Below are 71,185 nucleotides of genomic sequence, written 5' to 3'. Positions count from 1 at the left end.
GCCCACTCTTAGTTTAATTATTGATGGCCAGTTCCATTTTTAAACAGCTGAAGGCAGAATGAGATTCCAGAAGCTAAATTGCCACCTGCAGTGCTTGCCTATGTCAGTAAAGAGTGAGTTGTAGGGTCTCAGTTTAACAAAAGGGGGCGCCCTTGTCGGGACTATGGGTGTAGGGGGAGAGGCTCCTCAGAGGCCAAAATGCAAAGTTTCACCCATCTCTGCCCAGGAGGGGTGGGTGTGGAGTAGAAGACCTCAGTTGAGAAGGGGGAATGGTCAGGGGGGGACCTCAGATGGACAAGAGACTCAGTGAGGCCCTGTGTGGTGTCTCACAAGAAGTATCACTGTGCATGTCTTGTGACCTCTGCTCACAGCCAGCAAAGTGACTCACAGAGAGTCACCAGCCTATAGCCTCTGAGGCATTCACAATCCTGGACAGCAGGCTGGAGCCTCTCCCAAGAGGACATCCAGGAGCTGCCCTGAGGCCACCAGGGAGTCCTCTGAGTTCAGCCAGGATCTGTTGAACGGTTGTAGGGTGGGGACCTCAGGCAGGCTTTCTGAAGCACAGCCTTTGGGCTCAGACCTAGGAACACCAGCAGGTGTCCTACTAGGTTAGCAGAGTGTAAGCTCTTTACAGCCCCAGTTCATGACCTCAGCAGTCAGGCCAGGACTCAGGAAGGCTGCTGTCCTTCAGGGGTCTATAGAGCAACTGACGTCATGGTGGAGGTGGTCCAGGTGGCCAGGCCTGCAGAACTGAGGGAGATACCCACCATCCCACCCAGCCTCTTTACAGCTTCAGCCTGCCCCTGCCAAGCCTGCCTTTGTATCAATTCCCGGTGGGCTTAGGTAGTTGATGTTCTGTCACTTGTAACCAGATATATATCACCCTGAACTTACTGGCTTAGTTCTGGGTTCTTAACAAGATCCCCAGGTGATTCATGCCAAGCCTCACTTACGAACAACTGATGTTCACGGATGCCAATTAAAGGGTTGTGTGACTGGACCCAGCTATTCGTGAGGAATCCCATTCTGTATTCCCACAGGCCTTCCCCACACCCGTGTGAGCATCTCACGTGTTCCCCCATCCTTGCAGTCCACAGCAGGACAGGAAGAAGCCTGAGGCTCCACCCATTCCAGATCAGCCCCAGGTCCTTCCCAGGAAGGAGAATGACATGGAATGGAGGACAGGTCTGTGTCACAGGGACAACATGGAGAACAAAGGGTGGGATCCTATTCCAGGAGCTGCCAGCTGCTCTGCAGAGCACCAGGCCTTGGCTTTAGGTGCCACGTCTGTGTGCAGTCACGTCTGGAAGGTGCAGCATATGGATATGGGAGGGACAAAACCACAAAGGTCACATCAGCTTCCTCTCAGATGTCTTGTGTTTGAAAACACGAGCTTTTCCTTGATCTTCCTTCCTCCTTGTTAGAAATGGAGATGTGATGACAGGAGCCGGTGCAGCCTCTCTGGGTCTGTGATGGTTATGCCATATATCGAGAAACACAGAGCTGGAGGACTGTGGGGAATCAAAGAACTGGAACTATGTGGAATATGTAAGCAAATAATAACTCCACATATAATAGAAAAGTGGGTGGTGGCCAGCCATTAAATACTAAAATGGAATGAGGGGAAAGTGCATTTCCAGGGAGGGTCTGGGAAGAACTTTGTGCAGAACTAACATCTAAATGCAGCCCTAAATGAATGAAGACAGTGAAGGGGACTTAAGAGGAGGACTGCCTCATTAGGGTGTGGAGAGACATGTCGGCCATAAACATGATTGGTGAGTTGGAGCCCAGTACAGACTTGCTGATGTTAGAAGACCCCACCAGGAAACAAACAGACAGAACATAGAATGGGGAGGATATTTACAATATGCACACCTGAGAAAGGGCTTCCATGTGAGGAGAAAGATAAAGCAGCAAGGAAAGATGTTGCTGGGTGTGAGTGGATAGGACCACGTGTGCACACAGCTTGCCAAGTTCGCTTGGTGATGTGCGTATGCACATGTGCTGAGGGGTGACCATGTGGGGTTGGATAACCTCTCAGGATCATGCCTGGAGAAGACTGACTCTCCTCCTCTCCACAGCCACCCACTGCCATCACCCACTACTGTAGCTCTTCATCTGCAGGTGGAACTCTGTGAGATCACCCCATCCTTACTCAGTTGGGGAAAGTCCATTGATTAGCCATTTTGGAAAAGAGACTTGCATGCCTAAAGCCAAGCAAACATACCCCAAGTGAGCCTACTTTTAGGTCTGCACACCACCAAGAGCCTGGGCACAACTGCAAGAAAGAGGCACACACTCAAGCTCACCAAGGCACTGTGGACACCCCAAATGCAGACACACCCCACTACTAGTGACAGAATGTTTTAGTTAGGGTTTTACTGCTGCGAACAAACACTATAACAACTCTCATAAGGACAACATTTAACTGGGGCTGGCTTACAGGTTCAGAGGTTCAGTCCATTATCATCAAGGTGGGAACATGACATTATCCAAGCAGGCCTAGTGCAGGAGGAGCTGAGAGTTCTATGTCTTCATCTGAAGGCTGCTAGCAGAATACTGACTTCTAGGGAGCTAGGACGAGGGTCTTAGAGCCCAGGCCCACAGTGACACACCTACTCCAACAAGGTCACACCTACTCCAACAGGGCCATACCTTCTAATAGTGCCACACCCTGGGCCTAGCATATACAAACTATAACACACAGTGACACTAAGAAAGGTAGAATTGTACCCTGGAAGACAGAGCCTTCTGAGTACCACAAGCACGCAGGCCTCTGCCCCTTTCATGCCACCTCCCAGCCTCTGGCTTTATGGACAGAGTAACCTGACCAGAAGTGGATGGTGAGACCAATCAGTAGTGGGATAAAGGCAGTGTTGTGGGACTCTTTGCAGGGAGGTCAAAGGGAGAAGACTGTGGCATACCAGTCCTTAGTCATAAATCTATAACCAATTGTATGCCATCCACCTGCCTAGTATCAGACAGTGTGTCCCACATGAGGAGCACCCAAGGCAGAAGAGAGGCCAGGTGGCTGAGAGACATACACACAGCTCCCCTGCTGGAATCACTCCCTTTGCCACAAAAGCTCTCCGTGGGGTGGGGAAGCACTCACATTGCCTCTGTGCACCCAGCTGTAGGGAAGACTGGCCTCCCACGGTTGAAGCTGATGTCCATAACACCCTACCAAGTAGGCTGTGCGCTGCCTATTTGTCTGTCAATGCGACATAAGGCAGGGTCATCTGAGAAAGAAGGAATCTCAGGTGAGACCATGCCTCCATCATATCAGACTGTGGGGACATGTTCTTGATTAATGATTGATATAGGAGAGTCCAGTTCACTGTGAGCAGTGCCATCGCTGAGGGAGTGGTCCTAAGTTGTCTAAGAAAGCAGTGAGCCACAAAGAGCGAGCCAGTAAGCAGTGCCCCTCCCTGCTCCCTGCAGCAGCTCCTGCCTCCAGGTTCCTCCTCAGATGATGCACTGACTAGAGCTGGAAGGGGCAATAAACCCAGACCTCATGAGTTGTTCTTGGTTGTAGTGTTTATCACAGCAGTGGAAGGCAGGCCAATGCCAGCTGCTCCACAATAGAAGGGGAAGATGGATATTTCAAGCCTCGTTACATCCAACCTGATGAAAACTGACCCAAGCAACATGCAGCTAAGCAAAATAAAATACGAACAGAACAGGCCCATCAGACTCGTCAGAAAATAAGATCCCAGCACAGCTTAGGATCACAGGACTGCAAGACTGGCTGGAGCGAGGGACCCCAACATGTCCAGAGACCTAAAGAGAAATCTCAAGACACCCCTACTTTTACAAATAAGTTCAATAAAACTCAAGATCTAGTCTTGATTTTTTTCATGAAAAGAAAAATATTAAAATAAATTTCTTTCTTTTTGATATAGTAGAGTGTTATTGAGTTCTCCATTGCTGTGATTAAATACATGAGATAATCACTTTATGATGAGGGAAGGTCTATTTGGGTTCACAGTTTCAGAGGCTTCAGCCAATGGTTGCTTGACTGTGCTGCTTTAAGCCTGTGGCAGCACAATGTGCCATGATAGAGGAAGCCTACTCACCTCATAGAGACTAGAGGCTAAGAAACAAAAAAGGGTCTCTGTATCCCTGTAGTGGCTTGAATATGCTTGGCCCAGCAACTGGCACTATTAGGAGATGTGGCTTTGTTGGAGGAAGTGTGTCATTGTAGGGGTGGGCAATGAGACCCTCCTACATAGGAACCAGTCTTCTCCTAGCAGCCTTCAGATGAAGATGTAGAACTCTCAGCTCCTCCTGCACCATGCCTGCCTGGAGACTGCCATGCTTCCTGCCTTGATGATAATGGACTGAACCTGTAAGCCAGCCCCAATTAAACTTCATCCTTACAAGAGCTGCCTTGGTCATGGCGTCTATTCACAGCAATAAAACCCTAAGTCAATCAAACCCCTTCAAAGGCACACCTAAATGACCTCACTTCCTCCAACTAGACCCCACCCCTTAGAGGTTCCATCACCTCTTACTAGTGACATGGGCTGAAACCATATCTTTAATACCTGGGCCTCTGCAGTGTTAGCTTCCTTCACACACTAGCAACCCTGCCTTCCAAACTGGATTCCATTAGTTTCCATTCTGAGATCTACAATGAGCGCCTTGTTTCCTCTCCTTCCCCTGACAACGTTAATTCTCTCCCTTCTATGCTCTGGGTATTGCCATCCTTCCTTGGCGGTCATCTCTCATTGAGTGCTGACCCTGTCACAGCCAGGGCTCTATACTGGTTTGATGATCCACACACTGATGCTTATGTTGATGTCTGAACTTTGCCCATTTGTGGATTCTGCCTGTTTACTTGTGGCTGTGAGGGACAGACCAGAGTGTGTTCCAAGAAATCTCTCCAAAAGCTTGCTTTCTGGACCCTGGGCCCTTCATGACCCTAAATCTATCCATCACCAAGTCCACTCAACTGCTTCTGCCTCCCCCTGACCCCCTGCAGCAAAGTGCCACACCTCTCCCTTAACCTGTGAAAAGTGTCTGCCAATGGCCCCACCCATTCCCCTACAGTGATCTCAGCCCTGCCCTGTGTTCAGGAGTCTGGGGACCCTCCTACCAGACCAGTCCCCTCTGCAGACTGGGGCTCAGAAGCTGGGCTTTGCTTAGAATGCACACTTTGACAGTTTTGCAGAGCTGTTAAAGATTCATGAAAGAGAGAAGACAGAACAAGAGAGACAAAGAGAAAGAGGCCTGCCCATGCCATTCCTAGGGATTCAGAGGAGGGGAGGAGGGAGTACACTTGATCTGCCATCTGTGTCTTTTTTTTTAATTTGAATATAAAAATAGATTGTGACAGTTGATAATAAATGATAAGCGAAGAATAAGCTTAAGACAAAACCCAGAAAAGTAAGACCAGCGAAAAGAAGGGCAGAGACTTGGTCGCAATCAGCTGTAAGCTTCCTGGCGGCCAGGGGGAAGAGTGGAGCTGTGAGTCAGTGAACACTGAGATCTCTCAGCCTTGGTGCTCCCTCAACAGCTCAGCCTGCTAAAGGAAAGCAGGAGGCATCCGATTTCACATGTGCAGCTGGTGGTACTGCAATAAATACTCTGTGGCTATCAACTTAAAAAGAGGAAAGGTTTATTTGGCTCCCAGTGTTGGAGGTCTCTGACCATTGTTGAGTGGCTCTGTGACTTTTTGGGTGGGCAGAGAGGCAGTGTGATGTCAGTGGTGGAGGAAGCTGCTCACTTAATGATGGTTAGGAAACAAAAAGAAAGGAAGGGGTGGGTCTCAATATCCCCTCCAAAAGCACCCCAAATCATCTCCCTCCCTTCCACCTAGCCCTACTTTTCTCTTGGCTCTGCTACCTTCCACAGCGTCACAGACTGGGGAGCCAACTCAGGGACCTGTGGAGACAGTTCAGATTCAAACAACAGTGAGAGGCGACATTATTTCTGCTCTAGTCAAACCAAAGCCAGCTGTTGGGGTCATACCCCATAGACACTGACGGTAGCGGTGCTCACAGCAAGCAAAGAAACAGCCTGAGGCCCAACATCCAGGCAAGTGCAGGGAGGCCACTCCCACCACGCTGTCCAGGACCTCCTCATCTTTCCCAGGCCAGTGCTTGCAGGGTCACCTGGAGGGTCATCTGAAAAACCATCTACAGGGTCATCTGGCCTTGGTGTCTGGCCTCTGGCAAGGGAGGGCTGGCCTGCACAATTAACAGACATGGTGTCCCTTGTCTGCCTGTGATCACTAAGCCTGGGACACCCAGGACCAGAAGAAAGGGGGAGGTCAGACATTCACCTGTGGACTCTGCTAAGGGATAAGATCAACTCCCTAGGAGCAGCCTTTGATGGGAGTGTTCAAAATTCCCCAGTCAGTCTTCCCATGTGTGGTGGTTTAATATAAGTTGCCCGTGGGAAGTGGCACTATTAGAAGATGTGGCTTTGTTAGAATAAGTGTGGCCTTGTTGGAGGAAGTGTGTCACTGTGGGGGTGGACTTTAAGGTCCTATGCCTAAGCTCTGCCCAGGGCAGAAGAGACCCTCTTCCTGGCTGCCTTTGGGATCATGATAGAAATCTCAGCTCCTCCAGCACCATGTCTGCCTGCATGCTGCCATGCTCCTGCCTTGATGATAATGGACTAAACCTCTGAAACTGTAAGCCAGCCCCAATTAAATGTTGTCCTTTATAAAAAGTTGCCTTGGTCACGGTGTCGCTTCACAGCAATAAAACCCAGACTAAGACACCATAGATACTGCTTTCCAATACAGCAGGGCTTGCGCAGTTGGTTTCATCTGCAGGCACTGAGGCTGTGGGTAGGACAAGTTACAAGTCCCATTGTGGCCCCCAGGCAGGTGCTGCATAACAGGCTAGGTGGCCACCTTTCCTACATACATGTCTGTTTATCTCCCCGCGGTGGATCTGCCAGCTCTGAGAACAGGGTCATCATCTTCATGGTACAAGCATAGAAATGGAGAGAGATGGTGATGTGTTTCTGGCTAGAGAGCCGAGGGGTCAAGCTCTGTGACCTATGCCAGCCACTCGGGCTCTGCACCCATAGCTCCCTGGACCTTCTCAGAGCAGGACTGACTGTACAGGAGGGAGGCTTGGTGGGCACAGTGGAGCTGCTTCCTGGAAAGTGGTGCTTCAAGGATACTGTGGCCCTGAGGTATCTATGGAAGCCAAATCTGTGGCTTCTAGGATGGAGGATGAATGCCCCGAGTTGGGCTAGCCTCCAGCCAGCTCATCAGGCACCTGGACTTCATCTTCCTCCTCCCATTAAAACTGCTTGCCATCCACAGCTGTTATGTTCACCTATGACACCTGACACCTGCTCCTCTTACAAATGATGGTAATAAGGAGCAGTGAAGGACTGTCACCCGACAGCTCCCTCAGGAGAGAAGAAAAAGGAACAGATGTGGGCGAGGGATTCTACCGGAAGCCGGGATGAGGAGTGGGTAGCAGAGGGGCCAAGACAGAGGGGAGCGAGTATGAAGGAGACACCTTTTCTGACAGGGCCCCAAGTGAGTGTGGAAAGCCAGGCTCAGAACCAGCTTGTGTCCTGGATCAACCCAGGGGCCTGGAACACTCAGGCCCACCTTTGAGGAAAGACATCTGCTGCTGAGGACATAGTGAGGTGTCAGAAGAGATCTTCCGTCTCTGAGGGAAAAAGGACTGGTGTGGAACTTGACAGGACCCAGGACCTTTCTAGAAAGAACTGCTGGGCCAGGAGTGAGCAGGACTCGTCTATAGCATGGAGGGTCTATGGCTTGAGCCACATCCAGTCCCCAGGTCAATGTGGTAACTGTCAGTTCACCTTGCTCTCCCCAGCTGGTCTGGGAGACCTGACTCCAATGACTACAACACTAAGGATAGGCAGCCCTGGGGCGGAGGCCTGAAGGCAAAGGATGCCGCAAGGATCCCTGGCCCACAAATACCCTGCTGTTCTGGGTGGGGCTAGGCATCCAGGGTAGGTCCTGCAAGTTGAGCAAGAGCTAAATTGTTGCCATAGAAATACTAGAGCAGACTATTCCATCCTTCTCAGGGTATCTAGGGTAGGTGAAGCCATCTTCCAGGTGGGTATATGGCTAGACCCGGTCAGTCAGTGATTGGAGCAGAATTATTGATCCATAATGAGCCAACCAAGATCATCTCAGGGGGCTTTTATCAGCACTGCTGGGAAGGTCGTGACTCTTTGGGAGGAGACGGCCAACCTTGGGAAGAAGATGCAGGGCCCTGGGTGACCTTTTGGCCACTGCTTTAGGAAGCAGTATCCTGAGTCGCACGAAGTCCAGCAGAGAGGAGAGAGTGCTGATAGCATCACCAGAGTCCCTGGATCCAGCCATGCCAGGAGTCTATGTTGGATCTTTTAGTTTTATGGGCCAATAAATCCTTATGTCTTGAGAAGCCAAAGAGAGAGCAGAGAAATTACACTGGAAAAGCTATGAGAAATCTCTTGGCCCTTGGTGTTCCTCCTGGGGAATGCCCTGTCTCTATTTAAAAGAAATATTGAAAAGTATTGGTGCTTGAAGGTGAGACTCTAAAGGACCTGGGTATGTGGAAATGCTAGAGAAATAAATAAAACAAAAACAGGATCCTCCTGATTTCATCCAGAGAGGATAGAGTAATGCTCACCTAGGGGTAGACACGTGGGGCCTGGTGCCTCTCATTTCTGAGTGCAAGCTGCTGGTATGTGACTCAGCCAGTGTGCTCAGTGTGTGAGGCTGGGATAGCAAGGCAGCAGTCCTTGATGGAGACACAGATGGAGAAGGAATTTCCAGGCCTCTCTTTCTGCCATAGCTGGGAAGTTCACAGCCCTCTCAGGCTCCCTGCATCCCCCTTACCCTCCAATGTCCCCCTTAAGTCTGTGAAGCATCCCCACCCCCAACCCCATCCTTCCTCCCAGGCACACATCCCTGTCATGTTTCCAATATTCCCCTCAGGCCGTGCAGCTCATCTAGGTCCCCCCCACAGTCCCCACTGCCTCTCAAAACTCTCGACAGCCCAGTACTGACCTGCAGTGTCAGCCAGGACTCAGGATCCTGTGAACTGTGAGCTCTTTGGGTGCAGAGATGCCCAGGTCAGAGACACCATGATGAGGGCCTGCTAGCCATCTGAACATTTGGTGCTACAGAGGTAAAGATGCATGGACCCATGGAGATGCTGTGAGGCTGCCAAGAAAACACCCAGCAAGAGTGAATAATGAAGCCCAGGCAGCAAGGAGAAAGTCGGACCCCAAAGCCAGGCTGGGAGCCATGTGCCACCCTGAAACAAATAGTTCCACCTTCAGAGTGACCAGAACATACTGTTCAAAACAGGAATAAGTGCAGAGATCTCAGCATTCATTTGTGTAAACAACGGAGGCAAAAGGCCCAACCACATAGCCACCTGCTTAAATCAAACTAAGAAGATCCCAGCTCTAGCCAGCCACAGGTTAGTGGCAAAAGCCCAACACCGGGACAACATCGTAAGAAGCATAGAGAAGGAGGAGGTGGCGATTCCAGCCAGGTGGCTTCTAGGCCTCAGGTTGGTGTGAAGGCTTTAGAGAGACCACATCAGCTTGCCACTTCTTAGCATCCCACCAGGGCCTCAAAGTGGGCTCAAAGTGGGCCTGTGAGGTTCTTTTCTTAGCCTACCCCATGTGGTATCAGGAGAGTGGACCCTGTAAAAGGAGGCTCAGAGGAGAGCTGGCCAGGAGCCAGGAAACTTCTCCCCCGCCTCGTCAGCTGTGTAATTGGGCTAATTCCGCAGTATTTGGGCTCCAAGGCCTTTGTTTCCCTTTGCGGGTAACTCCTGCTTGGAACACGTGCTACTCCTTTTGTGAGCACTAAACCCAGTCCTCTCTGATAATGTACATGAGTGTGTTTCTGATGGATGTGTTCCAGGGCCTTTGTTGCCTCAATTAAGGGATAATGAACAAGAATTGTTTGTATTTGTAAAACAACCCAGCCATTTCCCGCTTTCCCATTGGCGGGCCCATGCGTCTTAATTAAGCACAAAGACTTCTCACTCCATCCAAAGGCTGCAGTGGAGGATGGAGGCGCTAGGGAGGAAAGGGAGTCTGGTGTGGTTTGGGGTCCCCCTGGAGTCTCTTTGCCACCAGGAGGAGCCAAAGGTCGGTGCGGCCATAGGCAGAATGACAGCCAGGGTGCTACCCTGATCCCACTCACCAGCTGAGATGCCAGCCTGAGTGTCACCTGAGTGTCACCTGAGTGTCACCTGAGATCAGGTGATTCCTGTGACTGACAGCGGCAGCTATTTCCCCTTCCAGAAGGCAGCAGGACGAAGGCTAGAGCGGCGCTGGACGGGTCACTCAGCCCAGCTGTCAAATGGCATCAAGGTTTCCTTGGGAGACGTATTCACCATCTATTAGAAGGTAGGTCAGGCAAAAAGGTCTTGTGAGCCTCCACAGACCGGTCCTCCAGAAGCTGATCCAGCCAAAGGGTCCCAGCCAGGCCACTGGGTGGCCCACTATATGACTGGATGTCCCAAAATGAATGGTGTCACAAAGGTCCCTAGAGAAATGTCCCAAATGTGTGTTCCCTGGTAACTCCACATTAGGCTTTTTTTTTTTTTTTTTTTTTTGCATTGAATAAGGATTCTTTGAAACTCCAAGTTCACAAGATGCCCTGCCTCACACCCTGGGACTCATAGAGAATCCACCAAGGCTGCCTTTCAAATGGCTTTCCTAAATGTGGCATCCTTACCCACTCACAGGGGACCCTTCCCCACCTGCCTCATCTGCCTTACTTACCCAACAGCTAGGCTTTTTATTTCTATGTGCTGGGGCATCTAAGGGCCATTTATTAGGGATCAATTCCTATGATGATAAGGGAATGGGCAGAAGTGAGCAGAAAGGCAACAACAAGGGGAAACTGAGGCACCTCAGTCCGCACAGATCAAGTACAGGGAATACTGCCCATCCAAGTCCCGAATTTATAAAGACTCTGCTTTTCTCCTGAAAGGCATTAGCTACGGCCCAGCCTGAGGGGTGAATGGCTGCTAGTACCTCAGTGGCTGCCAAGCATAGTTCAGACAGGAAGACACCTGACACTTTCACTGTGTGACATCCCCTGCTGGCTCAACGCCTCTGGGAACACCCCACAGAGTGGAGCCAAGCCGAGTGCAGGCTGTCTGACCCTTATACTGCTCTTCTATTAGATGGGGTGCCTTTGTGACACTGGAACCATAGGGTGCAAACACATCGGATGATGAGGGAGTCAGAATAAAGGGTCTCCTGGCCTCGAACCCTTAGCAGATTAAGCTCATGCACACTCTAACCCAAGGTGGTGCAGGTCCGCCTGTTGCCATTACCACCTCCAATCCTTCCTTCCATGAGAAGTTGTGCTTTTCAAGTGACAGGTGCAGAAGGTGCCTGGGTTGTCATGACAACAAATAAGGTCAGCACTCAAGCTGTACCTAGACCCCTCCTGCCAGGACCTTGGGGTATGAAGGTGGGCTCTGCTCCTCTGGGTCAGGCCCCCAGCCACTGGTTAACATGGTGACTGGGGCTTGTTAGGAGGCACCACAGTGGTTCCTTGACATAGCTCTGTGATTAGCAGGTGAGATTCCTGACAGGCTGCTGTGTGGCTTGTGCTATCCTCTACCTTCTGGCCACTGAACCCTGGATCTCTGGAGGATCCAAGGACCAACTCGTTGAATGACCCTGGGGAAGGATGCTTAACCTCTCTTGGCCCCTCTTTTTGTAATGTTTTCTTGATACAAGATCTCACTGTGCAACTCATTCTGTCCTCCAACTTGCAGTAATCCTCCTGCCTCAGCTTCCCAAAGCTGAGATTATAAGCATAATCCTACCTCCCCTCTATCCCTCTGGAATGGTTTGCAAGTAAATCTTGGACCTTGGCTGCTGTTCTGCCCACTATTGCTCCATTGACTTCCCATCCCTATCCTGATGAACCCCTCTTATCCCCACTGAGAGCATTGTGACCTGGCCCCATGTTACCATGCTCTCGAACCTGAGAACAATGCATATCTACCATCGCAGGCTCTGGGAAGGGCACTTGGAGTCTCCCAACCAAGGAGTCTCTATGAGCCAGCAAGCATCACTTGCTGCTAGCTCTCCCAAATGCATGCTTACCTGCCCTGCTAATATTGCCTCAGCCTGCCTCCTCCCTGCCAGCCTCACCAGCTCCCCTCTGGCTCTCAGAGCAACGAATGATAGATAGGCTTGTAGCTCTTGTCTCCCTACCTACAGTGGCTGCCTCAGAGGTTGGCACAGGCCCTGCTGCCGGGAGAGGTTGATCTGACATGTCCCCAGTGCTCCTCAGTTGGTTGAACACCCTCCTGCCCTGGACAGACACTTAGCATTTGGAGCCACCCCTGGGGAGGGAAAAAGCAGGACTTGGACATTTCACATGGGGTCCTCACATACTTCAGGCTCCAAACATATACTCATGGAGACCATTGTCCCCACCTAAGACAGGGACATTGGAGCTTAAACAAATATTGGGTAATCTCTGTGACAATCCAGTCCCCACACCAAAGCCCCAAGAGTGTTGGGGGGAGTCAGTGTATATGGAATGGTACCCTTTGGCCCCTAACTGTGGCCTCTGGGTGTGACGAGGTCTAACTCAATACCTAAAACAAAGTCATTAGGGCCAGTGTTGTTGCCTCAACCAAGTGGAGGAGCCACCAAGCTGAGGTTGGCACCAGCACCAGGCTAACCCTGGATTCTGCCTTCTCAAGCCATTTGACTTGCCTTCCTGCATATTTCTTCCTCTACCTTCCCTTCCCCCACCTGAAAGATACTGTATTTCCCAGGATGCCTTGCCCTCCACTCACCTAGCATGTCTGTCCAAATGGAGGCTCTGATGCAGCTAAAAGGAGAACAAGCAGGGTACCCTTAGCCCTGCAGGCTTCCAGCGGCTATCTGAGCTGCAGCCTGTGTCTCCGATAACTCCAGCTCCCACTAAACTGAACTCCCTTCCATGGTCCCAGCTTTCTCCAAGAAGCCTTTATCTTGGTATGGGATGCTGCCAGGTGCCCTGGTCTCTGCACTCTGGTAACCCTGTGCTATATTGTGGGCTAATCCCTGCCAGGCTTCCTTATTCATCCCACACCAGCTGGTGAGCAGTCCCTGGTGTTTTATATCCCTGTTGTTGGTCAGGCCTACAGTGAATTCTGTGTGGGAGAACTCTAGACCATGCCCCTGCAGCAGAAAGCAAGAGGAGGGGCAGGAAGTACAGATGTGCCCCACTCTGCTATGTATGTCAATGGGAGTGGCCACCAGCCCACACTGCGACCTGCCATCTTCTCACTGGCCAGTCTGGTGCCTTTCCTGCATGATCTCTTCTCAGGGCTCATTAAGGCGCAGGGCTGGTTGGTGGTCAGGAAAGACAGGGTAGACCTGTCTAGCTCATGCTGGCTTCTCAGGCTGTCCAGAACTTCCCAAGAGACCCTGGGGAACATTCAGCCAGGCTCTACCCAGCCCCTGGGAGAGGCCGCAGTTGGAAGTCAGAAATGAGCTTCCAAGAAGCCTCTGCAAAGACAGCCATGTGCACACGGACCCTGGAGATCTTATTCGTGATGTCCTCTGCAAATGCAACCATGTCACCCTAGGGGATGTGCCACTGGCACTGTGCAACAGAGGAGGGAGACTACCAATGAGCCAGAGGACCCCAAGTGGCACAGACTCAAAGGGATCTTGAGGATCCAGCAAAGCAGGCCCAGGAGGGTAGAGCATCCCTAGTGACAGCAGCTTCCACTCTGGTCTCCCGGGTCTTACTGAATTGCTCTAATGGTCCAGTGTGGAATAACATCCCCGAGGCAAACACACACATGGGAAACAAGGGCAACTGGATATCAAGTTGCACTTTATGTTTAAGAATCAGAGCTTCCTTCTGACATTTCTCAAGTCTCTCTCTGAGTGGGGCATAGATCAAGCGGCATTGCATCCTAGTGGAGACTCCTAGAAGCTGCCTACCTCTCCCATCATGCTGCCTTGCTTGTTACCAGAGGATGGGACTGGGCCAGGTATTTCCATGTTCATCACCACTTATTCAAAGTATTGAAGTAAAGTTTCACACAGTTTGCAAAAGTAACAAGGATACTTTATTCAGATCAAAGCAAGAGGGCAGATCAGAAGGACTGGCAGCAGGTCACATGACTGAGGGTGCTCCAGTACCCTGGTTATTATTTGGGGCGTCCTTTTATGGGGTTTAAGAGAAGCAGAAATTGGGCTAGTAGGGAGACAATTGGGTGGTTCTCTATTTTGATTGACAGATTTAAGTTATATAATTATTTCTTCCGCTGAGAGTGTCCTTTCTCATCATACAACTGATCTTAATCTTATATATGCCTAGTTGTGTATAGCCATCAGATGGTAAATAAGGGATCTGTAGGCTGGAGAGATAGCTCAATGCTTAAGAGCACATACTTCTCTTTCAGAGGACCCAAGGTCAGTTCCAGCCCTCATGTTAGGCAGCTCACAACTGCTTGTAACTCTGCCTCCAGGGGATCTGGTCCTCTCCTGGCCTCCATGGGCACTGTACTAGTGTGCTTATAGACAGACACACACACACAGATTTTTAATAATAATAATAAAATTCCATTTTTTAGACAGGGGATGTACCCTAAAATTTTACTTTTGCCTTATTGCTGATAAATCCAAAACAATTCTAGAACAGATCAACCTGTTGCCCATAGTTCCCAGGTTGTAGCCATGATCAGGGATCACTTACTTGTCTGTGGGAAGTGACCTTAGGCCCCAACCCCTCTGTAAGGAGAATAACAGCTATACTGACAGACTGACAGCTCTGTCCCTTAGCCCCTAGCATGTGGGCCAAACCTCCTGCAGCCACCTGGGGTGGGCACCAGTGGTCCATCCTGTCCCATACAGCCACATGCTCACAGCCAGTATGGATAGGGATAGGCATTTACACAAACACTCAGGTAAGGTACCAGCCTTCAGCCCTGGTTGGGGGGGGGGGGCTCTAACAGCTCAGAGACAAGCTCCGTGGGACAGCTCTAATCCCTGTCTGCTCTGAACAAGCCTCCCCTTTCTTGGCTTTTCACTTCAAGATGGGTGATGGCTTCCAGTCAGACTGTGGGTTTCAGGTGGCCCCCTCCATTCATCCCACAACTGAACGTTCTCCTTCTCCCTGGTACCCCATCATACCACAGACACACTCAGCCTACATCATCTATGCAGAAAGAACCTACTGTGCTCCAGGCACAGGGCACATGGAACATAAGGCAGTGACCAGCAGTCATCCCACCTTCAAATGCATGTGGCAACATAAAAGAGCTCCGAGACACAAGGGACAACGTACTTCAGCTCCCCCAGGCTTTAAAATTATGTTACTCAAAATCCCTCCCCTTCTCTCTGTGTTGCACGCCCTGCACGTGGGGAATCCCAGAACTGGCTAGGTCTGTTAGCCAGTGTGGAGGAGCAAGGCCTCAGGTCCACAGTGAGGACCAGAGGCTTTGTCCTCTCTCTAACTCTGCTCTTGGTGGCAAAATGGCTGTCTCTGTTCCAGTCATCATATCCAGAAATAAAAGGGACATGTTTTGTTCTGACATCTTTATGTTAATTTTTTTTTTTTTATTTTGAGATGGGATCTCACTAAGTTGTCCAGGCTAGCCTTAGACTCACTTTGTTTGTAGCCCAGGCAGATCTTGAATTTTCACTCCTCCCTCCTAGGCCTCTCGAGTAGCTCAGAGAATAGGTCTGCACCACCAGGTTGGTCTGACTCCTTTTAGAGATGTCCATCTGTGGAAGGTTAAAACTTTCCACTGAGCCAGGCAGGGTGGTGCATGCCTTTAATCACAGCACTCAGGAGTTGCTACAGATGGATCTCTGTGAGTTTAAATCCAGCCTGGTCTACATAGTAAGTTCCATATCAGCCAAGGCTAGCTACACAGAGTGTCTTAGGGTTTCTATTGCTGTGATGAAACACCATGGCCAAAAAAAACAAGTTGGGGAGGAAAGGGTTTTTATGGCTTACACTTCCACAGCACTATTCATCATCGAAGGAAGTCAGGGCAGTAGTAAGAGAAGCCATGGAGGAATGCTGCTTACTGGCTTGCTTCCCATGGCTTGCTCAGCCTGCTTTCTTATAGAACTCAGGACCAACAACCCAGGGATGACACTGCCCACCACAGATGGGGCCTTCCCTTATCAATCACTAATTAAGAGACTTCTTATAGATGAAGGCATTTTCTCAATTGAAATTTTCTCCTTTCAGATGACTCTAGCTTATAGCAAGTTGACATAAGCCTAACCTGAGACTTAGCTTCAAAAAATAAACAAATAAAAACCCCTCCCTCCACCTGATATAGCACATTTGTGGAAACCTCACTGATGTCACACCTGTGACAACCATTGTTACCAGTGCTTTCCTGCAAGGACATCCTCTCTCTCTATTCTTTCAAACACTGTCCTGGAAGCCTCATCCAGGCGATAAAACAGAAACCAGATGAGTGTGGTGGCTCACAAGGAGGCTGGGGCAGTAGAGCCACAAGTTTGTAGCTAGCCTTGGAGACATGGTGAGCTCCAGGCCCACAGAGCACTTTCTACCCAATGGAAGCTCAATAATAAAAAGTGAAGCAGCCATTAGTGGTGGGTACGCCTGTGATATCAGGAGACTTGACCAGGCTTGACCAGGAGAACCCCGAGGGTGAGGCTGGCCTGGCCTACATAGCAAAACCGTGTGTGTGTGTGTGTGTGTGTGTGTGTGTGTGTGTGTGTGTAAGAGAAAGACAGAAGGACAGACAGAAATGGTTAAAGGCACAAATATACACAGAGAAAGATAAGAAATAGCATGAAAAAGAGTGGCGGAGACAAAGGCAAGACTAGATTTATTATAAAATGGACAACATAACCAAATTATATGTTGGATAATTACAGAAGAGTAGAAAGCAGAAATGAAAGGCTTAGAGGCTGAAAGGCTGCACGCCATAGGGAGTCCCAGAGTATGTGCCGCAGAGCAGGCAATCAGGCAGGAACTTGACAGGACAAGGAAGAAAGGCCAGTTGGTGCCGAATAGGAATGTTTGCAACTGATAGGAATGGACAATTGGAAGTTAGCATCACTGGGCTTCCTAGCATGGTGGTACATGCCTCTGATCCCAGCAGACATAGGTTGATCTCTGTGAGTTTGAGGACGACCACTTTGTGCGTTTCTGGCCAGCCAGATGACATAGTAATCTGTCACAGAAAATAAAAGCGCAACTTGGTGTTGAAATAGTTTAGTGGGTAAAGGTGCTTGCCAAAAGCTTGATCAGTTCATTCCCTGGGACCCACATGGTGGAAGGAGGGAACGAACTCTTACAAGTTGTCCTTTGACTTCCACACCTGTGCCACAGCACACTATAGCATGTGTGTATACACGTGAATGAATGAATGAGTGAATGAAAGAATGAAGAGAAAGGGAGGCAGGAAAGGAGGGATAGAGAGAAAGAGGGAGGGAGGGAGGGGATAGAGTGAGAGAAAGAGGGAGATTTATAAGTAGAATTTACAGATTAGAGACATGGCTCAGAGATTCAGAGATTCTCTTGAAGAAGACCTGGCTCAGCTCAACACACACGGAAGTTCGCAACTCTCTCTGTAACACCAGTTCCAGAAAATCTGACATCTTCCTCTGGCTTCTACCTGCACCAGGCTCACGTGTGGGGCGCACACAGAGATGTGTGCAGATATTTATACCCATGAAGTAAAAAATAAGTAAATCTGTAAAGAAAATGAGCACCTTGGCACAGCGGCACATGACAGCGTTCTCAGCACTGGAGGGCCACTGTCAGGCGAATCCTGGGAAGTCCAAGGCCAGCCTGCGCCACACTGTGAAACCTGGAGTCAAAACAAACAAACAAAAGCACCACTTATAATAATACGATGTTATGAAATACAATGAAAATCTGCATGCTGAAAACTTCACAGCTACTAAAAGAAGTCAAAGACCTAAATGAACAGAACGTTACGTTACAACCTTGGACTGGAAGGTGGGGAATAATTAAAACATCCATCCTTCCCTCAGCGATCGATGCTCTCCAGGCTGCTCTAACCAGGGCCCTGATGTGCTCTTGGTAGGAATTGGCACCCCAATTCTAAAATTGACATGTGAGGGTAACAGCACTGGGACAGCCAGAGGGGGCCTACAGAAGAAGGAGGAACAAAGAGGACCCCAGCAGAGACTCCCCAGCTTTCCATAAAGCCCTGTAGTGAAGGCTAGCCTAGTATAGAGGCTCATTGATCTAGGGGGCCAGAACAGAGCTCAAAATAGACCTGAGCGTTTATGGGCCATCGATCCTTTACCAAGGTGCAAAGGAAATTCAATGGAGAAAGGAGTCTTCCAGAAAATGGGGCTAGAACAATGAGCTTGGGGAGGAGGGAGAGGGAGGGGAGGAGGGAGGGGAGGAGGGAGGCAAGGAAGGAGGGGATAGGAAGGGGAAGAAATTCAAGCTGTGTTTTTGGTTGGTTGGTTGGTTGTGTTTTGTCAGTTTGGTTTTGTTGTTTTGTTTTGTCTTACATTATAGCCGCCCAGGCTAACCTCAAACTAACTTATAGCAATCCTCCTGCCTCCATCTCACAAATGCTATTATGACAGGCATGACCCACCATGCCTGGCTACAAGCTGTATTTTGAGTCACTTGAGAAAACTAACACAAAGTCTAAATCACTCACAGAGTACATCCTAAAGAGTTAAAACTCCCAAAAAAAATGTAAGAAAACATCCCAGACTCTAGGTCTAGAATATCTAAAGAACTCTCAAAGCCTGAGTATAAGAAAGCAAGATCTGGGCTGGAGAGATGGCTCAGCGGTTAAGAGCACTGCCTGCCCTTCCAGAGGTCCTGAGTTTAATTCCCAGCACTCACATGGTGGCTCATAGCCATCTGTAATGGATCTGACACTCTCTTCTCTCATGTAAATTGAGCACTCATATACATAAGTAAATTTAAAAATTTTTTTAAATGTTTTTTTAAAAAGAAAGAAAACAAAACCGAATTTACAAGGGAGAAAAAAAAATGGGTGAAAACAAGCCAGGTTTGGTGGTGTACTGTAATCCCAGCAATCCGGAGCTAGAAGCAGGGAGATCAGGAGTTCAAGGACAACCTCGGCTACGTAAGAACTTGCTTTAAAAAAGAAAAAGAAAAGGGAAGAAAATAACAAGCAAACAGAAATTAACTGATATAGGCACAAGATTGAAAGAGACACTTCATCAAAAACAGGTATAAAAATAAAAGAAGACACCGCAGATAAGACACACCTGAGACAGGACATCCAGGTAATAACAGCTGACCGTCAAAACCAGCTGTGGAGCCCCAGAGGAGCAACTAAGCTACTCCATGCCGCCAGGAGGCACGGGAGGCCTGGGAGTCGAGGGAGCACTATCTTGGCTGTGCTCATCGAGTTGGGCATACATGGTGGCCAGGCACCTCTGCTCTAGCTATTGTAGTACCCAGCGGAGCGAGGGGGGACTGTGATGACTGAGGGAGTCTAGGGTGACGTTGCTGTCCAGTGTCCTGGTGACAGGAGGCTGGATGGCCCTGTCAAAACTCACTGATCCTCCAGGTGGTGACAGGAAAACTAAGATGAGGACAGACCCCAACCGCACCCCAGTGGCACTGTACCTCACATCTGGACCGGGGTCTGGTGTGTTTGCCAAAGCATTCTTGATGAGAGTAGTTGGGATGCCTGGCTTGGTTTAGACCATCAGAACTTGCTGGAGTAGGAGGTGAGAAGGGAAGATTCTTGTGTGCATGCATGCACACACACACACACATCTTATTTGGAGGACGGGTGGCAGAGGCCCACTCAAGCCAGGTTGTTGGGTCTGGTGTGAAAGAGCACCCAGATTGGTCACCTGAGGTACTCAGGCGCAAGTGCCTTGTAGGAAGGCAGCAGTGATGTCAGGGTCAGACCTGGGAGCACAGGGCTTGGGGAACCTTCTCTCAGGAGGTGATGTGAATCAAGGACCCCAGTGTCTGACATGTCCAACTCCACAAACAGCAGATAGAATGTGAAGAGCAGGAAGAAGATTCCACAGCTTGCCACCGTCCTGGGGCAGAATGGGGGTAGAGCCCCAGTGCTGCTGAGTGCCTCTTGCTGCAGGGGCTAGGCTGGCCACAGGAGGCTCTACATCCAGGACAACAGGATTCCCGCCACCAGAAGAGGACCCAAGCTGCATGGAGAATGGAGAGGAGGCAAGAGAGGGGATGAAGTGGGAAAGACGGATGCAGAGCTGAGAAGGCTGAAGCTTTGGATGGGAAGAGAAGCCTCAGGTTCCCTGCCTGGGCTTATCCCGGAATGGAGTTCCCTGGAAGATCCACGTCTCACTTAAATCAGGAACAGAGGAGGAAGCGCACAGTCCTGAGGCTTGAACCCCCAGGATACGAAAACCCTCCCTTCCCAGGACCCTGCTATAAGGCTGCAGCTTCTGGGGCATCGTAGGGACAACTCAGCCCCTGGAGGATGTGTTTCATCTTACGGGTGCATGTATGGACTCAGAGAGGTGACAGCATTTCCTCGGAGTCATCCAGTGAATGAGTGACAGAGACTGAGCCCAGGTCTATAGTCTGACAGAGCTGGGTGGCTGACAAATGGGGACGGTTTGAGGTTTGTTGGTTAGCTTTAGATATTTTCCCCCCTTATTATCATTTTAATTTCCACTCTGCAAAGGCTCTATAGACACAAATCCCTGGTACCCTTCAACAGACAGCCTCCCTCCCACCCCCATCCTCCACCGAGCTGTCCAAGCTGCTTTGGCCCAGGGTCCCCCCAGGAGTCCACAGGCACATCTCTGCAACCGGGCGCAGTATTTCCAAGTGGCAGAATTAATAGGGCAATTCCCCCGTGCAGAACTGAGCTGGCTTCTATACTAAATTAGCATAGATAAATATTTTTGAGAGAGGAGGGAAAATAATGCATTTTGCAATAAGGCTGGAGGGCAGCCCCTCTTGGGCCCCATCCCCTGAACTTGGACGGAATGAATTTGCACCTGGTGTAATTGAAGGCGCCATGGTCCCTCGTGCCTGGGAGCAGGACCTAGCCAAGCGGATAAATTCCCTCCACTTGTGCAGAGCTAACCGTTGTCAAGAGGCTGAGCCCAGGGGAAGGTGGGGGAGGGGCAGGCAGGGCTGGAGAAGCAGGTGGATGAATGAAGACAAAGACTGCAGGGCAAACACATCAGCACATATGCAGGAAACACATATGTGCATGCACACAAGCTCGAGCTCGTTCATCCACACGTACATGTGTACATGAGCACACCACACACACACACACACACAAAACCACTCAAACAGCCACACTTGACATAAATCAGGCTCACCCTACATAATGCCTGAGGAGCCTTGTATGACCCATTATCTGCCCCTGTCAGCTGCCGTGGGGTGGGGGGGGTGGGGGGTGTGATGCTTACTCTCTGTCCCTAGCTCCATGGAAACGATGAAGCTGGAAATCCATCAGCTAATTGTCCTTGGGCCCAAACTCACAATATGGGCCTCTCCTGTGGTCCTTTCCACCTCTGCTATCTATTTTTTCAGCCATTTTCTCAACCTGGCTCAGCCCTGTCCTATGAGTTTGTCATTAAGTTCCCTACCGGCCTCCCTGCCTGCAGTGACTCCCTGGAGTGCCCCTCAGTCAGCAAAGCACTTGCCACGCAAACATGGGGACCTGAGTTCTGATTTCCAGCACCCAGGTAATAAGTTGGGTGTGGTGATGCATGCCAGTCATCCCAGCACCGGGGACAGAAAGACCAGCCACCTGAGCCAAATCAGTGAGGCCCACGGGAGACAGGGTTAAAACACAAGATGGGAGAGTATAGAGAGTGTAGAAGAAAATAGCCAGTGTGTGTTTGTGTGTATGTGTGTGTGCACGTGCGCACGTGTGTACATAAATGCTCTTCTAGAGGACTTGGGTTCAATTCCCAGCACCCACATGGTGGCTCACAACCATCTGTGGCCCCAGCTCCAGGACATCTTCCACCCTCTTCTGGCCTCCAAGGGTACCAGGCACATATATGGTGCACAGACACGTGCAAGCAAAGCAGGCACACACATAAATAAAGTGAACAATAAGCACCACAGGAGTTGGGAGCTGGCTGTAAACTACACTGCCCTCCACTTCTAAGCCCCTGTCTATCCTTGAGCTCCAGGACCTCTGAGGTTCTGCTTACCACCGAACACCAGGGTGTGGCTTGGAACCTGCTGACGGGCTGGGTCACTTCGGACTAGTTGGCATATTTCAATTACCACCCTTGGAGGGAAAACTTAGCCTGGGAACACTCTCAGCACCACACTAGATAACAGCCAGTTCTTGCAGAGGCCATGTCACCCCTCACTCTCCCTTTCTAGCCATAACCCCATACCAGCCCTGCTGGGAGGCAGATAAATGGCAATTGATCCAAACCAGGGAGAATGGGGCAGGGCCACAGACTAAGCTGCTGGAGACCTGAGAGGAGCAGCCACCCAGGAGGCTGGTACTACCCAAGGTCCCAGAAAAGAGCAGTGCGGCAGTGTGGTGGTGTGGCTATGGCTGGACCTGACACCAGTACCTCCAGGTTTGTGATGATTCAGCAGGGACCCTCCTGAAACAGGTGCCTACCAGCTACACTAGCCCCTCCATGCTTGCCCCAGAGCCCAGGTTTGTCCAGGCCACAGGCTTTGCCTGGGAAATGCCCTTCCTCCAAGGCTGAGCTCTCTGTGACCATCAGTCTCCACAGGTAGAAGTTGATCAGAATTCCTTATGATCCCTTCCAATGCTCATTGCAAGCCCATTCCCTTCCAGGACACACCATTGGATAACATAGTCTTGAGGTCAGGGAAGGGAGTGACTGAGAGCCAGTGTGCATGCTCTGGGATTCTGTCAGACTTCTCTTCTCTCAGGGCAGGAATCTATGAGGATAGCAGGGACCTCTACTCTGTGAGTCACAGTCTACGCAGCAGGCCACTCACTCAGGGCCTCCGGAAAGCTGAGGTTCAGACGGGGCCTCTAGTGACTTGGGCTCCTGAGAGGCAGAGCTCAGTCTTCTGGCCCAAATCAACAAGTCATCCGCATCCCACCTCCTAGAGTCATGGGAGAGACAAGAAGCATGAATAGATGGCTCTCAAGGCCGAGCCCCTCTACCCTAGACAGCAGCAGCTGTGTGTGGACAAACCCCAGACCCTCTGCTGCTGCCGAGTCTCCAGTCAGGAAACCTGCTTCTCAGCCAGGGCTCTGCTGAGTGACACGCTCAGACAGCATCAAGAACAGAGCACGATGCTCATGCTATGCACAGCCTCAGTGACTGCCTCTGCCACCCTGGAGTTGATATTTCCTCCCCTCCCACCCTGCTTCTCCCAGCGATCCTTCTGGGTACCAGAGTGTGGCTAGAAGATCAGCTTGCAGAAGGGATGCTACCACTGCACTGCGTACCCTGCCCCCACTTACTGTTTCCTCTGGGTGCTCATTGGCATTCAGGAGTCCTTGTTGAAACCCACATGCATGGATGTGCAGAAAGGCTGCACCAGCTCTGGGTTCTTATCTTCTGTAAGCCTCTACTTTGCCTCTGTGCAATGGGCACCAAGGGTGGCCAGGAAACTCGGGTGTGTGCATAGTGCCATGGCACACAGCAGGAGTGATGGAGGGCCAGAAAGGGTTGTGTACCTGCCTTCCCAGAGGAGTGCAGGTTGCTTAGAAGAGGTGAGAAGGTATAGGTCCCTTTCTGATTCTTGAAAGGATCATGGCGTAAGGTAAACAGACTTGATTTCAGGAGCCGCAAAGGGAAAAAAAACAAAACAAAACACCTGAGCAGGAACAGCCTGTGTGCCAGCAAAACAGAGAATCCATTGTCCATGTGCATGTTTCGGTAAAATGGGGCTCAGAGGAGGCGAAGGAAGGACTTGGAGCTCAGTGAGCAGGCACACTCCACCAGGGCCAGCTGTGGCCTGTGGAGCCTCCAGGCTGGGTTTTCTAGGCAGCATGGAGCTGGATCCTCCAGGGGGTGAGGGAGGTTGGGTAGCACCCAGGTTACAAAGTGCAAACATCCTTGGTGGGAGAGGTCAGGAAGAGAGAGCAAGCACCCCACCAGAGTTCTCCCTGCTGCTGAGCCAGGAGGCTGCTAGATCTGCCTAACCCTGCAGCACAAAGTTAATTTTGGGTCTCCACAGTAAACAGGCTTCCTAAAGCCATGGTTAAAGGGCTCTGGCCGTGCAGAGCTAACTGGCATCAGGACCCTCCAGCTCACATCTGGTTCCATTGTGATTCCCATATCCAGGAAAGATGTAGGAAGAAGCACTCAGGAGCTGCTGAAGAAACTGGCCCCCTGATGCCAGAAACCTTGTTGGCAGCTTCCTCCTCCTCTCCTTTTCCCTCTCCCTCTTGCGGCTGTCTAATAAGGTCAGCTCAAGGCTTGGTGAAGGTAGATGGCAGGCAGTATTTTTCAGTCCTGATGGATTCTGGTGCTCCTGAGCCAAGTGTAAAGCTGGTTCCTCACAGGGTCCAGCCTCCAGGCCAGATGATAACCCGAGACCAGAGGCAACAGCCAAGTCTATCTGAAAGCATCTCTCCCAGGTCCCCGATGCAGCAACTGAAATTAAGACTGACACCAGGGCTGGGACCTCAAACATGGCAGGACCCTTCTCTGGAAGAGTTCAAAGTAGAAGTCCCACGCACACAACTAAAGACAACTCCAATCTGGTATGCATACGGTCTACAGTGAAGGCGAGGGAGGACTTCCTCGAGGCAACAGAGCCCCCACTGCCTCCCGAGGGAGGCCTAGTCGCCATCCAGAGCGTGAGAAACCGGGGACAATGACTCCCTCTCCTGCAAAAGAAACCCTCCTGGTCAGAGAGAACAGTAGGATGTATCAGGGAACTTTCGCCACCTAAGGAACTAGCCCGAGTCTCAGCAACTTTTGTTTGTTTGTTTGTTTGTTCTTTTGAGACAGGGCTTCTCTGGGTAACAGCCCTGGCTGCCTGAAACTAGCTTTGTAAACCAAGCTAGCCTCAAACTCACAGAGGTTGCCTGCCTCTGCCTCCCAAGTGCTGGGATGAAGGCATGAGCCACCTTGCCTGGCTTTAGCAACTTAAATCAGCACAATTCCTTGTTTTCCCTTGTTCTGTGAGTTGTCAGGTCATTCTTCTAGCTTCCTGTAGTTCGGCTGGTTCCTCTGCTGAGCCGAGGGTTCACACCCACACTATTCGCCCTGACTTCAGGCTAAAATCCCAGGTCAGGCTCCGGGGCTGCACTCTGGTGGGTGGGGACAGCTGGGCGGGGCTTCTCCAGCTTCCGGGCAGGCTGGAGCGGCAGCTGCGGTGCAGTCTCAGTCCCAGTCTCTGCAGCTGTATTGCCTCTGTCAACGGGCCGACGGGAGGATGGGAAGCCCAGGAAGAAAAATAACACACAATTTAATCTCCCCAAATCAACCCATCCTACAAAGGGAAAAATAAAACAGAGTCTCCGCCAAGGCTGACCTTCTGTTTACATTTTCCTTGGCAACTGAGAAATAATTGCGGTTCTGCAGGGCCCTCCCCTCCCCCACCCTGCCTCATCCTATTCAAGCGCGACCAGGGATGACACTGGAATCTTGAACCGCACTAAGTGGTTACTATGGTGTCAGGCTGAAATTGTGAATCCCAGAGGCTGCCACAGCAGGGAGGCGGGGAGCCAGGGCAGAGTCTCAGCCGAGGCTAGTGACTGGGGGGCCTAGCCAGTTAATAGCAGACAAACTGTGCTCGCAAAGAGTAGAGTAGGGGGTTGAAAGATACGGTGGTCAGAGCAGGTGCAGGACCAGACCCAAGTCCCAGTCACACCCCCTGAGCCTTACTCTGTCCGGGCTGCTCTTTCACCCTCCACCCTGTGCCCACCAGGATTGAATCTCTGCCCAGCCCCACAGAAGAAATCCTCAGGATTTCTTTCTTATTTCCCCACAGAAATCCAGAGCCTTGGTGCTCACCCAAGGAACCTGCAGAGGTGCTTTGGGTACCACCCTGCACTTCTCCAGCTCTGCCACAGAGAACTACAAGCCAATCCTGCCGGACTCACACTGATATGTGTCAGTGTAAGATCCCTCCACTGCCACACCCTGGTTCCATTCCCACCTCCAGACAGTGAGTGACCTTAGACCCTACTCTGACCTTGAACCTCTTCTTCTCATGCCTGTGCCTTGGGGGGAAAAATCTTCTAAAGAGCACATCAGATCTTGTCTGTAATCTTCACTGAGAGAGAGCTCTTGAGTGGTCGCGGTGCCTGCCCGGCTCTGACTTCATTTGTTCCACCAACCATATCATTCTAGCTATCCTGGCCTCTGAACTGCTCCCTGCGATGGCCGGCTTGCTCCTGCCCCAGGACCTTTGAACTGGTCATTCGTTGCTACTGTGACTCCTTCCCAAACCACCACTGAGGCCTTAGGGATTGCCTGATCACTGTTGTGGTCTTCATGCTTCAAACAGGACAAGCACAGGGACGAATGAATGAATGAATGAATTAGCCATTTCCTGGTTTCTAATCCCCATCTTCTCTGTCTCTACTATAAGGATCTAGACCATCAGAAGAGGGACTCAGAGGCTCCTAAGAAAGCCCCAGCCTATAAACATGTAGTGTTCCACCCACTCAGTGCTGGACCCATGACTCACAAACTTCCATTCACTAAGACATAACAATGGGAAAAATGAACACAGGGTTCCCAGTCTGTTTTTTGGTTTTTTGCAAGATGTCGTACAAATTCCCCACCTGGGTCTTTTCTTTCTTCCTTCCTTCCTTCCTTCCTTCCTTCCTTCCTTCCTTTTTTTTTTTTTTTTTTTTTTTGGTCTTTCTTTCTTTATTAGGGCTGCCCTTTCTTTTTTAGGGCTGCCCTCTTAGCTCTCTTTGGGGATGTATTTGTTCTTTATTTTTCCCATCTCATCCTGATTCAGTGTGGACTATCAGGCGTGGTTCCTGGCTGTGGACTGAGGCTCTAACAGCCAGCAGGAAACTTACCCAACATGCTCTACAACGCTCCGAGGTCTACCCTCCCCCAAGACTATGCGGCAGAACCCCACTGACGACTACCTACAGCTGTCCACAGGACCAGATCCAGCCTGTGAAGTCCTCCCTCTCAGCCCTCAGGGACCGCGGCTACCGTGACCGTGTGGGGGATGGTTCGAGGGCATCCCCGATGGCAGGGCCGGGGTGGAGCTTGAGGAAGACTTCCGCCTTGCACAGACCCATTTCTTCCCTTTTAAAACCGCCTTGATTGCTTTTGATAATCAGATTTACTGGTAAAATTTGGTCTTTGTGCTTCCCTGTGTTCTACCAAGCGGCGCATCCGGAAGGCCCCTTCATGCCCGTGGCTAGTGTGTGGTTCCTTGCTCAAATGTGCTAGTTTGGTTTAGTTTATCAGCTGTTTTCAAAGCATTATATTTCATTTTTATAGCGAGAGCCCACTATTGTTTTATTCTATTTCATTAATTCGTGCTCCTTTTCTACATTAATTTCTTCCATTGGCTTTCTTTGGATTTATTTTGATGTTCATTTCCGCGCTTATTGAGGTGAAAGCTGAATTCTTTTCAATCTCTCCTCCTTCTAATGACTGCATTTAGAGCTATTCATTTTCCTCTAAGCACCGCGGCTTGGGCGGTATCCTGGGGGCTTTTATGGCGAGCCTTTATTGTAGCTCATTTCTAAATTGTTGATAATTCAGTTTTGATTTATTGTTTCACTCACGTTATTTAGATTTGTTTTTAAATTTCCAAGTGGCTAGATTTAGGGATGCTGTCCTCTTGTTCATTTCCAGTTTTATTTCTATTGTCAAAAAAAAAATGTGACTGGCACGATCTTTTTTTTTAATTTTTTTTTAAAATCGGTTTTAAGAATCAAAGGTAGTACAAAAATATTTTTTCCCTGTCAAAATAGTCAATCAGTTCCGAATTGCAGAGAACCAAACATGAGCGTTCTTCTGCAATCACGCTCATTGTCCGGCTCCATTGTCCTGTTCGTTTGGAGCTAACCTTTGTGAACAGTTCAGGAGGGTTCTTTCAATTTCTATTCTTTCAAATTTATGTATACATTTATACATTCAACCTTAGAGCTTTTTTTTTTTTTTAATTGCTTCTAATTCATGCTCTTGTTGGAGAACTCTCACTCTTGGCTATTTGTAGCCTTTCTTTTTTTCCCAAATAAACAGGCTTCTGTAAGTCCTGACAGTTGTATGCACCGATTTGTCAGCAGCTCATAACTAATCTCTCATTTATGGTTGTCAGTTTTTTGTTGCTAGAACAGAAGACCCACAGCGATCGGCTTTATAAAGAAAATGGGTTTATCTAGTTCACAGTGCTAGTGGCTGGACGTTCAAACAAAGGTCTCTGCGGTTACATCTAGTGATGGGAGGGAGTGCGAGGTCCTCCGAGAGGGATCTCCATTTCTACAAAGCTACTGGGATTTGACCATGGGGCCCCACGCTGTTGATCTAATCTTATGATTCATGCCTCAAAAGTCCACCTCTAAACACCGTAGCCAGGTAAGCTCCCAGCCAGACACACCATTCATAGCCAGGTAAGCTCCCAGCCAGATACACCATTCATAGCCAGGTAAGCTCCCAGCCAGACACACCATTCATAGCCAGGTAAGCTCCCAGACAGCCACACCATTCACTGTAAGATTCTGCAGTCAAACCCCTCATGGGCTCCTGGAGACAAAGCATATTGCTGACCACTTTTAGACCATTTTTAATGAGGTTTTTTTAAAGATTTATTTATTTATTTATTTTATATATGTGAACACATTGTCACTCTCTTCTGACATACCAGAAGAAGAGATCAGATCCCATTACAGATGGTTTGAGCCACCATGTGGTTGCTGGGAATTGAACTCAGGACCTCTGGAAGAGTAGACAGTGCTCTTAACCGCTGAGCCACCCATCTCTCCAGGCTACTTCTAGGTCATTTTGATTTTGATGTTTGTTTGTTCTTTTAACGTTTGTTTTTGTTTATGTGTATGTCTGTGTATGTCACATTGTACAGTCCCAGAAAAGCCAGAAGAGGGCGCTAGAGTTCCAGGTGGGCCCTCTAGAAGAGCAGCAAACCCTGCTGAGTGCCTTCTCCCATTGTCCACATCCCTTCTAACCAGAGTTATTTAGGGTTTTCTCCAACTTAGAGTTGTATAAATTGAGAAGTGGGGAGTGAAAATGTTCCCCTTCTTCCTTGGCAAATGAGGCAAAGATATTTAAAAGTGAAGAGACTCGATGCTATTTCATGTTAAGCATTTTCCAAAAGCTTAAACAAAGTATGAAATACATCCACAGTCAAATCAAAAGATTAGCAGGTTGCAATGAAAGAGCATATAAGCCCGAGCTTAAAGAAAGGTTCAGCCTATGCATTTACTCTATCCACTACATGGACAAACTAAAAAGAAAGCTCACATAATTATTTATATGGATATGCCCAAAGAGATGGTTGATAAAATTTGACATTCATTTGTGACTTGTAAATCTATTCTAGGTATAGAAGGGGGATTTCTTAATTCAATAGATTTGCCTGTGAAACCTGAGATGTGTCCCCAAGTTTGTAGGAAAGGAATTGAGCAAGAGCTAACCTCCTTCCACTGCTCAGCCTAGAAGATGCCAGGAAAAGCCAGCAGGAATCCTGTATACACACACATCCCAAACTGTGGTTTCTGAATCCTGCTGGCAACTGTGATCTGAAATCACCCATGAAAATTATCCAGAAATAAATAATTCATTATTTTATATTGGCACCAGTAAGAAACAGGATGAAGTCTCACACTGCCTGAACATGAATCAGCACTCTGTGTCCATGCTGTGTACACTACCCTCCCGTTAGCTATCTCCTCAGTTACCAGGTCATGTGTGTACACTACCCTCCCGTTAGCTATCTCTGTTAGCTATCTCAGTTAGCTATCTCAGTTACCAGGTCATGTGTGTACACTACCCTCCCATTTTTATGGTATGATCCTGAAATTTCTCCCAAGGCCATATGTCCCCAGCCTATGGCAATAATGGAGGTGTTGAAGCCCAGTGGAAGGAAGTGAGGTAGATGAGGGCTTCCCTTGAATGGGGTGTAGGAACCCAGCCCCTCCTTTCTTTTGTTTGTTTCCTGGCTCCCATGAGTGAGCAGCGTTCTCTGTCACAGGTTCCCTCCACAATGCACAGCTGGTCAGACAACCAGCAGAGCCATGGACAGAGATCAGGGACCAATGAAAGCTGTGAGTCAAACGAGATTTCCCTCCTTTCATTTGCCTGCTTCAGGTGTATTGTCACAGGATGGAGCGCAGACTCCATCATGTGTGGCTGCAACTGTCTGGATTCTGAGGAGCTCCTGTTCATCTTCTTCTGCTTGGTTTGTCAGCCATAATGTTACACTTCTGCACACAGAGAACGGGAGTGTACATGGTTCAGTACTGTGCTCAGTGTTAGGCATCAACTCAGGACTTAGAATGCAGCTCCCAGGGCCTGGAGTGGTGTGGCTATACAGAGGGGCCAATCCCTAAGAATGGAGGCTGGCCTGGTGACTTGATGTTATACCCTGGGCTGCAAGGCTGTCGTCAGACTGCAGTGGCTCTCCAGACAAGAGGAAATGGTAACAAACTGTCAGTGTTTGCAAAGATACAGCTGCCTTCTAGACAGTCTAGAATAAGTCAGAATTCAGCACATGACCGAACAGGAAATACTGGGGGGGGGGGGGGGCGGGGAGGGAGGAATGGGGGCTCCTATCCCAGTCACAGTAGTTACTAAAGCTAGGAAATGATTAGTAACAATGGAAGCTCTATTCCCAACAAAGGGTCCAACCCAACACAGACAAAACCTTGAGCAGAGAAACACAGAGGGCTCTTGGACCAAGAATCAGTTTTCCCCCTGAGGAGTCCATAACTCAGTGCAAACAAGATGCGATGCAGTCTGCTGGCTCATTGCCCAAAACCCAGCTCTAGGTTCCACAGCACAGAAGGGGGGACTGATAGATCTGAGGAGCTGCTGGAAGCCGTGAGACAGAAGTGATCTCATTCTAGTACAGTGTGAGTGTGTTCAGTGCACAGGTATGCAAGCATTGTGCGCATACATGTGTGTACATACATGTATCTAAGCATGAATGTCTATATGTGAGTGAATGTATGTGCTTTTGATGCATGTGTACCTGTTACATGTATATACATCAATGTGCATGCATATGCATGTGTGTGCCTGTGTATGTATCTTATATGTATTTATATAAATGTGCATGTGTCTATGTGGCCATATATTGTTTCTGTTCATGTGTGTTCATGTGTATGTATGTATGTGCACACATAAGCATGCATCTATATGTGTGTTACATGAGTGAGCATACATGTGTATGTAAATATGTCCATACATTTGTCTATGCAGATGTCCACACGTGTATGCATGTATACATGTATGCAGTTTATACAATTTTGTGTGTGTTCATATATATGTATGCATATGTGTACGTGTTATGTGTGTGTGCCTAAAGGAAAGAAGGAGATTGGCCACTCAAAGAGAGGGGCAGCTTGCCTGTGAATAGTTAAAAGAACACTGTTTAGCAACCTCCTTTCTCTGGAGGGGGAAGGGGGGACTGCTGTCATGCTGTCAATCAGTCTCCTCTAAGAGGTAGGAATGAAGCCACTGAACTAGTCCAGGAAAGACAACTTGGCTTCTGTCCAAGCAGGTCACTAGAGGAGGTTCTGATCCTGACTTGTAGTCACAGCTGAGGGACCAGACACCAGAGTAGAAGATGACAGTGGGGTGTAAGCCCCTGCTTTTCACCAGCTTTTATTAAAACCTCACGGGTCACATGATGCTCTGTAACACACCACCCCAGACCTGAGGCTTTAAATGAACAATTTTCTGGGTTGACAGGTGCAGTTCAGAAATACAGCTTGCACCTGGCATCTTCAAAGTCTGGGTACCATCCCCAGCACCCAGGTCCATCAGTTCCTGAGTAAGTACTGATAACTTCCCTAGCCCCTGTCGCTCTGTAGGCCCTCAGCCTGACTCGGGAGCTCAGCAGGATTCCACATGCAACCACATTTGGAAGATGGCAGGGCCACATGTGGCACCTGTAGCTACAGATTTGCTGTCAACAGCACCTACACATGGTCTCTGTGGAAGGACTGAGGCCGTCTTGGCCCTTGGGGACCCAGAACACAGGAGACACTAAGTTTCCTGTGTCCTAGCAGAAGTGTCACCCTGCAAGTCCTATGGACCAAAAGTGGAAGCAGAGGAGGCCAGCCCCGCCTCGGGTTCCCAGCTCAGTCTCTGAGCGTTCGTGAATCAGCAGAAACAGAGGCCTCCTCAGTCCTCCACCCTCTGCAGCTCCAAGCTCCAGGCTCCCCAGAATGCACATTCTCATGGAAGAACACGCTGCCTCAGGTGACACTATACTGAACAGGCGTGTCCGTTGGCAAGCATGTAGGCATGGCAGGGAATCCTGACCTGACTGTTCTGGGCAGGCATCCTTGTCCTCAGTGATGGGCAGAGGTAGACTCCAGCCTCTTTGGCTTCATATCTTGCTGACATCGAGTTCCCACACATGCCCTGGAATGTTGGTGTCGGCCATCCGTGGTCCCCAGAGTCCAAGCCTGGTCTGAACTTGAGACTTTCCAAAACTATGAGCTGATTCAAACATTTTCCTTCACAAAGTTAGCTTGACTGTGATGTTATATTATAGTAATGAAAAAAATATAATAAGAACTCTTATTTTTTTTTACTGCAGGCTCTCTCTATGTAATCCTTTCTAACCTGGAACTCCACTAAATAGACCAGGCTGGACTCGAACTCACAGAGATCCACCATCCTCAGCCTCCTGAGTGCTAGGATTAAAGGTGTATACCACCATACCTGGCTTTTTAAAAGTAAAGACATTATGATAAATAGAAAATGAAAGACTAAGGGGTTAGGCTGGCCTGATGGGTCAGCAGATGTGGGATACTTAGAGATCTGGTTTGGCAGCCTGAGTTCAATCCCCAGAACCCAGGTGAGGACAAAGGAAAGACCTGATATCATTGAGTTGTCCTCTGACTTCCACACACACTGTGTCAAAAGCACCCCCACAATGTGCCCCCACACAATAAGAAATAAACCTGTTTATTTCTTAATATATATTATTATTATTAAAAGTTGTATAATGCAGATTAAATATAAATGAGATAACTTAAGCCAAAGACAGACCATCTTTGAAAGGTTCAAAACAGAAAGAAGCCGGGCATGGTGGCTCACGCCTTTAATCCCAGCACTTGGGAGGCAGAGGCAGGCGGATTTCTGAGTTCGAGGCCAGCCTGGTCTACAGAGTGAGTTCCAGGACAGCCAGGGCTACACAGAGAAACCCTGTCTCGAAAAAACAAAAACAAACAAACATACAAACAAACCAAGCAAACAACAACAACAAACAGAAAGAAATCTAGCAGTCTGGATTCCAGAGATGAAACAAGAATTTGGGGGGTGGGGACAAATCAGGAACAAAAGGAAGTCCAAAGACTTCGATGTCAGAAGAGAAAATATGAGAGTCAGAGCAATCTGTTGTAAGGGACAAAAATGAGTCATTTCAGTTGCAAAAAAGAAAACCAAGTGGAGAATACATCTTGTTAACAGAGAGCTTAAGTTCCCGAGCAGAGCTCTGGGGTGCAGGGCAGCTAAGGATCCGAGAAGGAAAATGGGGAATGCAGAGGGTGTGCTGAAGATTGCCTCTCAAATCTTCACAAGAGCTGAAGCTCCCACAGCAAACAGAAGCATCCCGTGCAGTATTTATATTCATGAGACTGTCCGTCCTTCCGACAGGCTCGGGAGTGTCTTCCCTGCACTCACATGAGACTTCACAAGACCGCCCATGTGTGAAAGCGCAGGGGAAGTCCGCCCGAATTAAACAGAGTCAGCAGGGCAGAAACCCACATCTACCTCACGGGACAGAGTCAGATCCACGAGCAAGTGAGCGAGCGAGCAGGGAGCTTTTCAAGCATCCTCACCAGTCTGGAAAAGATCGAAAGTTACATTAGTGAAGACAGAACATAAGGAGGAAAATAAGCACTTGTGGAAACGATGAAGGAGTTCAAACTAAACTGAGATTACCAACAAATATGAATGCTAGATGAGCAAATAGATTCCAGGCAAAAATTAAAGCTGGAGTAATATAAATTAGGAAACTGAATGTAACAGTCGAAGAAGACACAGACCTGTTTTCCAGATATTTTGGGCTGAGTGAGTTTAACCAAATTCTTAAAGAAAGGGTCTAAATACATTGTTTCAGAAACTAAGGAAAGAAAAGAAGCCTGGGTGGGGGAGGATGGAAGGAGGGAGGGGGTGGGGGTGTTTATGAAGCAAGAATAAAGCTGAAAGTTCCCCATGTCACGTGGCTCAAGAATTAAAGAGGCAGGAAAGAATGGGTGGGGACTGAGGTGGGAAGTCTCATGTATGTCTATACACTACCTGCGTTCCTGGTGTTTGCAGAGGCCAGAGGATGTCAGATGCCCTGTGGTTGGATTTACAGAGGTGGTGGTCCACCGTGTGAATGCTAGGAATCAAACCCAGGCTTACTGTTGACTCTTAATCAATGAGCCACCTCTCCATCTCTTCCTATTAGACATATTTATGTATATATATGTTTGTGCAAGTACCATGGGAAACAGAACAGCTTGAAGGACTGGGTCCTCTCCTTCTACCAAATGGGTCCTAGGAACTAAACTCAAATCATCAGACTTGGTGGCAAATGCCTTTACCCACTGATCCACCTCACTAGCTGAGTGTCAAGTGTCTTGTCACAACCAAGAGAAAAATAACAAACACAGTGTGGTGAAACCTCACTTACCTCATGATTCTATTAATAAAAGTTAAGAGTAGGCTGATGTGTGGTGTAAGGAATCAGTGGGGAAGCCCCCTCCTGAGTGAACAGAAGGGTTGGAGGTTTCTGGTCCTGGGTACCTCCCGAAGGGCATGTACCTGTCTCATCCCAACTCTCATGTATGCAAGTAGCACCCCCTTAACTCCTTGTACATGCAATGTACCCAATACAGTTGGTGAGAAATAAAAAATGAAAGAATAGGTTAATAAGAAATTTACCCACCCCCCAAAAATAACATCTACCAATAAGAAAATCCAGGAAACGTCTTACCCAACCCAGTCTGCCATTTACTAATGTTCAACACGGTAGAAGGGACTGTCCTCACTGTGTGTCCAAACCACAGCCTTGTCCCTCCTATGTCAGACACTGTCTGCACCAACTAGGAGCACCTGACCATGCACATCTGCTCAACATAATCCCAGAGACAGGATGAGGAAACAGGGTCAGGGTTGGGCAGGGAACCCACAGTAGGATGCTTCTAACACACAGAAGCCCAGGTTCCCATTATCAGCACAGTAAAAATAGACAGACAGAGCTATAATGTGACAAAGGAAACAGGTGCATTACATGGAGCAAAATAAGCTAAATCGTTCCCTTTGGCCTGGCACAGAAGGGGATCTTCATGCGTGAGTACATGCTGAAGTGACCTAACCCTTGAAAAGATCAAGAGACTAGTGAAATGGGTCAATGTGTATGTTAGTCGGGGTTTCCTAAAAGAATAAATCAACAGAATGAATATATATGAAAAGGGAGTTTATTAGCGCGACTTACATCTTAAGGTCAGAGGAGTCCAACAATGGCTGTGTCACACTGGAGAGGCCAAGAATACCAGTAGTCACTCACCCTGTGAAGCAACTCGGCAGTCCCGGTCTGGTGGCCAATGCCTGGAGAGACTCTGTTTTCCGGTCCATGTGCTAGTTAGTTTTTTGTCAACTTGACAGAAGCTTGGGGTTATCCAGGAACAGGAAGTCTTAAGGAAATGCTTCCATTGAGATAACCATGTAGGTGAATCTGTAAGGAATTTTCTTGATTATTGACTGATGTGGAGGGTCTACCTAAGGCTTGAGGTGGTGCCACTCCTGGGCAGGTGGTCCTGAAGAGTGAAAGAAAATGGACTGAACAGGGCATGTTGGTGCATGACTTTAGTCCCAGCACTCAGGAGGCAGAGGCAGACGGGTCTCTGAGTTTGAGGCCAGCCTGGTCTACAAGGAACACAGCAAGCCAGCAAGAGAGACAATGAGACCCAATCTCAAAGGAAAAAGCAAGGAAGCAGACTGAGCAAGCCATGGGGAGCAAGCCAGTAAGCAGCACCCCTCCATGTCTCTGTTTCAGTCCCTGCTGAACAGCTAGTGTTCTTAGACAGACATTCATACACTGCAGACACACATTCATTGCTGAACGTAAGGACGTTTATTTCTGACCTCAGGGGAGGGGAGATATCTTAAACAAGACAGAAAAGCAGAAAGTGCCAGGCGTGGTGGCGCGCGCCTTTAATCCCAGCACTCAGAAGGCAGAGGCAGGCGGATTTCTGAGTTCGAGGCCAGCCTGGTCTACAACGTGAGTTCCAGGACAGCCAGGGCTACACAGAGGAACCCTGTCTCGAAAAACAGAGAGAGAGAGAGAGAGAGAGAGAGAGAGAGAGAGAGAGAGAGAGAGAAGCAGAAAGCGTAAATGGGAAGTAGATGGATTAGACATTTTAAAATGAAGGCAAGCTATCCCATAAAGACAAGGTAGTCTGTGACCCTGGTCCTAGCTATTCAAGCCACAGGGGTGGGGGTGGGGCAAGTGGGAGGACCTCTTGAGCTGAGGAGTTTGAGCCCAACCTAGTCAACAGAGTGGAAATCCTGTCTCAAAAACTGTTTTCTTAGTAGCTAAAATGCACACCCAGTCAAACTGCAGCCGGCGGTCCTGTGGGATGAGCTGACTTCAGCAAGCTGACCACAAAGTGATCTCTTAGAAGCAAAAAGGCGGATAGAGTCGGCCGAGACAGAGCCATAGAGTACCTCGAGAGGCTCAGGGAGGGAGGCATCAGCCATCAGAAATCTACATGGAAATGCCCTCCACAGCAATGGCAATTGGATAGATAGATAGATAGATAGATAGATAGATAGATAGATAGATAGATGGATGGATGGATGGATGGATGGATGGATGGGTAGGTAGACAGATAGATAGATAGATAGATAGATAGATAGATAGATAGATAGATATCCCCCTCCCCCAACAGGCAAAGACACAGGAGCTGAAGAAGCCCTTGTCTTCAGTGGGATTGAGATCTGGTGCTGTGTTTCCCAGGAGGTGAACTGGAGAGCAAGGGCAGAGGCACTCACGCAGCCTCGTCGTCGTCTGGAGACTCTGAAGCAATGCTGGCTGAAGCCGAGCTGCCAGGAGCCACGTGGCTGAGCGCGAGGAGCTCTCTGAGCCAACCTTATAGCACTCGATGATCGAGATGAACTCCATTGCACTTGACACAAAACAAGGCCGAATATTTTATCAAGATAAATAGCTATGCAAAGATGCTTATCAAGCCAACGAATAGGTACCCGGACTGTGGGGAGTCTAAGAAGAGAGAAAATTATGACAGAACAGGAAAAGGCACCGTAAAAATGACGACAGCAACCGCAGCCAAGACGTGGCGCGTGATCGTCAGCTCAGTGCTCGCCTCTGGGGCCCCGTAAATAAATAATTAACTCAGTGTGACTCCCTGGTGTCCAATAAATAAACAGCATCATTAATGAGTTAATTCAGTATGAGAGCAATCCACACCCCAGCGGGACCTCACCGAAGACCTGTATGCGCAGGTCTCTTACAGTTGTGTGGGCCACAAAAAAATTGGGGGGGGGGTGCAAAATTTTCAAGGTTTAAAGTGATAATAAGGAGGACAGCAAGCACCACAGAAAATATGCAGTTTGGTGGACTCAGTGGAGCCTTGAACATGGGCAAGCTGGCCATCCTCTCACAGTGGGCACAGCTATAACCTCTGCTAATGATTCCATAAAAGTGGGGATGTAGCTCAGAGGGAGCCCACCGGCCTGGCACGCATGAGACCCGAGGCTCCATGCCCAGCAACATCAACCAATCAACCAGCCAATTAATATACTAAAGTTGGCACGAACTGAGAAAAATCCAGAGTGGGAAAAACCCTTTTCCTTTTTGGTGACTTAAAATAAAAATTTCAAAGTCAGGCATTGTGGTACTGACTAGGAATTGGAGCATTTGGCAAGTAGAAGTGGGAAGAGTTCAAGGTCAGCCTGAGCTACCTAAGTCTTTAGCTGATGATGATGGTGGTGGTGGTGGTGGTGGTGATGATGATGATGATCTTTAAAATTAGTTTAAAAGGAAAAGAAAGGAAATTGTGCACCGGAAAAATATGCCATCAATTTTCTAGCACAAATGGCAGATGGGGGAAATATTCAGAATATCTTTTGCAGGACTGGCATGCATGCCATGGAGGGAAGGAACTGGAGCTGAGGGCAGGGATGGGGAGGAGAGATGCCTTTAAACCGGGCACTTGGGAGGCAGAGGCAGGCTGATCTCTGAGTTCGAGGCCAACTTGGTCTACAGAGTGAGTTCCAGGACAGCCAGGGCTACACAGAGAAAGCCTGTCTTGAGAAAAAGAGGAAAGAAAGAAAGAAAGAAAGAAAGAAAGAAAGAAAGAAAGAAAGAAAGAAAGGAAGAAAGAAAGAAAGAAGAAAGGAAGAAAGAAAGAAAGAAAGAAAGAAAGAGAGAAAGAAAGAAAGAGAAGGAAGAGAGAGACAGAAAGAAAGAAAGAAAGAAAGAAAGAAAGAAAGAAAGAAAGAAAGGGAAGAAAGGAAGGAAGGAAGGAAGGAAGGAAGAAAGAAAGAAAGAAAGAAAGAAAGGAAGGAAGGAAGGAAGGAAGAAAGGGAAGAGAGAGAGAGAAAGAAAGAAAGGAAGAAAGAAAGAAAGTGAAAGAAAGAAAGAGAGAGGGAGGGAAGAGAGGGAAGGAGAGAGAGAGAAAAAGAAAGAAAGAAAGAAAGAAAGAAAGAAAGAAAGAAAGAAAGAAAGAAAGAAAGGAAGGAAGGAAGGAAGGAAGAAAGAGAAGGAAGAGAGAGACAGAGAGAGAGATATAGGAAAAAAGACAAATAGCTTGAAACAGAAATACACAGACAACTGGAAACATGGGAACCTGCTCTATCTAACCACAAACCACAGTTAGGACAGAGAACACCTAATTCCAGGAAATTCCTGGTTCTGACCTTTGGAGCAACACAATTGCTGGATCTATCTGGTCTTGGAAAGGCCGAGGAAAGCCTTGGCTCTCCTGAGGTAGAGCTGAGTATATCTGCTTGGAAAGTATACACATTCTTACAATATTTTACACTTGCGGCTAATTTTTAAACATACGATGAATATGTATATTTTTTTCTATTTACAAAAATAAAGTCTGCTCCCTTTAGAAAGTCCAGAAATTCAGAAAAAATATTCTACAAGCAAATGTTTTAGCACCAGGGCTGGAGAGATGGCCCATTGGTTTAAAGCACTGGCTGCTTTTGCAGAGGACCCAAGTCTTGTCCCTCATTTCAGCTCACAATTGTCTGTAACTTCAGTTCCCAGAGAGCTAACACCCTCCTCTGATCTCCAAGGACACTGCCCACACACAGTACACACATAACATGCAGACAAAACACCTATATACATAAAATAAATAAATCTAAAAGACAAAAAGCCACACTACCCACATACTACCCTCAGTAAACATTAATTAGATTGCTCTGTGCACGGCTGCCAGACCCCTCTCTGGCATCTGTAGATGGTCACTCATCCACTACAAGAAAGTACGAGTAGGAATAGGTTACCACACACATGGGGCAAATGGCAAAGACAGGTCACTTGGGCGATCTCTGTAGACTTGCCCACTTCCTGCATCCGGTCCAACTCAAGGTTGAAGTGACGGCCAGGTCTTCTACCAAGGGTGGGATGGGCCAGCCTCTGAGGTGAGAAGCCCAGCCCAAAGGAGGCTGGCAGAACTGGCTAAACTGCCACAGAGGAGACAGGAGGGTCTTGTCAGAGCCAAACAGGTGAGGACCCAGGAAGCCCATCAGAAAACCATCAAAAGGGGCAAGTGGCTGGATCGCCAGATGGTACAGGGAGGGGGCAGGAAGCTGGACCAGAGTTGGCTGGCAATCCTCTCCTCTCCTTACCCCCTTGCCCTGTCTGCCTCTCTACAGCATGTTCTCAGTATGTAGTTCCAGACTCAGGCTATCCTAACCAAGAACAGAGGGGCTTCCTCTGCTCTCACAAATCCCTGGAATGGCATTGTGAGTTGCTGGGGTCAGGTTGGCATCTTCATCCTTTCTAATCACATCCCAGCAGCAAGGGGTGAGGTGCCTGGACCACTCAGGCTGGGACCTGGAGCGTCATGCCTTTGCCAGGCTTAGGAGTACCACGGCCTGCTCACCTGCTAACCTTCCAGCCAGACTTTCATAGCACCAAGTAGAGGCTCAAGGTTCCTTGTAAGGGATGAGTGGAGTCGCCAGGGCAGGACAGGACAGGCCCTGGCATACAGTGCCCCCTTCCATGTGGCACTGTGACTCCCTTTTCTGCCTCCTACTCATCTACCTACCCGGCCACATCTCTCCAGAGGATGGCTCTTGTCAGCAGCCCTTTTTCAGGGGAAGATACCAAGATCAAGGAACATGTTCAGAAAATGGAAATATTTGGCCAAGCTTTCAGAGATTTAATTAAAATTAATATTATGTCTTATCGAAGCAGAAAGCTCAGCGCTGCACATGTAGGAGAATCTATTTAAGCAATTAGCTGAATCTAACATGAAGTCCAGCGGTCCACAAGACCCTCCACGCTCCATCTGCAGCCCAAAATGCTGCCGATACGACAGGAGACAGACTAGTGGCCCACTCCAATCAACAACCAAGAATGAGACACCAGGGAGCTTCAGACCCCAGAGAGGAAGGAGAGGAGTGTGGATCCCAGAGGCCCTCCTACGTACACACTTCAGCATGAGTGCAGAGCAGACGGGGAGACTCACATAGCAGGCCCAGCAGGCCCAGCTGTGTGTCCTTAAGCAAATTGCTAAACATCTCCGAACCGTAGTGGAGGGAAAGAATAATCTACAAACCTGGGTGGGCTGTGATGTTCTTAATCATAGCCAGTAGGAACCGATGTTTTCTCTTTCTTCCTTCCCCAGTGCCAGGGGTTCAAATAAGGCATCATGCATGCTAGGTAAGCATGCAACACTGACCTACATCTTCAGCTATTGATTGACTGATTGATTGATTCATTCATTCATTCATTCATTCATTTTAATGTGTTTTGTCTGCATGTATGTCTATGAACCACATACATGTCTTCTGCCCCACAGAAATCAAAAGAATGTCTTAGATTCCCCCTGGAACTGGAGTTATAGTTGGTTATGAGCCACCACATGGGAGCTAGGATTCGAACCCAGGTCCTCTACAAGAGCAGCCAGTGCTCTTAACCTCTGAGTCAGTGTTCTAGCCCTTATTTTCTGAGTCAAGTTCTCTCATTTGCACGGAACTTAAGCCCAAGTAAGCTAGGCTTTCTGGCCAACAAAGACCTTTTCCGCCTGCACCTCCTCTGTGAATTACAAGTGTGCTCGTATGCCTGGTTTTTGTTTTGTTTTGTTTTGTTTTTTGTTTTGTTTTGTTTTTTAAAAAACCATGGGTTTGGGGAATCAAACTCAGGCCCTCATGCTTGCAAGACAATGAACTGAGAATGAGATGTGACTTTTGAAACCCACGGTGGCATACTTCATCCAGTGAAACCCACGGTGGCACACTTCATCCAGTGAAACCCACAGTGACACACTTCATCCAGTGAAACCCACGGTGGCATACTTCATCCAGTGAAACCCACGGTGACATACTTCATCCAGTGAAACCCACGGTGGCATACTTCATCCAGTGAAACAACTACTAACTGGGGACTGCCAGTATTCCCACTGGGCACTGTCTGTAGGGGATCTGCAGGGCTCTGGCCCTGGTGGAGCGGCCATAGAGTTGCAGCTCTCTGAGGGGGAGCCAGAGCAAGGCAGGCTGCTGGGCAGCTCAGTGGTCAGTGCTGTCAATGGCAGGCAGCAGGACACAGCAGGAGGCCCTGGAGTAGGTGGGATGCAGTGGGCTGGCAGGACATAGCAGGTAGGAGCCAAGGTCCGGGCCTTGACTGAGTGGGAAGTGAGTCACTCTGGTGGGCTTGAGCAGCTTCCAGTGACAAAAGCTTTGGGAGAGAATTCTCTTCCCCAAGGTGTTACAGCTCCGTAAGACAGACACTCTCAGATTGTCTTTGGTGCAATCTCTCATATGCTCTATTCCTTGTGGACAGGGCCCTATATACATTTAGGATGGGTTGGACTGTAAAAGCACATACTTTCTATTGGCTTGATCTGAGATGTTAGGGATGCCTCATCTGCCTGTGAACCGGCTTGGGGTGTTGCCCCTACATGACTGATGGTCACAGTCCTCTCCATGGGGTGTGGTCATTTGTTCTAGGACAGGAACCTGGTTGGGAGTAGATTTAATGATGTGCTTATAAAAAGATAAAGAGAGGAAGGGGGCATATGTTCTATGGGGTGTGGTCAGGTATGGGGGAAGGGGATGTCTAGCAGGCCCGTGCCAAGGCATCCCTTCCCCCTGAGGGACCAGCCACATGATTGTAGAGCATAGAATAGAGTTTATTTAGGGCATGGGGAGGGGAGTTAAGAGGGTAGTAGAGGCCAAGAAAGGCAGAGAGGGAGGGAGAGAGAGAGGAGAGAAGAGGAGAGGAGAGGAGAGGAGAGGAGAGGAGAGGAGAGGAGAGGAGAGGAGAGGAGAGGAGAGGAGAGGAGAGGAGAGGAGAGGAGAGGAGAGGAGAGGAGAGGAGAAAGAAAAGAGAAGAGAAGAGAAGAGAAGAGAAGAGAAGAGAAGAGAAGAGAAGAGAAGAGAAGAGAAGAGAAGTAGAGGCTGGCCATGAGCACAGGGAGAAGTGGGGTAAAGGGGAGGGGGGAGGGAAGAGCAAGAGAGCAAGAGCCCAAGAGAGCAAGAAAGGAACAAGAGGCAGGAGGGGGTAAACTGCCTCTTTTATAGTGGGTCAGGCCTACCTGGCTAGACAGAATGCTATCACCCTATCATTCTCAGTTATGAAAACTGCTGGGGTTTCTGAATCTGCTCAACCTTACCAAGTTTTCTGTCTGGTGGCACGGCCCATTCCCCACAGGGGACCAAGTATTCAATGTCCAAAACTGTGGGCAAGCATTCTCACACAGATCACCACACTTCACTCCCTGGCCTCCAAAGTGTCATGGCAACATCACAATGCAAAACGCATTTAGTCCAACTTCAAATGTCCCCATAGTCTTCAACATTTTTTTTTTTTTTTTTTTTTTTGGTTTTTCAAGACAGGGTTTCTCAGTGTAGCCCTGGATGTCCTGGAACTCACTTTGTAGACCAGGCTGGCCTCGAAATCCACCTGCCTCTGCCTCCTGAGTGCTAGGATTAAAGGCATGCGCCAATCAATTTTTTAAACGCTGTTTAAAAGTCCAAAGTCAGCCGGGCATGGTGGCGCACAAAGAAAGGAAGGAATGGGGGTGTGGTGAGGAAATACTGGACCAAAGCTAGGGGAACCCCACATTCTGTAGCCCCATGTCCAGAATCAAAGAGCCCAGATGGCTCCAGCCTTCTGGCTCTGCTGCTGTTGGGTTCAGTGGAACTGCTGACTTGGACTCGCCACTCCACCGTTAGAAAGAAAGGGTCTTGGAGATCGAGCTGCCAAGGCTGTCTCTCAGGGTTGCAGAGCAGAGAGAAGGGAAATGGTAGAAAAGCGAAAGGATTTTATATGACAGGCAGCAGGGTTGGGGTCTTTGAATTGGGTGCCCTTGCCTAAAGGAGCTGACCTTTGGTGGATTGACAGAGTTCCTGGTAAGGGAGATCATGTGGTTGCTGAGCAGTGCTGGACTTGAGCCTAACAGCTGCCTGCAACATTTTTCTCTCTCTTGCAACATATTTCTCTCTCTCTCTTGCACTGGCCCCACTCCCTGTATTCAGCTCTCTCCTTGACAGATATTCCACAGAGCTGGCAAGTATTTACTTGCCACGTGTCACCTGGCCTCAGCATCTCTCTGAGCCAGTGACTGAAAACTGCACAGACCCTTCCACTCACATGTCCTTCCTGACTGTAAACCAGCTCCTTGTGGATAACCACTGGACCACACTGCCAGGTTTGGCTGCCAGCATTGGACAGATTCTTGACCCCTTTTTTACAGCAGCTTTTGTCTGTTGTTCCTCCCAAGGAACAGAAAATACCTTATGCTCTTTCTCAAGTTGTAAATTGAGCTGGGTGGGGTCTCCCCCTGAGGACTCCTCCCTTTGTTCCAGCTACAGACCGGCCTTCCCTGCTTTAATCTCCTTATCTCTTTCAGTGTAAGAGACTGGCTGCAGCGATAAAGTCCCCAGGTTTGTACAATTTGTATTTCTTTTTGCCCAAACCGTTATTTTTCACTGTAGACCGGCACAAGAATGATTACTAATAGCCACATGACAGAGTCAATCAGGCTGTCTTGAAATCTCCTCCACCAAAGAAATTAGTCCATTACTTTTCAATTTAGCCACAGGAAAGTTTTTGGAACACAGCAGAAAGCAGCCCTAATTTTTGTGAAAATATCACAAGAACTGTCTCCAGCTCAGCTGATAACACCACTCCCCTCTGAAACCTCTTGAGCTAAGTCCTCCCGGCTCTCAGCATTACTGTATCCCAGAGTTTCATGAAGATGCCCTATTAAGATCTACTTACAGCACCAACAATTTTTCTAGTCAACAGTTTCGGTCTTCCACATTTCTTTCTTTCTTTTTTTAAGATGTATTTATTATTATACATAAATTCACTGTAGCTGACTTCAGACACACCAGAAGAGGGTGTCAGATCTCATTATGGGTGGTTGTGAGCCACCATGTGGTTGCTGGGATTTGAACTCAGGACCTTTGGAAGAGCAGTCAGTGCCCCTACCCGCTGAGCCTTCTCACCAGCCCGGTCTTCCACATTTCTAATACACACACACACACACACACACACATATACATGTGTGTGTGTGTGTGTGTGTGTGTGTGTGTGTGTGTGTATCTGTTATGGCAATAACCCTCCCTGACTCCCTGGTACTAACCTTTGTCTTAGTTACTTTCCTCTGTGATGATAAAATACCATGACATAGACATAGAATGAGTTTGGGTTTGGGCTTATGTCTCCATAGGGATAAGCATCCACCATAATGGAAATGCATAGCAGCAAGCAGCACACATGGTGTTTGGAGCTGGGAGCTGAGAACTCACATCTTAAACCAAAAAGGGAGACACGAATGATGAATGGCTTTTGAAACCTCGAAGCCCCTCCCTTCAGTTATATAATCTTCCAGCGAAGCCACACTTCCTAATCCTACATCAGCTGACAACTGGGGACCGTAGGCTCTGATCAGAGCCTAGACGGGACAGTCTGATTCAAACGACCCCACACATAAATCTCTATTCTCCATAAACTACCCAGTCTGCTGTACTCTGTTCTATTGAAGCAGCAGAACATGGACTCAGACCTTTGCTAATGTGACTTCTCATTAGAAATCCCGCCTCCGAGTTATTCTGAAGTGTTGGGATATATCCATTGGGAGGTAGCTGGCTAGGGTGAGAAGCATTATCCCCTGCAACGGGCATGCGAACCATTCAACAGGCAATGGCCTGTATGCCCATGGACATCTGCAGAGTGGGAAGTCAGGAGCCCACGTATAGCATCCTCTCAGGAAGGCCATGTGAGTCACAGAGCAGCTCCCGCGTCTGAGTCACACGGAACCACTTGAGGGGTTTAGATCCCTTAGACAGGGTTGGTCTGGTGCTGCTTGTACTCAAAGACTAAATTCCGTACTACAAGATCTGGTTGTTTCAAAACGAGTGACCCCTCAGCTTTTGTTGTGTAAACCTTAACCCCAAGTTATCCACGATTGCTTAATAAAGATGTCTACAGCCTGGGCTGGGCAAAAGAAATCGGGGGTGGGTGGGGTGAGGGGGCAAGCAAAGATTCCTGGGCTTGAGATCTCAGTCAGGGGCCACAAAGAAAAGAGGACAAGAAAGAAGCCACCATGGGGTAGGTGGATCACGAGTGAATGGGAACGGTATGGTGGAGTAGGAGCATCCCGGGTGGAACGTGGCAAGTGATATCTCAGGGTTATTGACAGGGAAGTCGAGAAAATAGCATAGAGGGATGATATCTGCCCAGCTCTAGTGCTTTAAGGCTATTTATAAAGGCTCTTGTGTCTTTTATTTGGGAACTAAATGATCTAAGTGCAGTAGAAACCCCAAAAAGAGATATACAAAAACAACAAGGGGATGTGTCTTAGGGTTTTACTGCTGTGAATAGACACCATGACCAAGGCAACTCACAGCCAACATTTAATTGGGGCTGGCTTACAGGTTCAGCCCATTATCATCAAGGTGGGAGGATGGCAGCCTCCAGGCAAGCATGGTGCAGGCAGAGCTGAGGGTTAGTTCTAGTCTTCATCTGAAGGCTGCTGGAAGACGGACTTTCAGGGAGCTAAGATGAGGGTCTTAGCCCATGCCCACAGTGACACACTTCCTCCAACAAGGCCACACCTACTCCAACAAGGCCACATCTCCTAATGGTGCCACTCCCTGGGTCACGCATATTCAAACCATCACAGGGTGTAACAAACCTCCAATATAATATTTACTACAACAATCTCTCTTCACTGGGACATAACATCACTGTTGCAGAAAGAACACTGATACCAAGACCAGGCCTGGTCCTCATCTGGCTGTTTTGTGTCATCCTCTTTGGTACTCAAGCCCATCATATGACCTTTCACTATGGCAGGAGACTGTGTGGCTGGCAAGTCCTTGCTCTAACTGCTAGCCCTAGGACAGGAGGGAAACCAACCAAGCAATGCTCACAACTGTCTCTCAGTCTCTCAGACGTGCCTTTTGAAGACTGTCAAAGACATTAGCCTTCTGAGCATCATATAGATAGATATTCACCCAGACACTGATTGTAATAGCTAGGGAGGGGAAGAAGGCAAGAGCCCACAAACCGTTCATATGGAGGAAGCTTTAAAGGAGAATTAACACCCAGATGTAACTTATACTCTTGAAAATCACGAAGGCATCACGTTGCCAGAGTGACAGTAAAAGTCAGCATAACCATGATCCCAACTGGTTAAATACACCCATTTTAAGCCCAGCCATGATCTGCTTACATTACTTTTCCTTTTTTTATCCTATAGCTCAGGAGAGTCCTTTGCCCTCATTGTCTGTCTGTCTGTCCATCCACATGCCTCTGTTATACAATGGGGATGATGCTAAGGAAGCTGCTGGCCATCCCAGCAGAGGAGTCCAAACGAAGCCACAGGGACAACTCCATAAAGACTGTCCCTGATGTTCATCAAGATTCTGGGGAGGAGGGAGAGGCAGAAGGAATGCCATAGGGATGTCAGGACAGTGCCTGGTTGTCTCACCCATTCTGCATCTCTCACCTCAATCACAAGGAAGCAGGCTCTCTCACTGCCACCCAAGACAACGGTCCAGTGTGAGGGTCACCGGGATACTCCCAGAAGACCCAGTAAAGAGGGACAGAAATGTAAGGGTAGGACTCAGCAATGGCCTCATCAAAGGCTACTGTGTAGGCAGTGGCCTCAGGCAGCCACTCCCCAGAGATCGTAGGGCTGGGCTTTGAATCAGTGCCCAGTCTACAGGACCTCTATGCTCAAGCCCTTGGCCTCTCTCTGTATCTCCTGCCCACTGCTGCCTCTAACCCTTCTTCCCATGTGGTCAGTAACGTAGTGCCCACCAAAGATGTCCACATCCGGATCCTTGGACCTGGGCACTTGCCAGTTTAAGCTGAAAAGAGGCTTTGTAGGTGTGACTGGGTTTGAGGTCTTGAGCCTCAAAGACTATCCTGGACTTTCCACATGAGCAAGGCTATCTTATGGTGTTTCTCAGAGACCAGAATCAGAAAGGAAAGATCCTGAGATAGAAGCCAAGGTTGGAACCACAAGCCTGAAGCCAGGCAGTCTATGGACACTGACCAAGCAGGCTTCTGTATAGAAAGTCCCTCAGTTGACAGCTTGATTGGGTCTCTGTGCCCACTTCAGCCCTGGCCTCTCTGGATTTGAGGTGATCTGTCACAGCAGGGGTCTGAAGCTAATGTAACTTGCCTGCCTACCCACACTCACCCATCAAACTTCTGTCCCCCATGGCAAGTCTCCTTCCTCGACTGCCCTAGGACCTTCCCAAAGCCCAGGCTGGCCATGTTCTCACCACCTTATAAGCAAGGATTCCACTCACCCAGAGCCCCTCACTGAGATTCCGGTCCCTACGGTCTGATGTCTGCTACCCTCTCTGCCCTCTGGTCTAATGAGGTCTTTCCAATGTAAAAGACGTGATCCCAGACCTCACGAACATGAGTGAAACTAAGGAGATACACTGTGCCAGGAAATCCTTGGGCTTCAGGGTGGGTTTAGGAACGCATCCAAGACTCGTTTGCCACTTTTCTCTCTGTGGTAGCTTTGTTCCCAGGAGGGCACACTCGAGCTTCAGGCTTGGGATAGCCCAGTTTTCTCACTCCTGCCAAAGAGGTTTCCAGGTAGCTCATAAAGGACACGAGCTATTGGTAACTTGCCTGTCCACCCACACTCATCCATCAAACTTCTGTCCCCCACGGCAAGTCTCCTTCCTCGACTACCCTAGAACCTTCCCAAAGCCCAGGCTGGCCATGTTCTCACCACCTTATAAGCAAGGATTCCACTCACCCAGAGCCAATAGGCCTGTGCCCAATTCTCAACCAACCACAACAGCCGGAGTGGTGTGAGCCTCTCCTGGGCTGAGACCAGGTTGTGCACCCGTTCACACACTTAGTGGGTAGTGCCAACCACAGAAAACCCGCTCAGCTGTGGAAAGAGCGTGGATACGGTGTGGGCAGAGATGACATGCAGTATACCTGAACCTCAGCCTGCCCCACGCTCCTCTAACAGACTTCCAAAACTCACTCCTTCCCTCTGTCAGCCTTTGCCTCAAGTGCCTTCTGTCCTGGCTGCCCCAGAGCTTCCCCAGAAAGCCTCCTGAAGCCCAGATCTTTCTGACAGCTACCTCCTCTCGACTCCCACAGCTGGTGCCTCTCACAGCACCCACCACACACAGCAGGGCATGTGTGAGCAGGTGACTGGCTCATGCTGGGCACCTCTTAGCCCTGTGGCCAGTGGGACGGCCACCAATACTGAGAACTGCTGCACACCAGGCTGCACCCCAGTGCCTGAGGACTTTGTGCCTACACAGCGGACACTGTTCACCCCTCCAGTCAGTGCTCAGCTAAGGAAGTGTGGTTCAGATGGCATGTACTCGGGCTGCAAAGGGCTGCAGAGCCGGGCTTTCAGCCTTGTCTAATCCAGAGAACTGGAGAGGCAGGAAATGAGTCTGCACATCCCTGGGTTGCCTGTAGCATGGAATGCTACACTCCCATCGTGACCACAGGTCCCAGTCCCAGGCTCCTGTCTGCAGGGTGTTGACTCTGAGCCATGCTACAAGGTTAATATTTCCAGGACTTGCTTTCCCCCATGGGATAGCATGCAGGTTAGCAATAATGCTTCCCAGCTGGGCATAGTGGCACATGCCTTTGGTCCCAGCATTTGTCTCTGTGAGTTCAAGACCAGCCTGATCTACAAAGTGAGTTCCAGGACAGCCAGAGCTACACAGAAAAACTCTGTCTTGGAAAATAAATAAACAAACAAAATAAAACAAACAAACAAAACAAAACAATAATAATGCCTTCCTCTGACAATTGAAATAAAAATAAATAAATAAAATCCTTCCAGCACTTAGTGCAGTGCCCACCTAAACCCAGAGGTAGAGAAGGCACCACTCTGGCCAACTGAAGATAATGGTTCCTGAAGCTTCCTTTCCCGAGCTAGTGAGGTCAGAGGGCACCTATCCCTCATGCTCAGAGCCAAGGGGAAAGGTGGGGGCGGGTGGGGAGGGGATGAGGATGGGGCTCAGTCTCAGTTCTGTTTAAACTCCATCCCAACCTCAAGCTGCAGACTTCTGATACCTGCTTTCTCTCAGGAAGAACATGCCCCCAAGAGCAGGAGAAAGCAGCTCAGCACCCCCTGGTTGCCGTGGAAACCATTGAGTGTAAATTTCATTTTCTGCCTTGCCCAGCTAAGCTATTGATTCAGAAAGAGGGAGAGAAATTGGGAGATGTTTCCCTCCCAAAGTGAAGCAGAAAGCAAAATCTGGGACATGCAGAGCAGGGGTCGAAAGCAAGCTAGAGAAAGACAGAAGTGGGCTGGACTGTGCGGAGGGTAGGGTGGACTGGAGGATCTCTTCATCCTCATCTTGCTGGCACAGGTGAGAGCCACTGTTACTTCAGCCCAACTCCAGGACAGGCTCCAGAGGGGGCTTGGCCCAGGTCTGTGCAGTGACTCCTTCCAGCTGTTTGATGCGGAGCTAGTGGGCAAAGCCTTCTCGACTTGTTTCCTAGTGTTCCTCTGCAAAAGCAGAAGACAGGTGGTTTGTCTTAGGGACATCACTCCTCTGTCTCCTGTCCTCTCTACAACGTTCTTTTTCTCCACTCTGTACTTAAATTCCCTGCAGTCATTGGTGCCTTCAGCACCCACTGGGTCAAAAGCTGTCCCCAGAAGCTGCAATGGAAAACCTCAGGTCATCCATACGGAAGAGGAAGACCTACCAGGAGAGACACGAAGCAGGTGAGGTTTTAAATTCATCGTTATGTGTATGAGTGTTTCGCCTACATGTATGTATGTGTACCTGGTGCCACAGAGGCCAGAAGAGAGTGTCAGGTCCTGTGGCACTCACAGGGTTACACAGGGTTGTGAGCTGCCCTGTGAGTGCTGGGAACATATCCAGGGCCTCTATGAGAGCACTAACCACTGAACCACCTCTCCAGCCACCTCGGTTGAATTTTGACAATGTGATCTGGAATGGAATTCCAGAGCTAAAAACACCACAGGGAGAGGCCAGAATACTGGTCAGTGGAGGGACAAACTGTCAACGAAGCCTGAATCTGAGCCACCTTCACAAACTTGAGGTGCCGGCTCTCCCCGTGGTGGACACATGTGCCCAGGCTTCATGGTGCTTGCAGATGGCCACCCAGGATTCTGACGGGAGGGTGGTAGAGGGTTTCCTCTGCAGTCTGCATCCTCCCTGGGGATCGCCCTGGAAGGCCCATGCCATGCCAAGGTGCCCTGTCACAGGCAGCTTTGGCAGCTGCTTGCAGAAACACTAATTGGGAAGTGAAGCAGCGAAGTGGCTTTAATGAGCTACCTTGTTGTAACTCTAACTCTTTGGTGTTATTTACAGATACTCTGCTAATGAGGTGCCTATCAGAGGGGAAGCTGGGGTGGGGCAGGAGAGGGAGGGCAGCAGCCCATGGGGGAAGAGGAAGACCCCCACATACACATCTACTGAGGTCTTCATCACAACAGGACTTCAGCCTATGGCTGGGGCAGTCTGTGGGATGTATGCAGGTGATGAGAGTCCAGCCAAGCTGCCTGCCCCAAACAGGTCATAGATTCCCCAGGTAGTGGCTAAGAGTACCCCGGCCCTGTCTCCCATCCTGGACAGAGCCCCTAAAGAGCAGTGCCTCCACTCTTCTGAGAGCCCATACACCCTGCTCTCTTTATCCCTCTAGCCACCCTTCTGACCTTCCTTCCTTCTCCAGCTGCTGGCACAGTTCTGAGCCTGTGTTAGGGGAGGTTTGCCCTGGTCACAGTTCTAGTCATCTTGGGTCCAGTGTGGTGATTTTATCTTTGGGCCAACTGGGAAACCCCTAGGTCAAGGATAACCTGAAGCTAGTCTGGGTTGGGAAAGAGACTAACATAGGTCAGAGGTGAGCCTCCCCAGGTTAGGAATGAGATTTAGTGTGGGTCAGAAGTTAGGCTCAGCCTGGTTGGGAGCAGGGCTTAGGCTGGGTTGAGGGTAGAGCTCAGGTGTCTTTGGAGTCTTAGCTCAGGTTGGAGCTGGGGGAAAAAATGTCTGTTGCATTATACATGAATTTGTGGCCAAAAATCAGGGCAATGATCACCACTCTGTGATGCAGGTAATAAAACCTTCCTCTGCAGAGCTGTGGTGCAGGGGCCTTGCAGAGCCTAAAGCACTGTGCTGTGCTGTCCTGTTGTGACTGGGCCTCCTCTTCTGCCAGTCCTGCCCCACTGGGCTCAGAGCATCCTTCTCCCCTCGCCATTCTTGCCATTATGTCCCCTCTCCTCTCGACTACCTGTCAAGATTGGCATCTCTTTAATTATAACGTCTGTGTGTTTCTTTGGGAGCCATGTAATTCCTCCTGACAGCCACCTATTTGAAATCAAAGTCAAACACTCAGAACTTTGTTTAAGAGTTGAGTCTTGGGAAAAAAAATGCATTAATTGCCAAATGATGCTAATTTCATTCTTTGGGTCGTAAAAAGGGTTTCTTTCTTTCTTTCTTCCTTCCTTCCTTCCTTCCTTCCTTCCTTCCTTCCTTCCTTCCTTCCTTCCTTCCTTCTAAACCTTCTAAGGACAGTGGCTGATATCAAATGTCAGGGCCAGAAGCTCACCTCAGAGCTGATCCAGCCAGACCCCACCCTCGGATCTCAAATGGGGGAACTGGGCCCAGAGAGGTGAGGAAACCTGCCCCAGACTGCCCAGCCCTGGCAGCTGTGGGACTGCACTTGTGCAAGCGGCAGCTGGTGATCCAAGAACAAAAGCAAAGCTTCCTTCTGCAGTCAGCAGCCGAGCCAGCTGGACCGCAGCCGCCCTGCAGGGCTGCTGTGTTCGCTAGTGTTGCCTGCAGGGAGCCTTGTCTGGGACAAGGGGCCTGGGGAGACCCTCTTCTGAGGTTGGGGATCTGCCCCTCTGTAAGTAGTGACACAGGGGCACAGCCTCACTGAGCAGCCATATGTGCTGTCTCAGCTGCCAGGCCCAAGTACGGAGGGAACTGTAACTGTCAGGGAGGATGGAGCTGAGGAGCTAGCACCTGGACCAGGCCTGTGGGGGTGTGGTCGCCATTGAAAGCCAGTCGGAAGGTTCATTATCTGACCACAGTTCTTGCAAGGTGTCTTGATCACACTTGCAAGGTGTCTGATCCTACTCTGGCCAACAGGTTCAAGGTGGGCGTCACTTAAGAGTTGGCTGTGGGTGGAAAGGGGAATGTGAGTGGGGCCCTAACAATTCAGTAAAATGTATAAAAATGTAATCTGGGGCCAGCTACATGGTGCAAGGGGGAAAGGCAATTGCTGCTCAAGCCTAAATTTGATCCTTGGATTCTCATATGGTGGAAGGAGAAAACTGACTCCCTAAAATTTTCTTCTGACCTCTGCATTCCATATGTGCACTGTGATACACACACACACACACACACACACACACACACACACATACACACACACACACACACACACATAGCATGAAACTTTGAAATGTAATTTGGGGGCTATCTATAGGGCTTAATGAGTAAAGGTGCTTGCCACCAAGTTGGATGATCTGAGTTCAATCCCCAGAACCCATTTGGTGGAAGAAGAGAGCCAATTCCCACAAGCTGTTCTCTGACTCCTACATATGTCTGCATAGGTGCACACACATGCTAAATGAATGAACGGACGAATGAATGAATGAATAAATAAATAAATAAATACATAAATAAATGAATACCTAATGTAACTTGGGGTTGAGTATACAGTTCAATCGAGAACATTTGCCTGGGATGTGAGGGGCTCTGGGTTAGGTCCTCATCACAAAAAAAATTTCTTAGAATGTGAAGTTCTCTTGCACAGGGATAGAGGTCCCAAAATGTCTCAACTCCCTGATCCCGGTAGGCTCATACTAGCCACTCCATTCAAGGCTATTTATTGACCCTGAGCCCATGGACTAACTCCTTTTTGTACAGAAAGGGGAAGACAGAGGGATGATCCGGAGGCGGAGAGGACAGAGAAACCTAAAGACAAAAAGAGCTCCGAGTCTGAGAGGGAGGGGAAATGCATATAGCCAAGGCCACTAATGAGGCAGGACCAAGAAAAAGGACCAAGGTAACACTGGGGCAAGAACCAATTCTGAGCTGCTGTGTACCCAGCTTGGAGCCCAGGCAGTCCCACAGTACCCCAGCTTTTGTCCTGTGACTGGAATGAGTTCTCACGGGCCAGGAGCTCCCCCTGCCGCCTCTAAAGAGTCCATCAGCAGAGACATTCCACCATCAGGCCCCGGCCCTGGGTTGGGGGATGGGGAGGAATATATCATTGTGAGGCCCAGAGAAAGGACAGGAGGGACAGAATGGAACCTCAACCAACCACTGTGGTGTCGCCGCTGAAAAGCAGGCAGCTGGTCGGATTCCTCTGTGTGGCACGGTGCCTGGGCTGCACGAGTGTGTGTGTGTGTGTGTGTGTGTGTGTGTGTGTGTGTGTGTGTAGGGATAATCTGAGTTTCAGAGGGCCTCCCTGCCTGAGGCCTCCACCCTGGGAAGATGCCCCTATGTCCCAGCCCTACCCTGCAGTGTTCTATTGAGTGAAATGACTGGAGAAGATTGTGACAAAAGGTAGCTAGAAGCCAGTGTAGCTCCTGTGATGGGGAAAGGAAACCTGCCTCATGCGACCTTGCTGAGTTCTCCATTTTTTATTTTTTTAAGGATTCAGGATAGCTCAGGTTTGTTTCATGGAAATATTTCACAACTCAACAGCTCTTCAAAAAAAAATCAGTACAGTGTGTGTGTGTGTGTGTGTGTGTGTGTGTGTGTGTGTGTATCTAATCCACAGCTGTAATCTAGCAGGTTTGTAACCAGTAGCCCCTAACCCTCTTATCTACAGACCTGATATCTGTCTGGTTACTTTGTCTCCTCATCTACATTACATAGGTTCTCTGACAATGATACTATTTTCCAGTTAGGTGAAAAACTCACTGTCACACACCTAAAAAGCCAGATCACCCTAAAAGTAAAGCAAAGCTGGCGCTCGAGGCACAGTCCTGTCTACCTCCTGCTGCTGGACTCATGGGACAGCATTATCTGTAGCCGATGGCGACTGAGGTCTCTGATCTGAGGACGTAGAGGGTACCCTAAAAAAGCAGTTCTAGGGGAGTCTAAGGAGGGAACCTGGGGACCCAGCAAGGCCACACTGTGTGTCTCAGAACTGCTGAATAGAAGCAAAAATGGAGAGTAGGGTGGAGTGGGTGTGAGGGACAGGGGTCCATCCCAGAATTCAAAGCATGGAAGCATTTCTAATGTCTACAGCAAGACAACACACACACACACACACACACACACACTCCGCACAGAACAGAGACTTGGCCCTAGGGCAAACAGCAAACCGGAAACCACTGCTGTGGCTGATGCCTTTGTTTCTCCCTAGCTGCTTCCAGAAGGACCCAGCTGTGGAGCCTCCAGGCTCCAGAGGCTTGGAGAGGGGGAGAAAACAGGGGTGTGACAATACGGATCACAGATCACGAATGGCTACAGTCACAGGGCTCTGTAGTAGAAAAAGAAAAGTCCTAGGGTGGGGCAGGGCCTGGGACCAAGACAGATGAGGCAGGGCTAAGCAAAGAACTTGTGCTCTGTGAATATGAGGACCTGAGGTACCCAAATGCCCTGAAACACCCAGAACCCACAGGAAAAATTAAAAAGTAAAATACCTGGTATAGTCATGGGCCTATAACCTCAGTGCTGGAGAAGCCTGGACAAGGAGATCCCGGAGGGTTCCTGGCCAATGAAAAATCCTGTTGGGGAGTAGGCTTGAAAAGGTTAACAGACCCTAAGAAATTACACCAGGGATTGTCCTCTGACTTCCACAAGCATGTGCATGCATGTATATTCACATATATGAACCCACCACACAAAAGACAGGGGGAGGCTCTGGGGACAGGGTCTCTACTTCATACGCTCATCTACCCAGAGCTCAGGTCTCTAGCCAGCTCAAGGTGCCTAACACAGGGCACTGCCACAAGCCTTCCTAAACCCCCCTACTGTAAGGCCAAGCTCTATCCTGTGACTCAGCCCCAGGTCCCTGAAGTCCCCCACACAGACCTGTGAAGAGTCTGGGAGTCAGGCTGGGTGAAGAGGTTGAATTTCCAGTGGTGTGGGGTAAGTTGCCGGAGGGGCTGAGGCGACATTGGAAGGGGACTGATGGGCAAGACGGGGAAGGCAGGTGATGTCACAGCCACGAGTGGAATATCTGCAACCTGCAGAGTTTAATTAACCCTCTTCCCATAGCTTCAGGAGATTTCCACAAGGTATTGTGGGATGTGAAAAGCAATTTGGAGATAAGTGTGCAACACTCACTCAATTCCATCTTTATAAAACAAACACTCCGTGTATCTATAAATGCCTGCACACTTCACCGGGAGGACAGGATTCATGCTGGGTTCACAAAGGTTTCCTTCTTAGGAGTACATGGGGGACCCAGCACAAAGGGTATGATGGACAATCCTTTGTCCACAACACCAAGCTAGCCCAGTGAGAGGTGCCTCGCATCTGCTCCTGCCTGAGTATTCACCCCTAACCACTCCTCAAAGCACAGGTACAACACCCCCATTTCAGCCGTGCTCCTCTCCCTCCCCCTCCCCCTTCCCCTCCCCCCCCCAGCATAGCCACCCCCAGAGGACTGAATCACATCAAGCAAGGCATCCTCCAAGATCCTTCTTCTCAGAGGCTTCTCCCCTGGAGACTCTACTCTAGCCATCCCCTTTCCCTAGCCCTATCAGAGAGCCCTGTGGTGGTGACATTTGCTGCATTCCCGCCTCTGTTCTGTGCACCAGACCTTTATTGAAAGCATTTGCTCCTCAGCACAGTCCTCCGAGAGCATCTGATATTCTTAGCTACAGAATATTTTGTAAATGGAATCACGGAGAGGGGGTCATTTGTGTAGGATCACACAACCGGTGAGGATACAAATGATCTCGAGGCCTGTGTGTTCGACTGTGGATTACTTGGTTTTGGCTTTGGACATAGGGTCCCTGATTCTGAAACGCTCCCGTTTCTCTTCATATATGCCCAAGTCCTCTCACTGCTAGCTGTCACTTGGGACACCGCTTCTCTCAGAAAGCATTTTATGTGGTAGCCTATTTCTCTGTGCTCCCTCCAATAGCCTAGCTGCTCCCCTACGAGCCTTTTTTGGTGGTGTTTTCTGGTGGTAGGGTGAGCTGAACATCCAGGGTGTCTCTGTTTGCAAGATATGTCTCTAATACTCAACTCAGATAAGGTCCATGTTGACAGCCCCTGGCCTGTTGCTGAGCACGAGAGAAGGTTGGGGATGGGGATGGGGGTGGGGGTGGGGGTCGTCATTGTGCCCGTTCAGGACCATGGAGAGCAACCCAGCGCTTGGGCGGAATCTCCTTGTTTGCCTCTTTTCTTTGTTCCCTGGCCTGGGTAAGACTCAAGGTTGATAGCTCCCTAGACTGAATGCAAAATCCAGGTCAGAGCGGGAGGGGTCGCAGAGCACCCAGGCAAAGCTGCTGCCCCCTCCCCTCAAGCTCTCACTGTAGATCGATTCCCTTTTCCTATGTACTTTTCAACCAACACAAAGTTTTTAAAGTAGAGAGCCTGTTGGAACCAGCACCGAATCCATGTGTTTTCTCGAATTATTGAACTAGAAAGAAATGAAAACATCAAAATACTCCCTTTGTAGCAGGCTCGAATTGAGCGGCTGCTTCATTCAGTCCGTGTCTCAGCCAGACTACAATGCTGCAGCTACGGAGCGGAGAGTGGATTGAAAGGAAGCGTGGCTCAGCGGGGATCTTCAGATTGCCATTCGCAGACCACAGGCAGCTCAGAACGTCCCTGCTCTGGAGGAGAGTGGAGGTCCAAGATTGACAGGTGCAGATGGGGGAAGGGAGAGAGAGGCCAGGGAAGGAGGAGGCTGAAACAAAGCCCTGCATGCAGGACAACAGGGCAACAAGATAACACGGTACCACGCCATATTATCTTTGTATCCCTGGGAGTGGGGACCTATGGCCTGTGGTAAAGAACCACAGGCCAGAAGTCCACTCCCAGCAGGCTCTGGGGTAGCCCCTCCTCCTTGGCCAGACTCAATGGGAACCTGTATACAGCTTGGTGCTGTGGGAAGTCAGGGCTTGACCTAGGAACTAGATCACAGAAGTGAGGTACAGTCATGGCTCACCTCCTACATTCTGCTTCCTCTCTGCTACCCCAATCTCTGGTTTATGATTTTCAACCTTTACTAGTCTCCTTGGCCTGGGGCTTACTCCAGAACTGTCTCCACAGCGGATCCAGCCAATCCTGTGTTCTCGGGAGATTGGAACCTCATACCTGGTGTTTCAGCCATAGCTTTGGGGAGAATCAAGGCGTCATCCCACCCAGTTCTGAAAGGGGCAGGTTAGCCCCAGGCACATGCCCATCAGAGTCCCCTTTCTCCATATCACCTCTGTCTGGGTCACCCTGTGACCACTCCTCCCAATCCTGGCAGATGACCAAGTGGAGGCCATTCCCTCCCTGAGCCGCACCTGTCAGACCCCAGCTCCTGGGCAGCAGGCTTACTCCAGCATTCACTCCGCACTTGATTCCGCCACAAAACCCTGATGCCCTGCTAGCTGATTTAATCCTGGCACACCCAATGGTGCAGTGTGGGACACTGAGGCAGGAAGCCAACACAGAACTTTAGGGTGATGTGACCTTGAGCCCTTATTCTTAACACCCTCCTATATACTGATAGCATGCCATTCTGAGCATGCTCAGAATAAATGGCTGTTAGCGCAAGTCATGACTTCGGTGAGCTCACTCATGTGTGTGAGTGTGTGCGTGTGTTAGTGTGTGTATGAGTGTATATGTGTGTGAGTGTGTGTATAGTATGTATAGTGTATACATGCCTGTGGATGCCAGAGGTCAACCTTGCATGTTTTTACTCAGGAGCTATCTGCTTTATGTTTTGAGAGGGAGATTTTCATTGGCATGAGATTCACTGGTAAGGATCAACTGGATGTCTGGTGAGTTCCAGAGATCCCCCTGACCGCTCCTCCCCAGATCTGGGACTGCAAGAACATACCAGCACTCCTGTCTTTTTTTTTTTTTTTTTGTCAACTGACACAAGCTAGGGTCATCAGGGAAGAGGAAGGCTCAATGAGAAAATGCTTCCCACACATTGGCCTACAAGTACATCTGCAGAGCATTGTCTTGATTGACATGGGAGCTCCAGCCCTCTGTGGCCAATGCCAGCCCTGGACAGATGACCCTGGGTGCTATAAGAAGCAGGCTGAGCAAGCCATGGGGAAGAAGCCAGTCAGCAGTGTTCCTCCATGGCTTCTGCTTCAGTTCCTCCCTCAGGTGTGTCTACCTCAGGTTGCTGCCCTGGCTTCCCTCAACAATGGACTGTGACCTGTAAGTCAAATAAACCGTTTCCCCCTCAAGTTGCTTCTGCTGTGGTGTTACATCACAGCAGCAGAAACCTAATTAAAACCCCAACTGGGTCACCTCCGAGGCTGCTCACCAATACTTCCTAAACAGATGCTGACTCTTCTCAGCATCGTTATCTCCTGTTAGTGCTGAGTGGGGTACAACGGAAGATCAGTTGTAACTGTGACCCTCCAATCCTCAGTGGCGATGGCACCAAATGAGGCAGAAAACCCCTGGGATCCTTATTCTAAGTCGCCAGTGCCACGAAGACAGATATCCCTCCTGGGGACCAGGGGCTGGTGAGTGGAGGCTTCCTAGGGGCTGTGACCCAGGCTCCACCTGTCCAGCACTGAGCCCGCACTGAGGTATGGTCCTGCACTGTGACTGTGGCTTCTGGCGCCAGCTGTGGCACTGCAGGCTCACACAATGAAAGCTAATTCCTCGTTGTAATGACTGGAACAATTGCTGGCTTTTGACTCTTGGCATAATTACCGTGAGACCTCCGTAGAGTAATTCACCAGATAATTACATGGTAGCAGGTGGGGGGTGGGAGTCTTCTCTGGAAGGTAAGAGGTAGCATTTAATTTCGAGGGGGATGTCTAATCCTATAATTACTCAGTAAAGTCCTGATTCTCGCCAACCTGATTCCATAGGCTCTGCCTGACCTGCAGAAGTAAGGCAAGCAAAGTGGAAATAAGGGGTGGGGAGACCACGGGGCTCCTCAGAGCATCTTCATACCCGAGTCTCCCCTAGAGTCCAGGGATGATGCACATGGAGACAATGGCCAGGCAGGATGTGGACCCTCAAACCCTGTGCCAGAGGCCTAACTGAGAGAAAGGAAAAACCATAGCACGATTCAGCACGTGGTCTGTGTACAGCTATCTGTGTGGCTCTGGCTTCTGCAGTCAGCCGCTCCTTCAAGTGACTGGTGATGGCTTGGCCAGTGTCTTCTACTCCTGTAAACCAGCTAGCCTGTTCTCACAGGAGTCTGGCAGACACATGAGGCAATGGGACCAGACTGGGTTTCTGCAGCTCAAAGCTAGTCCTCAAGTGTCACTTGGTCACATTCTGCTGGCCAAAGCAGGTGACAGGCCAGGCCTGAGCCAGGGAGGGGACCGGTGGAGCCGCCCCTTCACGGAAGGCGGCGCATCACATGAGGAAGAGCGAGGGCGTCCAGGGGAATGAGGCATTGATTGGATCTATTTCTGCAATCAATCTAGCGTGACCTGGCTCATGGGGTTATTGCAAGATTAATGAGATGCGGCTGGTAAGTGTTGGGTAAAGCTCGGCTCTGCTTGTTATCAAGAATAAAAATGATCAAAGGAAGTCAGTGGCAGAGACAGACATGGACTCCGCTGCCCAGCATCCAAGCCACTAATGCTGCCCTTTGCCCACTGGGGTGTGGAGGAGATGGGGCACAGCCTGGGGTTCAGCGTGTGCTGTCCACAGCCATGCAACTGAGCAGTACAGCTCCCCTCTGCCAGCCTCCAGGAGCTCATGAGAGAAAGAGGGACCTTACCCCAAAGCCAGGCAGCATTGGAGTGACCATGTTACGTCCAGAGGATCTTTAGTTCTGCCCCCTGTGGTCTCTGTTATAAGAAAAAACATTTTCTTCAATTTCCCAAATTGAAGAAATCCCCGATTTCTGATAATTCTTTCTTGCTGGAATGCTTTCGCAAACTAGTGAAATTTTTTTTCATTTTACATGTCCATCTGAATGTGATGTGCATGTTTGTATGTTTGCATGTGTAGGGGCGCACACATATGGGTGCATGCACACATGTGTGTGCCTGTGTGTGGAGGCCGGAGGCTGATGTCAGGAGGCAGGCATTCTGATAGCTCTTCCACCTTAATCATTGAGGCAGGGCTCTCAGTCAATCTCAGAGCTCATAGATATGGCTAGTCTCTCAAGCCAGCTTGCTCTGGGTATGGATTACTGCCACCTTCCCAGACTAGAATTACAGAAGCCATCTTGGCTGCACAGCACTTACTTGTGTTGTAGGGATCCAAACTCCAGTTCTCATACTTGAGAGGCAAGCGCTTAACCACTGAGCCATCCCCCCAGCTCCTCAAACTGGAAAATTCTTTATGGAGACTTTGTGTATCCCCAGACCACCTACCCAGGCAGGACTGCATCCTGTTGCCCTGTGGTTGTTATAATTAAAGGCTATGATTATCCTCCCTCTCCATGAGAAAATACAGGTATGGTAAAGACCCCTTGTCGACCAGCATCAAATCCTGGTCATAGGCTATGCCTCTCACTGACGTCATCATCATCTCCTGAAACTGTGGCAAATATCAGCCCCCAAAACATAGCCCCATCCCTGTTAATTTACATGTACATGCTGGAAGGTGTCATTGAAAACACATGGTCCCATCTGTGGTTCTTTGTGAATGGTACATCTGTATTTGCCATTGTTTGATTGCTTTGTCCCGAAGCCCTGGTGTAATGGTATTAGGAGGTGGAGGAAAGGTAATGCTGGAGATTGAACTAAGATCTCAGTGAGCCAGGCAAAGCCAGCTCTGCTGCCCCATACTCCCAGCCCAGTAGGTAAGACACGAAATGCAGATGAGAACACAGAGAGGATGCTGCTGCTCCCCAGACATCGTGTGGATTCTCTCAGGACTAGTGAGTCTGGCTTCAGAGTCCCTGCTCTCAACACAACGCTGGCTCTATTGCTTCTTACAGCACGGAGGGTGGGCGTTTCATTGATTGGTTTGTCCAGCTATTTTAAGTCATACTAATTTCTTCTCTTGATCTTCCCTTTGTTTGTCTGTGGTTTTGAACTTGTGTCCACTTGCCAACAGAAGCCTCACATCTTTGGATCACAAGAGTCTGTAAGCAGGTAGAAGGCTGGACTCAGGCTCTGTCCCCTGCTTGGTCCAGGTTTTACACTGGGGAAAGGACAAGCCTTCTCCTTCCCCTAATCTCTGTGTGTATCCACTGGGCCCAGGCCAGTCCCAAAGAGGGTTAGCTCAGAGGAACTTGCCTCTGCAGAGAATTAAGGGTGGTCAGCAGGCCCAGTGATGAACAACGCAGCAAGGCCATTTCTGATTCCAAGTAGGGCTGCCTCTGAGGAAGCAAGTCCAACTCCCTGGAGAGCCCAAAGCTCTTTCGATGCAGAAGGCACAGAGGGAGGTGTTCTGGCAATCACAATGACTCAGTGTTTGGGAACCAGAGCAGGGAGCAGGCGGCAGCGTGTGACAAACGGATGGCACAGCCTGAGTCAGGAGGCCTGTGGGCGGCAGGCTGAGGAAAGGTCACGGATGAGGTCAGATGACAGTGGGAGTGTCAGGGGGAGCAGCAGGGTTGAGAGGGGAGCAGCTTTGAGAAGGAAAGAGTATGGAGCAGCCTGCAGGGAGCCTGACTGGGGAGTGTCTGAGGGGGGCACGCACATGCCAGTAAAGCAGGCTGAGGACCGAACAAAGCATGGTTTTCCAGAGGCGGACATTTCCAAGGGGTTCATTCCACCTCAGTGGGCCAAGACCTGTGCCAGGGGTGACAAGAAAGCAGCAGCTGGCCAAGGCTACTGTGAAGGATGCCGCTGAACAGAACGGGCATAGTCACTCCCCATTTCTTACGCCCCTAAACCTTCTAGCTTGTCCAGTGGGTAGGAGTCTAGCAGAAGCAAATGGGGGTGAAGCAGGCTCTTTAACACGGGGCCAGGGGACAGAGCCAGCCATCAGTCAGGAGCTGGAGCCTGTTGCTGCTGCTTGTTACTCTGCTGATTTTCAATTATCAGAGAGAGAATATCCCCATCACTCCCTGTCAATCAGCCAGTGCTGTCCCAGCACACAGAAGAGCTCGAACAAACAGGCTGCACATTGCAATCGACTCTTCTTGTCCTGAGAGGCTGCGGAGCCCGGACACGGCAGGCACAGGGGACAGTGATCAAGGGCCAGCTCTCAGTACCTTTCCAGAGTCTATGCCAATGTCATTAAAGCACCAGCAGGGGCTCTTGGGGGTCCATGCAAGCTGTCTCAGATTAAACCCCACCCCCAAAATGGAAGCTCTAGGATGGGGGATCAAGCCCAAATTACTTGTTTGGGAAAAAACAAAAACAATGCTGTGCACCCTCAGCCGTGTTCCCAACCTCTCTGAGCTCAGTCTCTGACACGTGACAGAAATTTTCCCTTGAGAGGGTTTGTAAAACTGAAAGGAGGTACCTGGAAAAAAGGCAAGTGCTGAAAGTTTGGGTGCTATGACAGGTTCCTGTGAGAGTTCAGGGCAGACTGGAAACCCACAGAGAAAGGCCTTCCCTGGGATTCATCCTGACCCCCAGGCTCTGATTTTCAGGCTGTCTCTAGTCCCAGGTCTCTAGCTTCCTGCAGGAAGTCTGTCAGTTCTACCCAAAAGACTGTCCTCCCTGACCTATATGTCATCCAGGTCCCATGAGGCCCGCTCAATGGCTAGTGGTGGTGGGGGAGGAGGGAGACAAGCCTTTTGTGTCTGTTGGCCTTTAAGGACCCCACTTGTTTGTTGATTAGCTGGCTATTTCACCCCAAACCAGAAGCACCCAGCAGGCAATGTTGACAAACAGGAGACTACCACATGTCAAAGACACAGCCTGGGGGATCTCAGCCTCCAGAATCCAGCTGGGATACGTTGAGTCTGACTGTGAGTTCATCTCTGACAAGCTACCCCATGGCTACGGGAACTTCATTGGATGTCAGACCTATTGTCTACCTTTTGGGTGTCACCATGGCAACTGAGTTCCCCAAGAAAAGGGCCTGGGCTGATGGTTAGTACTCACTGAAGGTGACGTTAAACTGAAAGGATGGCAGGGTGGATGGCCTGAAGGGGCCAGAGCATGAGGGTGCCAGAGGTGTTCAGAGACATCAGGACCATCCCGGAAACTGCCTTTCTCAAAGGCTTCATCTACCCCTCCTCAACAATACCCAAAAGGGTCACTGCAATGTGACAGCTAAACTGTCACAGCAAAGTTGACAGTGTCAGGCCAAGCCTCCCAGGACCCCAGTCAGGCCTGACCCCTAACTACACCTGACTATGGGTACATTCTTTTAACCTCCAACACTTAGGTTGGCATGTGCCTGGCACATCTCACCAAACAAGCTCCATCTATCCATTGAAGAAATGGAAGACCAGGGGGGCCTTTGACCTTGACCAGGTGGCATGAGTAGGGTGCCCTACAAGCTGGTGGGAATGTATGGTTGACCCACTTTTGCAGTGCTCTGTCCTGGGACACTGACGCAGGCATGGGGTAGAGGGGAGTCTGGCGGGGCAGAAAAGCTGGAACTCTGGCTGCATCAGGAACCCGGCCCACTCCTCAAAAACTGCCCCTTCCTCCATGCAGAGCCTTATCCGTCGGCCCTCACTCAGGGGCCTTCTTCCACTCCCCACCCCTCTGCACCCCGGACCTGCAGCAATTGCTCCTCTGCCTCCTCGGGGTCCCTAGACCTGGTCACTGGGCATGGGGGTCTTGACGAGAGGGGGTGTAGCTAGTGCAGGAATACCACCCAGGCAGAGGGGCGGCTGGGGAGTGTTTTCTTCATCTCAACCAACGCCTATCAAACCTCTGCTCATTAGGAAACACAACATGCATGCCAGGGTGACATCTTCATCTGCGTGCCCAGAGACTTCAAAGCCTGCAGGAGATCTCCTTGGTGGATTAGACATGAAAAATATTGGGATGAGATGGAGAGAAGAAACAGCTGGCTGCTCCAAGGGAGTTAATTAAGCAGGGGCCAGGGACCAAGCAGGATGGGATGGGCACTCAGGGACAGATAGGGGACTCCCAGGCAGCTTCCCAGCAGGCCAGTGGGCTACCAGTTTACATGGCCATAGCTCCTAGGTCATCTGGTGGCTAGAAACCTCCCACCCTACTAGCCAGGGTCACAGGAGTGAAGCAGGCCTGGCGGAATAGGAGAGCTTGACTAGGTGAATCCTCAACCTGATAGGACCTGACTAGACCTACACTGCAGCCCACAACACAGGTCGAGCCCACATGGCAATGTGCAGGGTAGAGAAGGGGACCAGGTAAACCCCAGAGGTGCTGCTGTGCTTAGCAGGTCAGAGGCAGAATTAGTCACAGCAGGGGCAGGAGGCTGGGTGTATACTTCAGACAACCAGGGATGCCAGGGGCGGGGTTGCTAGGGAACAGGCAGAACAGACCGCAGCTTCCAGCACAGGGACACACAGGAGAGCTGGGGGTGGAGACGGCATCTCCAGCTGTAGGACCATAAACATGGCTGTAGAGGACAGGTGAGGCAGGGAGGTGGGGAATGCCAGGACTGACCAGGGACTTCCCTGTGGACTAGAACACACACACACATACATACACACACACACATATACACACACACATACACACACACATACACACACACCACACACACACACACACACACACACACACACACACACACACACACGGTGTGAAGCCCGAGCAGTGGAAGGCAGGAGTGGGGCTGGATGGAAAGTGGAGACTAGACACATGGGCAGCCATAAGGGACAGAGAGACAGAAGAAGGAGCCAGCCTGGGGAGGGGTCACTACACCCAGATTCCCAGCTCTGTGGCCAGATAAAATCTGGGGCTGTTTTCAGGTATGGGGGAGCAGGAAATGTAGGGAGAACGCTGAAGTGGACTGTGGTTTACTGGGATCGATGGCCACCAGGTGACCTGATGAGACAATCAGAGGTAGGTATTCGGGGGGAACAAGGAGAGGGGCAAGAGGGAGAGGTAGGGTGTAGTGGCTCCTCATAGGTATCCTGACTCTGGGATAAAGAAGAGAGAGGTGGGCTAGCCTGGGGACAAGGGATGCCTATTCAGAAGCAAGGAGAGGCCTGGAGAGAGGAACCCCTTGGTTCCAGGGGATCTGGGGCCCTGTCCTTACAATGTGGAACACCTTCCCATTTAGAGGCTGAGGTAAACATGGACCTTTGTTTCCACTCTCTTCCAGGTTAGCCTTACTCTGCAGCTGAAGCTGATCTTGAACTTCTGACCCTTCTACCTCTACCTCCACCTTCTGGGGTTAAAGGTGTGTACCTCGCCTAGTTTATGAGGTGCTAGGGATCAAACTCAGGCCTTTTGCATGGTAGGCAAGCACTCTACTGATGAAGCATCTGTACCTAGTGCCCAGGCACTGGGGGCACTCAGACTGTCCCCCAGGTACTTTCTAAAACATCCCAAGGCAGAGCTGGGGGAAGAGAACCTGAGAAAGAGAGAGAGAAAGAAAGAGAGAGAGAGAGAGAGAGAGAGAGAGAGAGAGAGAGGCTGACTTCATGAGTTAGCACTCTTTCCCCGCCCAGGCAGCAAGGGAAAATGGAGCTATTGATTGGCTCATTTGGAGTGTCCACTTTGATTTCAAGTGTGTCACCCTGGTGACTAATTGGAAAAGCTGTGGCCTCTGGCAGGTGGTACAGAATCTGCCTCCAGTGGGATGGATGGCTGCCCTCCTGACTATTGGCCATGCTCACAATCTGTAAAAACCCATGGTTCATGTATGTACACACGTACACACACAAACAAACACAGACACATGCACACATGCACACATGCACACACAGAAGCTGAGTTCCCTCACTCTGGGGTGACTGGATCCCAGGAATTAGCCAATAAGATTCCTGACTCTTCCTCTCCTCAGTGATGGGTTTTGTGGAGTGGATAGCTAAGCCAAACAGAGCTAGTCAGAAGTGAGGCGGATCACCCACCCCTGAGATCTGGGCACCTTTGTGACAGGTCTTTCTTTCCTTTGAGATCGTTGAATAATGAACACTGGTGAAAGCCCAGCATCATCCATAGCAAGCCTGGTCCCCACAAGGAGCTCTGTGGTGGTTTCTCCTGATGGAGTGGTCCTGGGCAACTGAGAACTTTCTGTTGTCACCCCTTCCTGAAAAGGACAGTGCATCCCTCACCCAGAGTCTGTGCACTGTATCCTGGGTCTGTCATCTTCATAGCTGCTGTGGATGGATGGATGGATGGATGGATGGATGGATGGATGGATGGATGGATGGTGTAAGATATTGGTAAATTGTTAGATGTTGTTTAAGCTCACTAAGAACTGTCTCTGGAAGCATGTTGGTCCCTTCCCACTTCAGGCCCAAACATGTTTATGTCACATGCCCTCTAAGACTGACTGTCAACCTGATTCCGGCCCTGTCTCTGTAACAAATAGAGAAGTTAGCAAGCAGCTACAGGTATTAAAACACTGTGTCTTTGTGACCAGCTAGATGATCAACCATTTCCATCCAAGGTGTCACTACTGTTTATCCCATAGAATAAAAGTTCCTGTGGTGGAACCCAGAAACTACAAGCTTAGCCACCAAGAGGACCCTCCACCAAGACTCTCAATCAGGAACTCCAGCTGACTGCTTCGAGTTCCAACTGGATCTTCTGAGCACCACATTTTGCTATCTATCTGCTGCTCTGTGATCTTTTACTTTTCCTTGCTGTACAACTGGACGCACTCATCCCCACTATCTCACAGCCACTGTGAGTCATTCTCTACGTGGCACAGAGCATCTGGATGGAGGGCTGGATATGTGGATGGAGCCCAGGGAAGGTAGAGCTACAGAGGAGAGTCATGCTGATACCCAGACTCATTTGAGCCATGGAGCCTACAGTACCTGACCCCTTCCCCTAGCAATTCCCTAGGCGGCAGATGGTACCTTCCCTTGGGAATGTATATTTGGGGAGAAAATAAAACAGAAGATTGAGAGGATTCTACAAGAAACAGGGTAGGGGCTGGAGAGATGGCTACATGGTCAAGAGCACTTAGTGCTCTTCCAGAACACCCGGGTTCAGTTCCCACTGCCTACATGGCAGTTTACACCCCTTTGTAACTCCAGTTCCAGGGGATCTGGTACCTTCTTCCAGCCTCCATGGCTATCAGGCACACTTGTGATGAACACACATAGATGCAGGTAAAACACTCAAAATAAAACAAAATAAAATTTAAATTAAAGAAAAAGAAATGAGGTGTTTCCCAACCCCAGCGCCTATGGCAACTGGGCAGTGCCACAGATCTGGCCCCATCTCCCAGTGCAAACATTTCCGTGCAGCCCCCAGCCACCAGTGAGGGGCAGGACTCAGACCTCCTGTCTGCTAGCTGGCAGCTCCAAGAACCCTTAGCTTCCCCGCTTCCTACCCTGTGCCAGCTCCTGCTCAGCCCTGCTGACTGTGCTAGAGGCTGCCTTTCTTTTGTTCAGGCCCATCGTCTTTCGTAATTAGAAAATAAATTACTTTTTCTCAAAGAAGCAGTCCTAGCGCTAGAGACGTGGATAAGAGGGATAAGCGGTAGCAGGCGGCCGCAGTCTGACAGGTACAGAACTGGGGCCCTATCAGCCTGTCCAGGCGTTGGAGTCCCACAGACAAGAGAGAGGAGTGGGGGGGGGGGCTGGCAGTAGAGGGGGCCCAAAGCATGGGCACAGAGGCATACCCTTTGTGTTAGCAGCACTATCCAGAGACAAGAAAACAATCCATACATCTCTGAGCGAGCTGCTCTGGGCTCCGATTCGGTGGGATAAGGGTTTAACCCCTCCCCCCTCAACCCGCACCTCTTGTGTGCACAAAACAGCTTTTGAGATCAAGGCCCTCACTGAGGCTGCTGTGCCCACTGTGTTCCCACACCTCCTTGTTCATGTTCAGTGGCCATGCACTGGCCTTTGCCCTGGCCATCCCTAACGCCCAGGGGCACCCTCAGCATTGCTCCATTTACCCAACCATTTGTTGACCGCCCTTCCCACTCCGAGCTCTTACATGCCTCCCTCATCCAATTTTTCTCTAAACCTTTTTTTTAAGGAACCCCTCACCTTCCCCATCTCGGGGAATAGCACCTCTGTTCAGATGAACGAGGTTCCTGGAGAGCCAGTGTGAAGTAGGTACCTCCAGGCTGCACAGCTAGCTCCCTGCTCCAAACCCCGGCAGGCAAGCATCCTGCATCCAGAGGGACAGCAAGAAGGAGAAGGTGGGAGAGGTTCAAGCTCCTCTAAACAAGGAAAAGCAGGGGTTATGTCAGCATCAGGCACAGCCCACACAGTAGATGTGTGATGGTCTCCACAGATGATGCCAACACCCACGTCCACTTAGAGAGTGTGAGCTGCTTCCCCCACAAGTGTGTTTCTCTCCTAACAAGCCGAGATTCCCAACTCCACCGCATAGATGGCATATGCCGACAAATACCACCAATGACATGGGGTGGAGCTGAGCTCTGAGCCCACAGCAAGCAGCCAAGCCCAGGCCTTAATTCATATCCCAAGGATCCCATTACTGATTCAGATGGTCCCCGCATGAGTATGGAGTCACTCTCCTGCGGTCCCAGTGCTCAGAGCTGACAAGAGATGCATTGATCCCAGGTGATCCAGGCCAGCAGAGACAGCATAGTAGGAACCCATCTCAAGAAAACAAAACTCGGGCTAGCGAGATGGCTCAGTGGTTAAGAGAGCCGGCTGCTCTTCCAAAGGTCCTGAGTTCAAATCCCAGCAACCACATGGTGGCTCACAACCATCCATAATGAAATCTGATGCCCTCTTCTGGAGTGTCTGAAAACAGCTACAGTGTACTTACATATAATAAATAAATTTTAAAAGAAAAGAAAAGAAAAAAGAAAACAAAACTCTCCAGCTTCCATACCCTAAACTACACAGTAGCAAAATATATTCTTCAAATGTCAGAACTTTAGGAGACGGGAGATTTGTTTTGATTATGGTGAATCGTTTTAGTTCTCTGATACTCATTTGTGAAGTAGGAAGGAAACAAAAACAAGTGCTGGATGAACAGATAGGACCACCGGGCGACATCTGTCACTGTGCCCACCAGGCAAGAACACGCCATTTGGACAAGGTCCACAGAGCATCTTTACCAGTCTCTTCTGCGGTCAGCTTCAGAGAGAATGTCGAAAGCAAATGGCTGGAATGGCTCTCCTAGACCACAGTCTTAACCACAATGTGATAAAGCTGCGTGCAAAGACTTTGTAGAAACAGGAAGACTGGCTGGGGGCTGAATGAGTAAAGACCTGGGCACTCACAGAAAGACAGAGTGGGTGTAGCCTGTACTCCCTCCTCTCAGGGGGAGGAGACGGGAGCCTCAAAGCAGCCTGGGTAGCTACACTAGCCACACCAGCAGCTCTGGGTTCAAGTGAGAGACTGCCTCAAATTACAAGCTAGAGGCCGCAAAGGTGGCTCAGCAGGTAAAGGCACCTGCTACACCACGCCTTATGACCTGATCTCACTCCCTGGGATCCACACTGAGAAAGGAGAGACCTGACTGAAGTTGTGTTCTGTCCTCCATCCTCCATATGTGTGCTTTGATACCTGAGCACACAGGCTCACATGCGCACACACACACACACACACACACACACACACACACAGAGAGAGAGAGAGAGAGAGAGAGAGACAGACAGACAGACAGACAGACAGACAGACAGACTAAGCTGAACAATAGTTAAGGAAGACACCTTTCTTTTACCTCTGGCATGGTATGTACCACACAGATGTATGCACACACGCCCCATAAAAAGGCAGAAAGAAAATAGGTTTCAAAATGACTCTTCCAAATAACATATAGGTCAAGGAGGACATAAAACAAAAATAGCAGACTTCCCAGTCAACAAGCAAGACAGATCCCCCACCCCCACCCGCACCCCCACCCCGCACACGCCAAATGTGTCCCGGGCCCCTCCCTGCATAACTCCAGGGTTTTCTTCTCTAGTTCTTTCACACTCAAACAAAAGGGACAGATGAGACTTCCAACTTCAGATCGGCAAGAAAAGAACAAACCACAAAAAGTAGAAGAGAGGCGATCACAGAGATAAAAGCAAATAAATAAATTAAAGAACTTAAAAGCTGTAGAAATAATAAATAAAGAACCAGACCCAGTTCTTTGAAACTAATAAAACAGAAAAAGTTTTTGCAAGGCTAATGAAGACACTTTGAGTGTGGAGGTCTTTCACTTCCTGTTCAACACTTTCCCAAGTAGACAGACTAGTATAGTAAGAGAGTCCCTTCCATGGCCTTGTCAGGCATCCATGGGAGGAGAGGTTCTTGGTCCTATGAAGGCTCAATAGATGCCTCAGTATAGGGGAATCAAGGGTGGGGAGGCGGGAGTAGGTGGGTGGGTGAGGCACACCCTCACAGAAGCAG

At 49.5% G+C, this 71,185-nt stretch overlaps 3 long non-coding RNA genes across 9 annotated transcripts; 1 reads left to right on the top strand and 2 right to left on the bottom strand.

Annotated features, from left to right (window-relative positions):
* Positions 1-8,329: 8,329 nt before the first annotated feature.
* Positions 8,330-10,406, bottom strand: Gm36639. The gene is made up of 4 exons (XR_377851.2): positions 10,154-10,406; positions 8,999-9,154; positions 8,619-8,729; positions 8,330-8,382 (listed from the first exon to the last, which is right to left on the bottom strand). It is a non-coding gene; the product is annotated as a predicted gene, 36639 (long non-coding RNA).
* A 23,374-nt stretch (positions 10,407-33,780) lies between these two features.
* Gm36505 lies at positions 33,781-55,509 on the bottom strand. 3 transcript variants are annotated; one of them, XR_003956462.1, is made up of 3 exons: positions 55,371-55,509; positions 35,585-35,752; positions 33,781-33,873 (listed from the first exon to the last, which is right to left on the bottom strand). It is a non-coding gene; the product is annotated as a predicted gene, 36505 (long non-coding RNA). The 3 variants fall into 3 exon arrangements; XR_001785317.1 differs by lacking the exon at positions 55,371-55,509 and having other exon boundaries at positions 35,513-36,266; XR_001785316.1 differs by lacking the exon at positions 55,371-55,509 and having other exon boundaries at positions 35,585-36,266.
* A 4,846-nt stretch (positions 55,510-60,355) lies between these two features.
* On the top strand, positions 60,356-69,495 carry Gm36409. 5 transcript variants are annotated; one of them, XR_869258.3, is made up of 5 exons: positions 60,356-63,824; positions 64,631-65,305; positions 65,648-65,741; positions 66,004-66,081; positions 66,801-69,495. It is a non-coding gene; the product is annotated as a predicted gene, 36409 (long non-coding RNA). The 5 variants fall into 5 exon arrangements; XR_003956463.1 differs by lacking the exon at positions 64,631-65,305 and having other exon boundaries at positions 67,321-69,495; XR_869259.3 differs by lacking the exon at positions 64,631-65,305.
* The last annotated feature ends 1,690 nt before the right edge of the window (positions 69,496-71,185 follow it).

The sequence above is a fragment of the Mus musculus genome, chromosome 6 (assembly GCF_000001635.26).
Source record: "Mus musculus strain C57BL/6J chromosome 6, GRCm38.p6 C57BL/6J".
In the NCBI taxonomy this organism is placed as follows: domain Eukaryota; kingdom Metazoa; phylum Chordata; class Mammalia; order Rodentia; family Muridae; genus Mus; species Mus musculus.
The sequence above is the reverse complement of the archived record's forward strand: the minus strand, read 5'-3'. Positions and strand labels throughout refer to the sequence as shown.